Source organism: Aphis gossypii, chromosome 1 (assembly GCF_020184175.1).
Source record: "Aphis gossypii isolate Hap1 chromosome 1, ASM2018417v2, whole genome shotgun sequence".
NCBI lineage: Eukaryota > Metazoa > Arthropoda > Insecta > Hemiptera > Aphididae > Aphis > Aphis gossypii.
In genome coordinates this window covers 39148407-39220495 of record NC_065530.1, presented here as the reverse complement: position 1 = coordinate 39220495, position 72089 = coordinate 39148407, and the positions used below count along the sequence as shown (strand labels likewise).

Below are 72089 nucleotides of genomic sequence, written 5' to 3'. Positions count from 1 at the left end.
GTATATTATGTACAAAAAACGATATCGTACGGCTTTCTCTCGGGTCATCGTCGTCGCAGCGATTCACACTCGACGGCGTGCGTTTATTGTACGGCCATCGTGGTAATGTGTGTGTGGTGTAACACAATACATAAAAATATACTCTGTTTTATTGTGATACGTACAATGTAGGTATATGCGATATTATTATAATACGACTGCGGGTCAAAATATGTATGATATATAAGGAGATTTATTTTATCCGAATCCCAAAGTCCGTTCCGAGAAACACTGACTTTTAGAACACATCATAATATAATAATGAATCCTCTTTACGGGGTTATCAAAAATGTTTAAACATCCTTTACGATAAAGCCCTTTCAGATAAGAAATCCCTAACTCCAATCGAATATCGTCGACCAGTTTGTCGATACTACTTGCCTACACAGAGCATTCTTACTGGTAGAAATTTTAGGGTGGAGGACAATTTCGATGTATTTTTAACTACTGCGACGTATAGTGAAAACATTTTTAGATTAATCTATGGTTATTAATTATGTTAATAGTTAGTACTCCTAAGGATCGACACGCATAGTGCATGCATCTACACATTCTACTGCACTATATATAATAATACAGTCGTAATAACGACCGCGTCACGGCAATGTATAATATTGCACAACAACAACGTTCGTGCAGCGCCGAAAACGATCTCCTAGGTCGTTGCTTCGAACTGCGCACTCGCCGCTTACACTCACAGATGAAGAAACGTCGAAATCGAAAGTGCGTGAAATAATATATAATATAACTGCGTAGATAGTACGCACATACTTGAAATTCGTCATATTATAATATACCTGTCTACGACGTACGACAGTGGCTCGGACAGCTCAACGGACAACCTGCTGGTAGGCCTCTATCGAATAATAATAATAATAATAATAAAATGTCAAAAATACAAGGACGGTAAACGATGATGATATTAAGAACTGTCAACAAATGTGCACTAGCTGTTCAAAAAACTCAAAATAATATAATATAAGTAGGTATATACACGTGCAGACGGTATAGTTGCAATATTATGACGTATAGGTAATGTAAGACTTGTTTACTCGGTGTAATTTATTTGGGAAAAAAAGACTGATCGAAAATAATAACTATTTACGTTTACATCGCCGTACACACTATTGAGAACCGAGAAGTATATATGGACGACTTTTGACGGGTATCGAACCAGTTTTTACAAATCTCTATAGTCTTTATAATATTTCGACCACCACCGCTGCCTATCAGACGTACCCATATAAATATTACTCTACGCGTACACGTGTTTACCGTTATGAGAAAAAGAAAAAAAAATCGTTGCCCGTAAGTTCCGATTTATGTATTACACGCTATATGATTTACGCCAATTATATCGCTATCACAGTAAACACGTGTTGCTCTGTTACGTTATACGTTCGCTTTACATTGCTATGTACACAATATTTCAATACCTATTACTACGGTCTTTGTCCGGCGAGCGTCACGCGTATGAAATATTGTATTTTAGGCGGCGGCTCTCTGCGGTGGGTGTGTTTGAGACGAGTCTGTCGAACGGCAGGAAAAAACAAGATTATTTCCGATACATTTGTTCGCGGGTGGAAGAAAAGTGGCTGTGAAAAACGATACGGATATGCCGCCGTCGACCATTAATTCCGGAGAAAAAAATAATAAAATCCTTTTAGTGCGTTACCGGTTATACCGCACTATTTCACTGGTGCAACCATACGTGTATAGGGTCAAAAACTCCGGAGTCCCAACCGAAATCGTACATTGACATTTTTACTATCTCTACCGTTTCGAATCGGAATGACGGCGGTTGCAGGAGGGTAGATTGATATAATGTGGTGGTACGATTTTTCTCAAGCTTAAGCGATGTCTATTATGTACTTACACACACACACACACTTTATTTACGGACCCTTATTAAAAGGTCGTTGGCTACAACGTGTGCGCCGCTTTTTACCACTGACTACTAACGAGCTTCTCCCCGTATTTTCGGATCTATATACGTCGTACAGAATAAATAATTATATTCATTACAAGACTCTGCAGCAGCGATAGACGTTTTCGATCGATATATTCTAAAAGTCCTTCGTCGTCGTCGCCGTCTCGTCGTAAATATGTATGCAATTCGTTACGCAAAAAAATCCTAAGCTTGACGACGTGGGGTGGCATACGTCTACGAAACGTCCATCGCGTATACAGTCGCGTGTGTAACCGAGACGACGACACTATATATAATATGCGACAACGACAACAATATAATGATAATTAATGTCGTCGGGTTGGCGGTGGCGGCAGTAATGGATGTCATATATTACATATTATATTATATTATTTATTATTATTATTACTATCATTATTACATATATATACATATCTATATACACTGAAACCGGTATTGTATTGGTGTTCGGTTTATGCTCTGTCGTTCTCTCTCTCATTTTCTATATATATCGTACTCAACTCGCGACACGTCTTGTTCGTCTTCAGCGGTGGCTCCGTCGGGTCACAATATATACGATATTTCATTTCTCGTTCTCTCGTCGGATATTGTCACACACAATGGACCTAACTATACAATATTATATGTACGACGCGTACCCGACGGCCGATGCGCGGACCACGGCCTTCTGCAACACATGACGTATCCGGACCTTCTCGCAGTTGTCCGTCTCTCTCGCGCACGTCTTTTGCCTACCCGTCGGTGCGGTCCACGCCGCAGCAGCTGCAGCAGACAAACCGTCTACCGATCGACGAACGCGCGCTTGCCTAATGCGCCCCTCTTCTCCACTGCAGAGCAGTTATCGTCGCCGGCACCACCCCCGCGCGTTCCTGGAAGACTTTATATTATTATTATTATTATTTTATTGTGTATACGTCGTTTATGTGTATACCTACTCACGTCAACGAAGAAGATCGAATTTCTGTACAATGCGCTCTTGCAAAAGCGAATAATACGATTTATAATACATATATAATACACTGCAGGCGCGGCATACCGCGCGGTATGTCCTGCAACGTGCAGGCTGCAGTGACGTGAATTCGCCGACATTTTTCACTCTCTCGGTCGCCACGACCGCACCCATCTTACCCTCGGTAATGCACTTCACGAATCACAATAAAAATTCCCGATAAATATTAGACCTTCACATTTAGTTTGCGGTTTTTGCAGCTCTTTCGTCTTGCTGCAACGGGCTTGTATAACCACAATAAAATATAACACGGTAATATCGGTAATTTTTCTGAATTAACAACCAAAGGTTAGGTACGACAGAAAACCACTATTAGAATAAAAAAGTTTTATTTTTCAAATGCAGTTATCACGTGATTGGTGTAAAAAAGGGAAGAATGGCTGTTATTTTTTGCATCGAATAAGTGTACTTCGCGAACATACAATAATAAATATTTCCTAATTAATTTGAACAGTTTCCGTGATGGCGTTTTTTGTCCGTCTACTGTTCTCACGCGTTTCAAATATTTTAAATTTGCACGTGTCGTTCATAAAAAAGCGTCGATCCTTTCACTCTGTAAGTCTGAACGAGCCTCTCACCGTAGGTATTACGTTTTGCGTATTTTTCAAGTCAGCTTTCCTCGACTTTAAGCAGCATAATTTAAACAGTATACCTAAACAATATATATATATATATATTATGTACATAAAACTCGGTTGTATTATTATATCTGCAGTGGCGACGGCCAAAGTGGATTTGACGGGTTTTGGCCCTATACTACGCTATATATGTGTAAACCACCAAATGATTTTCCGCACCTTTGTTCTGAGTCGAGTTAAACACATAAAACGCGTAAATAACTGCAGGATATATGTATTCAGCGTGGTATGAATATATGGTTAGATTTAACAGATACGCAGATGTATAACTATATAGATTGCTATCGTTCCGTGTGCGGTTGTCGAGTATAATAAAACGCACACTTAGTAGGAACCAATGCAATTTTTTTATAGTATACGTTTAACACTACACATAATATTCTTACAAACATAGATGGGGATTTTTTTATTAAACTTGCGACTTTATATACACATCAATAAAATAAAGCCCATCGGACATCGCGGCGTATTTATACCTAATACAGTAAAAATAATGAAATTTTTTTTCACTCAACAAGAACGAGTTATAAAAAGGTAGGTATTATACACTATGGTTATAAAAAAAAAAAAAAAAAACGTATCGAACAAAACATGGTAAGACGACGGTGAAATACAGCTGACAACGTTAATTGCAGTCAGCTGCAAATGTGCAGACCACCGCGACGACCGAGTCTGTCAGCCCCGCAGCACCCAGAATACTAAATACTTAAATTCTGGAGGAGAAGGGGTAATAAGGTCCGGGGGGGTATTAGGTTACGGGTTTGGAATATTTTGCATATAGTTATCGAGTGCTGTTTGTCAAAAATGTCAAATCCTAAAGACGAGCGGCCATAGACTGCATATGTGTGCGCATTAACGATATTGCACGGACAGCACGAGTATACTATCATAACTCGTCTATAATACTATACGCTTTATAAGTACAATATAATATATTATATACAGGCAGCGTACTGTTGTACACATTATAAGACGAGAGATTGACGAGCGCGCGTGTTAGACTCGACGTTCTTCGACGCGCGAGACAAACATATTATATATATTATTACAACGTCGATTAACACACACACACACACACAAACACACGATATATCGAGAAATAAAAAAGTTGTGTAAAATAATATATATAATACAACACAATAATAATAATATTATACAAACGTGACGCGTGCATATACGCGAAGGTCGCGCGCCGATACGCGGCATTATTATTATTATTATTCGGCCGGATTATAGGCCGCCCTCCCATACGTATATATATATATATACTCACCCCGTCGTGTCGTATCTATACACACGTTAAATATACGTTTGATATATATATATAATGTGTGTGTGTATTATTTATAATATATACGCCGACAACAATCGAGTCGGTCGGACTCTCTTCGGCGGATCGAACGCATTCCGCGAGGTTGTGGTATTGTACATATAATATAAACGCATACACGCTACATACATGCATACTTACATGTATATATATATATATATAAACACGGACGCCACGCGGTTCGTATACTAATAGGTGAACTGGTTTCTCTCTTGCCCTCTAGCTTCACAGTGGCGGCGGCAGAGGCGGCACACAAACCACCTGGCAATACGACGTGTATATTATATTGTACATATTATCCCGTACCTATGTATATATATATATATGTATATTATTTATACCTACCACACATAATATGTATATAGGGACTTAGTGGTGGTGATGGCAGCGTTATAATAATACCACTCAGTGCGCATGGTCTAACATCCGTTTTAATTTTTTTTTCTCCATTAATTTGTATTATTTTTTTCCCTATACATATTATATTATATTATATTAAACGTATATACGTATAGTCTTCCTCATTCTTCCGCCCCCGCGCCCACCGTTAAACGTGTTAATAACCGCGAGGATACGATACTTTTAACGATAACCATCGTACACTCCGATTATAGTATGTCTGTACATAGGTGCTGTATAATATCACATATAATATGTATACATATATCTAATATATTATTATACTAAAATTAAACTACTGCAGTTTTAAATCTTTTCCCGTGCAGTGTTTTTTTTTTAAAATTTTTTTGCAGAGCCAAAAAATAGATGTAGTGGACGCCGTTTTTTTACCTATTTACACGCGGTCAACTGTATAGTTACTGTCGCGACTGTCGACTGGCAATCAAACAATACTTTGAAGTAAAAAACAACTTTTCCAACAAAATTTAAAACACTTAAGACGGTTAAAACAGGAACGAACGACCGCGTTCGTGAGGTGTATAGTTAGACACATTCTATTGAGCTCTTTAATTTTAGTTTTGTTAAAAGTGTGGTCATTATAATACCTACATAATGTATTTCACTCAACAGTGAAATCGAAATTTGCTTACTTTATTTACTTTCAAAAAGAGTAGTAAAAATAAAAAAAAAAAAACGAAACAATAAATAAAAAACTTTTGTTTTAAACATTAAATTTCTTTACCAAATTTCGGTGCTTAAATTTCAATTTCATTATTTCCGTTCTATGTGTAGACGGGCGGAGGGAGGGGTTATAACACGGATTTTGTTATACATTCGTGTCCGTGACGACCTGTCTATATACGTTTTAATATTTTATACACTCTGATGTTTGGCATATATAGTATATTATATACAGACGGCAGACGCGGATTATATAACTACGCGACGACGACGACAACTTTAAGTCGTTAATACGAAACGTTTCATTGACGTTATAATGCACACACACACTATAGGCACCTTTATACTTGTATTATACACCCACACGTGATGTGTATTGTACACCAGTAAGTATAGTAACGGCGACTAAAGTATATATAATATACATATTTTGTAAACAGTCGTTGTTGAGCACACTTACGGATGTAATTACGTTGTATCGACGATGATAAATATACCTATGATATAATATGTCATACGACGTGCTAACCGAGGAAATTAACCGATGATCGCACACACACACACACACACACACACGTCGTGTACGGCCGTATGATTATAACAGTCGTCGCGCAGACGACTAAAAAACAAAAAAAAAATTGATAAAACATAAAACAACAACCATTTATGGGCTATATAATATATGATTATAATACAGACGTATATACTATATGACGTTTCAGCGTTTGGCTTTGTGCGAAACGCACATATTATATCCGATCGATATGATGAAGCTCGCTCGTGAATCGTGTGATGTATAGTTTAGACAAATCGTTTTATAAGAACACACCAAACCCAATTCTCTATATAATACACTGCAAAGCGACTGATGTACTGCGTGTGTGTGTGTGTGTGCGTTGTCGGGAATAAAATCGAGTACACAAATCGTTATGTAATATAGGTCAGGCGTATATAACTTATACACTGCGATGACGTGATTTATAAAGCAATAAATATTTAATTGAACGGTGCAATTGTCGTTATCGAAAACACGCGAACGCGTATTACAGTATATATATATATAGAGAGGTATAATATCATATAATTCATATATTTTGTACGTATAATGTATAAACATTTTACACCTCGGACACGACATACGCCGCCGAGATTATAAAGAAAAGTGATTTTTATTACGCGTTAGATTGGTATAAGTATATAATATAAACGTAAACGGCCACGCGGGTACAAGGCACTATAAATATTATTACACGACAACTTAATGTTTTATGGGATGATGATAGTTGTGGTGTGCTTAATTAATTCATTGACTAGGTAACAAAAAAAAAAAAATACTCAAGAAAATTATAAACAATGAATAATGAATGATATTATTATCCAACACAAAACAATTATGAATAAGTAGAGCATATGTATTTTTCGTCGGTATTATAGTATAACAAAAACAGTATAATTGTTCGGGAAATGGTAAATGACAAAAAATAATAAGTGATAAAAACAATAAAAATACAATGTCTGTTCTTCCATGTGCATTTATTATAACTATATATTATGTTAAACTCTACTTTATTATTCAAACAATTTTCGTTCATCGCTTTAATTGTTAACGTTTTTTCAGCAAACAAGATCTTTTGAACATTATACGATTTTAAGTCCTTTAATAAACGAAAGTTATTAAATGTTTACCAAAGAATATTAGTACATTACCAACGAATATATAAATAATAATAATAATAATATAGTCGAGAAAAGAAAACGATTGTTTCAGCGATTTCAAACAACTATACACTATTTACGTCTACGCAGACTATTGCAGGTTCTTTGACTATATTATAAAATATTATTCAAACGAAAATCATTCGATTCTGGATAACCGTGTATACAATATACATGTTATTATATTAGCGTTGAATTAAAAAAAAAAAGTCGGTTTTTAAAATATATGGAAAATATTTTAATACAACTACCATATCGTGCAGCCAATACACTACGATATATGGGTACCTACCGATTAAATTTAGTGCAATTCAAACCTCAATGTATAATTAAAATAACACATTACAATACACATAGATTTAACGTGTTATATACATAATAATATTATGAATATGGTCCGACTTGCGTGTTAATAACGTTTGTATGTATAGTTACCGACTCAAACTAGGTCTAAAAAAAAAAAAAAAAAAAAAAAAAAAATCGAACGAATTACGTAATTCGATTGTTGTTTGGTTTTATTGCCTTCCTCCGTACAACGACGTTCACGGTTGAAGTGTTCAGTGAAGAAAGAGCGTATAAATACGCGTTTCCCTCCGCAGTCCCCTTTATGTGTATAGAAATCGGTCCCAAAAGGTCGCTAAACTATACGTATACGCGTTGCCGCCATCATACTGATAAATATATATATACCTACACATTATACACTGTACAGTGTACACACACCAAAACACTAACGCCACACACACACAGAAGAAGTAAAAATGCGTCATACACGGACTACTAAAAATAATTATTTCGAATCACATGTGCAGCATCTTCTCCCTCCCCTCCCCCCTCTTATCGAACGACGGGCGACGTCTGCCGCTGCGGCGGTGGCTGTTGCGTTCGCGGCGGAGAGAAAGTACCGATAATATTATTATTATAATATATACATATTATCGACGTCACTGCGGCGACGGTTACACGGTACGTACAAGCTGCGAGCATGTGTTCAGGGATAGCCGATATAGGGGGAATTAGGACACACGATATTATATTAAGACTTATGTCGAATAAGTCGTGACGAACGCACTATATGTGTATTATACAAAAATAATTGTTCCGTTTCGTGGCGCTCCAGTAAAACACGGTATTAAATAATGTTGTTATATTATAATCGTTTGACGAATAATAACGATCCTAAAATACCCGACAGGACGTGTGCACAGCTCCTTAATGAATTACAAGAACTGCACAATCTGCGTATGTAAGCACATTATAATAAAACGGCGCTCGACAAAGGTTCCTGCTGCAGTATATACCTGTAGCGACGGGCTCGTTAGAAAGTAATTATTTTTCGATCGGACGTATCGCGTTCGAGAAAACCAAAAACGACGACGGGTAAACGTTTTCCCACGAATTTTATTCCCTGGCGATTCAAAAGAAACGCGTAACGCGCGAATCATTCGAGTGCTGCGCAGTAATCCATCATCGTCGCCGCCGCCACCTGCACAGCCACCGCGCGGCTACCGCTACGGTACCGCCGCCGCCGTCGCTGCTGCTCGTACTGTAATATTCTATTATTGCCAAATCAAACGGTTTTTGATACACTTATCGACGAATTTTACAACCGCTCTGTATGCTCGGAGACAAACGCGACGGTCGACGACATAATATGATTTATGATTTAATATTTATCTATATATATACATAATTATAGTTATACTATGTACACGTAATGTACATATGATATTATGCATACACGCCGTTGAGCCGTTGCTAAAATAATAATGCCCGCAGCAGTTATTGTAACACTATATATTATTAGAAAATATGTTTTATAAGTTATTATTCGTAATGTTGTATACGACAAACGCGCGCGCGCGCGCGTGCAGAAATCGCTCGTCGTCGACATCTGTACAGCAGTTGCTTTTGTATACCGCAAAAACAGAACGTGAAAATCGTCTCGTGTCGCTGTATACATCATAATATTATATAGAGCGCGTGACGTAGCGTCCAATAAATCTATTATAGAGATTAAATTATTTTTTATTTTATGGCTACTATCCGGAGATCGCAGAGCAGAGCGCATGTAACGATGGCCGTTGTTAGGTTAGGTATAGTTGTTTAAGCCTTTAGATTTTAGAAAACGGCCAGGAGCAAAACCTTAGTCGCATCACACGCGAAGGAATTCGACAAAGGCCGCGACGAGACGTTTAATCGTATATTTTGGGGGGGGGGTGTTCCTATGTGTGATCTATAATTTTCGTCGTTTGTATACGTTTGTGAGGTGTATCGTCGTCTGCTGATACGTAGTAGTCCGCGCACGTTGTTGCAGAGGTTTTTTATCGTAAAACTGTGGAGTTTTATGATATGTAGGTCGAGGTAAGAGGCGTAACGGACGAGAAAACCGAAAACCGCGCTGTTGCGATATCTTTACCTACTGTATATACGCATTATATCATGTATTTGTATACCTATACAGCCCGTCGGAAATCGCTAATTCGGTGGTAACGAAAGTGCATATTATACTAGGTAGTAGGTGTATATTAAAATATACCGTCGCCGTTTTCGGAAAGACGGCAGCAAACCGATATCACTGCGCGGTAGCTGCTGCATTGTGTATTATACAGTAAAACTACTCAAACTATACAGATACGAGCTAAATTATAATATTATTATATTGGCTATTATTCGACTGAACTCGAGTGCAGACGTGCGACCCGCGGTGTGCCGAGATTTAACTAATTATAGCTGCAATAATATATTATGTCGGCCGAAGTCAATAAAATCAGAATTCGTTTATTTTGTATAATAATGACGTGATAGATAGTGACGCCCATTGTGTTTTATTATGATAACAAATACTTAAAGGCCCGTCTCGATCGTTTAATAAACCTACTATATATTATACTTTAGCACCTACTAATATATGAAATATATTATTCGCGGTAACCACTACAGTCCAAAAATCTAATAAAAAATCCATAAAATAGTAAAATAGGTACAAATTGATTATACGATATGTTAAATTATTATGCATTTTCCTCGATGACGATGTAATATATTCAAAGTTAACAATTATACCATACAACTAATCTATGCGAATTCAATAATTTCAATACGTAGTTTCATTTGAACAAAGTTTGTACTATATCATAAATATAGCTTATATTCTCAAAAATCATATTTTTTGACTTAAAGTGTTTAAAGTGCGGACACCTGACAGATATCGATTTTTCCGCCACGCGTAATTTTTTTTTTTTTTATAATTACGATACGCGGAATCGCCTTCCTCGCAGCTTATATTCCATCTCGTTAGATGGAAATTGAAAGTAGTTCCCGAGAGTGAACGCGCGATCGACGCGTCGAGTGGCATCAATATTATTTTATTATATAAGGCAGTGCGACGTCTTACCTAATTATTCTTAAATGTATACTTAAAAAAAAAAAAGTGACACCACCGGGTGGCTGCTTTTTTCGCTCGTTTGCAGGTGTGATAATTATCATACTTTAGCTCGTACATGCACGTTGCGTAGGTAAGGTATATTATTTTTTGTAACCACACACACACACACGCGCTCATATTAAATAAATATAATATTTAAAAATAAATGCTAAAAAAAATAATGTGTAAGACTACGGGGCCCCGATGCAAACCGCACACGATTTTACGCACACGGTACTCGATGTGACGATGTATAGTATATACAGTATAAGTATACACAGCAAGCTGTATTATATGTGCGGTGATACAATATATATATTACACATACGTCGTCGTTACAAATTTAGATCTCCTCGCGACGACGGGCCACGATAGATGCTGTGTGTCGGTGGGAAGATAATAATATTGTGTTCACCGTGTGCGTATTATATACATACTGTACACGGCGGCGGCGGCTAGCGGAACGTGTTTGTGCGCGTGCGTGCGAGCGCGTGTGTCCGCGTTGGCTCGCGTGTAATAATAATTATATATATATGTATGCCGCCGCCACCTTTTCCACGCCGAATCCAGCTGCACCGATACACGGCCGTCGTGTTATATTATTATTATTATAAGTACGCTGGCTCGTTTCGGTAACGATTTCAAAAGACGACGTGAAATGTCAAAAAATAAGGGTAAATTCTATTGTCGTGGTCGTAAACGCACCGCGCAACACATTCCTGGTTTACCTAGATCATTGTTTATGTATAATTTGTGTCCGCATCGTCTTTATACGATTTGGACGCGATTTATCGTCGTCCGACGGTCTGTATATATAACCAGTTATTGTAATATTACTGCAGCAGCAGTGCTCGTCGTACACGATAGCAGCACGAGATCGGGGAGGATAAAATCGAGAATATACGTTTTATTACCAACACCCGACGTACGATACAAACGTGCAGCTCACAACGCACAATAATAATATTATTATCAATATGTACATACGTTATTATCTAAAACGTAAAAACGAATAATAAAATTTTAAGTAACGATCGGATCCGACTGCTGTATACAACGAACCTTGTGCGACCGAAGTTTTAATAAGTATAAATAGGCGAGACTGTAGACGATGTCCATTTTGGTCTTGTTTTGAGCCACTCGAAGCTTCGTAAAGTTACGAACGGACGAGTTCCGTTACACATCGGGCCGACGATCCGGTATATGTATCCAACTCGTTTCTCCGCCACGCGACGACGGCGTCACATTGCGAGTCGAGTGCACATGACACTCAAAAACGGTTAGATCGACGATATGGATGGCGCTTATTGATAGAAAATACCACTGTTATACCGGCGAAGGCGCAGGTTTGCAGGGAGGCAGCACGGGCACCCCTAGTTTTCAGCTCGGCACCCTCGTGGAGCGTGTTATACAATTTTTAAATATGATTAACTCGATTAAGTAGTTCTGATTTTGTTTTAATAAATTCATGAGTATACTGTTGTACACAAATAGTTATTATTAAATAGGTACCTATATGTGATTATAATGAATTAGTGGCGAGGGGAAGGGTGAAATTGTTCGTTGTGTAATCCGCGGTCATGTTCGTACGTGTATAATTGAAAAAATATATAGGGTATCGGCGACCCCAGATTTTTCAAATCGAAATTTCACCGCTGCGTAGTTACCCGTTAGCGTGAGTGCTGCTTATACCGCGGTCACCGGCGGTCAATATGATGAAGTATAAGGCTGCAGATTTAGACTTAGCCGCGGAAAGTCATCTTCAAAATTACCGCATCAACAGATTTTTGTCCCGAGACAACTAAATATTATATATGAAAATAACGTATCGTAAAATTACATATTATAGACAACAACGTCTCGAATCACTGCGTTTACGGTATCGTTGCTACTGCAGGTACGTGTACAGTTCCGCCACGGAGGGGAGGAGTAAGTTAATTATCATTAAAATCAAGAGCGGGACTGGTTTGTATTTTTTTTCTTACCACACGGCGTTAATCGGTTACAGACCCATAAATACACACACACACTCACTGTAAACCTGCACGAGTCCGCGGGAACGACGTTCCGGCGGGATCCTCATAACAGAATCTCAACCAGGTGTCGTTAGATCGTGTAAATATTTTATTTTCGGACTATATTTTAATGAATATTCACCGCCCGAGGACCGCCGCCGCCGCCGCCGTATTGAATCGAATCTGCCGCGGCTATAATGGCACAGTCACGCGATGATAACTGGCGCTGCCGACAACAAATCAACGAGACTTTTATCATAACGCATAATAGTATTTTTTTTTATTATTATTATTATTTATTAGTGTTTAAACCTCGGCGGTAGCTGGACCGTTGGCTTGTAATAATATTATTATTTGCATCCTAATCCAATATTATTACACCGCCCGTCCGCGTCGTATATCATTAATAATACGTTCTCGTATTTATACTGTACATCGCGTGGTTTCATTTTTTTTTTTTTTTTATGTTAATACAAAATAATTATTGTACACTTGTCATTAAAACGTTTGCGTTTCGAGTTATTAATAATGTGCGATACGTCTGGTATAACTGTTTACATCTGTGGTGCTAAATTTTTAAATCGATAAAAATTACAACAAAGTGTTAAAGTCTCTTACAAAGTAGGTACCTACCCGCGAACGCATTATCTATACTCAATTGTATTTCTATAATTTTTAAAAGTATTTTTTTATTCGTATTTAAAATTAATTAATTGTAAATATGTCGAGATAAAAAAAAAATATTCCTGTTTGTAAAAAACACCTAATTGATTAAGTATATTATTAGCATAGAGCTATATTAGGATATAATAGACGTTGTAGGGACTTATTATAGCATATATATAGCACTTTAATATACAGTTGAAAACTTAGCTTGGTGATAAACTATGTACAAATGTTTTTTAACGACCAAAATAGTTCATTTATTGAAGTTTTATAATGCACATTTGACCTTTTTTGTTTATTACACTTACCAGTGCATATTTAAATAGTTTTTAAGTTTTACTATATATTTTAAACAAACTTTCGTTTATTTTTCAATAAGATTATTTTGGAAACAATAATTTTATTTTTTATAATAATTAATAACTACAGTTTTCAAGAAAAAAGATCGAGAACAAATATCAATAACCAATTATTAGTAAGATCTACTCTAATATTAATATAAATAATTAATAAACATATAAGTAGGTACCTAAATATTTTAATATTTTTATCTTAAACATTAACAAAATTGAAAACAATTATAAGAACTAAAAAGGCATGATTAATCGGCTAAACAATATTTTTTTCAAATAACGTCCATCATGTTAATACGAGTATATAATATGTTTAGTATATTAAATACTATTGTAGGGTCTTAGTCTACGTTAGATTAATACATATTAAAGCTATACTTCATCAAAACATTATACACTCGTATCGGATCTCAATGTTAAAATACATACGAATGGAAATAAAAATAACCGCAATTCGACGACTACAACACAAATCAACGAGTATTCCTTTTCGATTTGTGTTCAGAGAATCTTTCGTTCGACACATATTATTCCGGGATTTGTACAGAAATAAAATAACTCTTGTGTATTTACCCCCTAACGTACACCTACGTAAATATCTCTCTGGAGGATTATTTATGGTGTTCTTTCGACAAAAGAAGGACAGCCATCGCTGAGGGATTGAAAAATGTTCTAATCGTGATCGGAATATTTTTGACTACCCATTTCCTACCAATAGGTATACTGGACGAAAAAAATATAATGTACTCGCCCATAATTTATTCTACATAAACTGGACGACAAATACTTTATTGAAGTTCTTAGCACAACAAACTATAAATACAATAATATCGTGACGTGTAGTTGAAAAACATGGCTTTTGTTGTTTAAAACTATTTTTTTATAAAACAATTTCATTCGTATTTTCGTCAGTCTTTGTTTTTGAAAACGAGTTTTTTACATATGCCGAAACACCGAATCGTTGGACAAATGGAATCTAAATTGTAATAATTCCCGAATATGTGGTGCTAACGCAACTAGCTGTAGGTATAGGGCTTTGTCATATGGAATCTATATAGTATCGTTAAAGTTAAAATAAACAAATTGTTAAAAAAAACTCATGTTCAGCTTTCAACAATCAAATAAACAGTAAATATCAATTGGAAATTTATAAATTATTCGCAACGAACGCCGAATGAAAAACCTGTAACATTCGAAAGCATCATGCTATTATTTTTATTTATTTATACATAATGGAATGTCCTTAGTTCTATACGCACAGAGTCGGTTTTCAGATAAAATTATTGTTTTTACTGTTACATTACGTGCCTATTATTTTATTATTTAGACTATGAATCACAATAAAATATTTACAATCTAAACGGTTTAATACAACCGTTATAACCACCGTTTCAATTATAAAAATTAATTTTTCATATTATTATATTATATTATCATAATATTTAAAAAAAAATTAAATATTGTTATTGCTAAAATAAAAGACTAATGTATATAAGCCAACAGAATAATTATAAATGTTAAATATGCCTTCAGTACATGTAGTAAAGTTTATCGATCGTATGTTAATCATCACTAAAATATATCGGTGTTCTGTATAGTTAAGGTTAGATAAGTTCTTCTATTACATAAAAAAGTATACAAATTTAAAATATTTTAGCCTGACCTTCTACGAATTTCTAGATTTGCTTATGTACACAATATAAATATTAAATATTATAATATACCTATACGTACAAATTATGATATTTTAAATTTTATAACATGTCAATTATGATATCTCGCTATTAGGTTTTTTTTAAATACACAACTCATATAGCATATACCTTCGAGTTTTCGAGTAGCTATATTATAGATTATCAAGTATGAACTAATTCATTGCTAGAAGAAAGAAAAATTGAAAACTAGAAAAAAAAATATCGACAAAAACCAGATTTTTACGCTTAACTTAGAAAAAAAATCGCCTTGATACAATACGATTTGCCGTTTTTTAATAGGTATTTATTCCACGGAATGATAATATATTATAATTTATAATAATTTACGGAGGAATGTGGCCGCGCAAATGACGAGTGGTTATTTAGTACTAAGGACATCATGGATAATTAATATGGGTTATAATTGTATATTATATTATTGTAATTATAATAAATTTAGCGGCGCGTATATATTATTATTACTCGCTGATTATAACTTTTGATATTATGTATGTAATATACACGGATATGCGGTATGTACCTATATAATATACTTTGCCACAATAATAATTCTAGAAAAAATTTAATTCATTCCGTGAGGAGAAAAAATTACCAGCGCTGTAGCAGTGTTACAGAACGTATAAAATAATATCGCTTGTCCGATTGAATTTGTTTATCGTCGTCTTGACAACAATATAATACAATATAGCGTAACCCAAATTCCAAATTCTTGTTACTTGAGACAGTTAGATGAACACTGCAGCTGCACTATATAGTTTATATACATTGTATTATACATATTACGTGATACGTTAAATAAAAACTGTCGGTGGACGGCAAAAGACTATTTTCCAGGAAACGTTGTCCTAGTTTGAAAATTGTCTCGGGTGGATGTATACGATGTCGTCGCTGCCATATACTACGTACGAGATAATTTGTTGCCCCATATATATATGTGGTCGATCGCGATCCCTTTGAACACGCCAAAGGTATACTTACAATAACAGTCTACACCAAATTTTGTGTGCACCGTGTATTACCGGCTGTATTATATGTAATGCGTTTTATTAGATTTACGAACCCAGATAATATCAAGTAAACATCCCTGTCATCCATTATTTTGTTCATCATAATATATAACTGAAAGAAATAAATAGAATAAAAATAAATAAAAAATAATAAATAGAAAACGCATAAACATGATTACATATTATATATAAGTTAATAATATTAGATTAACCACTTATACCTTTGTATAAACGTTAAAATTTTATTTTTTATTTTTTAAAGAAAAATGCGGCGTTTTTAATTATTTTGTTTTCATTATAGTTTTGCACAAATACCGTTTTTGCTGTACGCAAGTATATTAATACAAACCGGTGTTTAGGAATTTTTAAAAACGAATAGAACCGTAAAAGATAGTAAATACTGTTGATGTTTGTGTAAAATAAAATAATCTCGCAAATTGTATTAGTGTCATACACGATAAGTGTTTTTTTTATACGCACACCCACGAGGGTTTTGAACCACAATGAAAATGTCGTGGTCGGTCTCGAGTGTTTTATCGCAAACCGTACTTCCGACGCCGCCGAGTAAAAAGAAGTACAAAAATAACGCGCTCAATTAAACGGGGGGTGAAACGCGTATTCAGTCGTGGTCGTCGTCGGGAAATTGGCTCGGACCCAGGAACGGATCACGGTCGCTTTGGTCGATACACATCGATTTATGTATCTACAGCACGCATAAAACAGAAAACATACACGCACACACGACCGCATTGTTTCGTTGTGTCGTTATTTTTATCTTAGAAATTTGTTTTCATCAACAATATATGCGACGCGACGAGATAAATAATTATGCACTTAATTCATCGAAATATAAATATATCATGATTTTGTCAAGACTAAAGATTCTTTTTATTTTTAATAATCGCATAATTCGTAACGATGACTAATCATCTAATCATATATATTATAATATACTTGACATATTTGATATAATAATGACTATTGTGTGTATACACGTTGCACATGTTAATTGAATCGTACGACTTATATATTCCAAAAAAACCTTGTAATTTAATCCGTAAATGATATATAGGCATGCGAAACGTTTGATATCAGGCGCAGAGTAACGCGTAAATAATATTATCGAGTTCCTGGTTTTTAATTTTTTCTAATACTAAAATTTAAAACAAATTTAATCGTATGATATTATAACATTATTATGTGAATGTAAATTATTTAATTAACATGTTAAAATAATTGACCTTCAAGACGGTTATTTCTGCATATCGTAGCGTTAAAATAGAAATATTATATTGAATCTAAACGAATCCAATAATATAGGTACTTTCAAATAATATAATATTAATATTTGAAAATAACTGTTATTAGAGTTTGGTATAGATTTCATTATTCATACAACACTACATAACCGTTACTTGCATATGCAGTATTGCAGTGGTTAATATATACATATATATTAATATATTATTTATGTATATCTACATCGATGATTATACGGTTAGATTTTGAACCGAGTCCAATCGGATGACTAATTCTAATGTATAACCCATACCTAATCATCCTATATAGATGAAAATATAAAAGGCAATATAAATATTATTCTATTAAACTTAATATAATTATATTTAAAACATGACATTGTTTAAAAAAATATGTAAATATATCGGCGTCTGATTGTTAAGTGTAAATGTTGTTATAAAATAATAACGTATGGCCATATAGGTACAGATATAAATATACTTATATACGTTCTTATACCTTATTTGTGTATCACGTGGGCGTTGACGTTTTAATCAGGGCATACGGTGAACGATGGGACGAAGTTAACTTGCAAATTCTTTGGATGTTTCTCGGGATTGTGTTCTCTTATTCTGACAAAAAATTTAAAAACTGCTATAGAGTTCGTATAATGATAGAGCACTTCAACTGAACAGGTCACAGTGGTGTTTGATCCCAATTCTTCGGAGTACAATATTTTGTGGTAAATTGTATGGTACTTAACTAAAACAAATGTACTGATTACGAGTTTGTTCGGTGTAACACTATAATACTTATGTAAAGAACAAATATAGTCTCATGATATAATCATATTTGTGCATACATGAAAAGCAAAAATAACTTTTAGTTTTTGATATACAATATTATTATGCTTAGACGTTTGTCGTGTAATAAGATTTTGGACCGGTGAACATTTAAATAGTTTATATATTATTTTAATATTTTAGTGTATGTATAATATATAATATAATATACATAATCACCTAAGGATATTGATTTAAAATTTAAATTTTAAGCATACGTTTTACTTGAATAAAATTGTTTCATCTAATAAATATTAATCATCAAAAGTAATAGGTATTTAGTAAAAGTCCAATTAGCCAAATGTCATCATAGGCATCCAAAGTTCTAAGTTCAGAAAACTCGATTTATTCCAGAATTTAGCCTATAAACGTGACACCGTGCAGTTACAGAATGTGTGAATCGTGGCGACACAACATACCGAATGAATATCGAACGATTTGATTGGTGTCCAATGGGATTGTGACGGAAAAGATTTGATTAGTCGAATTTTTATGGTTTTATAGATTCCAAAAAAAAAAAAAATATATAAAAACAAGAGAGCACGTCCTCGTTATATCTGTTACATTTTATCTAAGATGACGTGAGGTTTTTCCCTTTACTATTTATACTACTTATTTTGTCTTAGCTATTTATTTTTTTTTTTTGAACTTAATTTCAAAACAAACTATTCGTAATTTAATCATTACAATAAGCTTATATTAGCTTGTTAATTTTATACTTAAAACTACTTAAAAAAAGTAGCCACCCACTGATGACGACACTTTAGTAGAGAATTTGGTTAGTTTTGATTAAAATAAAAATTATAGGTTGAAATCACGACAGAATTTTCTCTTTTACGATATTGTAATACGTTTTAATCGCACGCTTGTGTTGTGTCGGTATACCGATATATAATTATATTAGGTCAAATGAAATTTGAAACCCAAGAAAAAAAACCAATAATTACAACATACATTTGGAGGTATACAGGTGTCGAACGTGTGTATAGGTATACGTTGATTTGATGTTATGATAAAAAGGAAAAAACAGAATTTCTGTATTACAGAAAAAAAAAAACGCTTTACGAATCGGATGACGGCATCGTCAAACATACATTACACACACACAAACGAGCACGCGCACTCTCGCTTTTACGTATATACGTATACACACACACATATATATATATAAAGTATTATATAGAGCTGTATAACGTCGTGAGGGTTAAAATATGGTAAAACATAAATAGGTGTGGCGGGACAGTTAAGGGTGGACTGGAGCGGGTTTGGGTACCGGAGGAGGTGAACGAAGTCAATGATAAATATTCTTCGCCGACGGCGGTGGGACCGAACAGAAGGGTGAATCGTTAAGTGAAAGTTTATAAGCGCGATAGGGCAGAAGATTACAGGACTGCTAATAAATATCGCGGTGAAATGAAGTAATTGTTTGTTAGCAATGCATTGTGTATTATATTCTCGTGGTTTTTTATTTTGTTTGTCTTGTCTTGTTTTTATTTTATTTTTTTTTTTTTACGACAATAACTGGCCAAAGAAAACCGGAGATAAAACATTATGTTATCCATTTTTATTTCTATTTACCGTTTCCCTCTAGTACAATATATATATATATTTTTATACATTAAATTGGTTCGTATAGGTATATAGTGTATTTCGTGTATTTAACTATATGTTTTATTATTTTTGTGCTTACTCGCCTAGACATAATACAGATTTTAAGTTTTTAACGCTTTAATATAATATTGTATTTCCTTCCTCGCCGATAGGTTTTTACACTTTCACACTTTGCCATATCAGTCGAATTATGTGACCGTCCGTTATAGTTATTATACTTTCGGCTTGAAACACATTCTTCACCCATATATAGGGACGCAGCCTGTCATTAAATGATATATGTGACCGAAGATTTGTTTTATTTCTCGATCGATTTCTTATCACGCAATTTTACAAAACAAATATACTTAATACACGCCTATTTTTAATTCATAAAATTTTAACTACCGCCAGAAGAACATCACTTGATACAAATCCATCATATTATATAATATATATATATTACTTAGTCCTTGGTATACTTTTATGATGTAGTGAAGCACACTCGATTCTTCTCCGGTTTAAGCCGATAACTACGTATTATATATTTGTCTGCAGTCGCACATGACTGATAATATTGACAAATCGTACGAGCACACACACACAGTATAGTGATATAGTGTTATATTAAACAATAATGGCGATCGCGTGACGTAGGTATTATAATAACGAATCGCCGATCAAATGTCGGAAAATCAATATAAACCTATACCGATATTTTGTCGGCATACGTGGGTTAAATACAATATAATAATATCAAACATACAACACCCGTCTACCGACAAAGATAAATATAAAAACGAATTGAGACAAGAATATATGAATTTATATTATGTCGTACACACAATACACATACGCATATTATTATTATAAAAGTACCTATATATACACTTTCCTGCTGACTTCTCTCTCTCTCTCTTGCAGTGTACTTCCCGCACCTGCGACCACCTATAATATTACACAGACATACATATAATGATGTCACTATATATCGGATTACGAAAATATGGAAATATTGCGCGCGGACATTTTAATCGTAGGAAACCATTTTGTTTTTGTTTCCTCGGGAACGGCGGGTCTTTCACAACTCGAGCGCAATATTGAGTTTTTGTTATTTGATTTTAAAAGCTTTTTTTTTCTTCTTATTTCAGACTTTTTTTTTTTTATTTTATTTTTTTTTTTGTTCGTTTATATATTTATTATACGAGTGTTGTATATATATACACTTATGTGTACCTACTGTTTTTATTTCTTCTATTATTCTTTCAATACAATAATATCTTTTATATATCGGAAATTTCGTGGAAAGAAATTGAAAAATTATCATATAAAAACGCGCTATAGAGAGTTTTCATTCTAAAACGCAATATCTATACTGCAGTCGAACTTTTGGAAAAGTCTCGATTTTATTATCATTTAACGATTCGAGTAATACACGCGTATATATGTACGCTTATTTCTGTTTATTTTATTTATTTATTTATTTTTTTTTTTTACAAAAACGACGACACGGCAAGAGGTATATACTGCAGTAGTGCTGGAGAACGTATATATTATATAGGCGGGCCGTTTTCGAAAGATCGCGTGCCCTCGTGACATGGAAAAAACAAATTCATAAAACACGAACGTCAGGCACGAGACATCATCATAATCTTTTAGTTTTCAAGAGCGAGACTAAATAGACAGTTACATATTATTTTGAACGTAAATGTACAATCGTAAACACGAGTAAATATATTATATACTATAATTTGTACTAGATAAATTATGATTCGCATTAGTATGATCGTAGATCAACCTAATGTCGAAATCACATAGTTATTATGTAACTGTATATACCGACCATGCGGTATACCTATATACGTTTTTTAGTTTTAATTAGGACAGCCGAATGGACCGACTCGTTCGGCTTACCGAAATATTCGATTAAATTCAATCGTCTCTGTCCGTGAGAGTTTGCATTATTATGTGAATTAGAATACTTAATCGGTGTTCATCTTTATTTTTTTCCATCGATAATACAATAATAATGAGATTTTCATACGACGCGATGTCGACACAGAAATTAGTGTTGCATTGCGGTTTAATTCGGACTAGGTCGCGTTTAATACAGTCAATCGACGGTTTTCATAGAACAAAAAAAAAAAATTGAGTGAAAAAACTCGTTAAAAACATCAGACAGAAAAATCCAATTGAACTGCATCCTTGCTCGTTTGTCCTTGTCCATATCATTCACGTTGTTACTTTTACTTTGTATAATCTTATTTCGCCGTGAGTTTATTCATCAGTGTATAAAATGTAGATACCGACAATAATTACAATAATAACACGCCACACTATAATCGACGTATTTGGATCGTTGAAATAAGAATTACAAATAAAATAAGACTCCGCAAAATGTATTTTTTTTTTTTATCAGAATCCAAAATATTTAAGTGAAAAAAGTGTATAACATCGTAAATGATGTAATCCTACAGCTCCGTGGCGGGAACTTTGATGTTTTTTTGCAATCAGAACGGATTTCAACTTTGAACAAAATATTAAGTTTTTTAGATGTCATACTATCGAAACGAATAGAGTATAATTTTTCTCATATTATAAATAAATTCTGTTTCTGTGACATGTTTCAGACATAAAAATTTAATATAATATGTATATTATTTACGGGTATTATGGGTGGATGTATTGTGAATAAAAATGTTTTTTATAAGAGTATAACGTGTTACAACTTCTACCCATTGCAGTAATAATTATTTCCTTCAAAGGATAATATTAGAAATAAATAATAATTGATAATTGCTCACCGATGAGAAAGAAATGTATTATTGTACTTGCACTATTCCCAGCTGCAGCCTACACCGATCAATATTTTATTGAACATCGAATCGAAGTCATCATCGACTTGAATAATTACATCCTGTCATTCTGAAACATTATTGTTATTTGTTATAGTTATAAAGAGGAATGCAGTCACTGTTCAAAAAGGTAGTATTTATTGCTTTATGAAATTGTAGGACTTGTGGTTAAGTGGATTTTTATCTTGAGAACGGATTTAAATTCATTAGCAAGTTAATTATAATCATCGAAGCGATTTTTAGTACTTGTGTTTTCAATTTTATTGAAATATCATTAAACGAAACAATTGCATTGTTATGCTTAATGTATACATAACGTAAACATTTTTGGAATATTAAAAATCGCTTTGTTTAAATCACGATACAATTTTTAATACAAACCATAATCTGTTTTCAAAATTAAAATCCATTAAATTCAAATACTACCTACAGTTTTGTGAGACGATATCATATTTTTTACCATCGTTTTGAGTAGGTACACAATCTATATAAATGACTCCACAAGAGGCGATAACGACGAACTATTGAAGAAAATCGTTTTGCGGAAATCAAAAACGAATAAGTATACACTATACAAACCACCGCCGCCATTTTTATAATCAATGACGAATGTGAAGGTAGTTTTCCAAAATTGTTTAGGTATTTGGTATAGTATATTATGTATTGTTATGGTGCGAGTACCTATAAGTATACCTAAGATAATAACGATAAGAAATTTTTTTTTTTAGATACCTACGACGGTTGTAATGATCGGATCGATGTATAATAATATACTCGACGAATCTGAATATTCTGAGTCGCAGTAATCGCGCGGGTATCCGACGTAATATATTATTCTGTCGTTAGGTACGCTAAAAGTCAGTCCGTTATCGGTGCGACAAAATGAAATATCGTAATTTCCAGCCGTTCCTCGGTATACATATCACGCGCGCACACTTAAACCTACATATAGTACAATATATACATATAATATAGGTGTGTGTGTGCGTGTGCATATAAAAGGCACTATATATGTATATATATATAAATATAAACATAATACATGTCGGATATGCTCTGTGGGGAGGGTAGGAAAAGAATAAAAAAAGAAGAAGAAGAAGAAAAAAAAACGAGAAACGAGAAAAAGGAGATGAATGCACACATCATGCGCGCCGCCGTTTATTAAACAGTGACTCCCACCTGCCCGGCGCCCGTTCACTTTTTTTTTCTCTTCTAAACAATATTATACATATATATATATATATGTTTAAACCGAGTCTTCGGTGAGCCGTGTGTGTGAGAGAGAGAGCGGGACGGCTAGAGAGACGCGAGTGTGACGGAGACAGAGATCACGGGCGGGCGAGAGACGGAGAGTGGCATAGGAGAGGTCGCAGAAGACTGCGCGCGGGCGTTATTCAATCGCGTATACGCTGCCGTTTTGTGTACCTTGTACGATGCACTAGCCGCAGTATATATAATAATATACATTATACTTACGACGTTATAACAATAAAAATAATTGTTATTTTTTTCGGCCCCGGTGACGATATTGCATCTCGTCCGCGTACGGATACATATTATAATACATAATATAAGCTCTTTGTCGTCGTATAAAAAACAAAAAAAAAATCGTTTTACATTTCTCGGTTATCCGTACCATTACCGAATACTGGAAACTAGACAGCCTGTATGTAGGCTCTCTCTACTGGAAACTATAAAGACGGTGATTGCTCGTACACGGTACCGCAATTATTGTTTTTCCTAATGTTACACACGTGATAATCTTTTAAGCTAATAAGACTCATCTATATCGTTTCTAAAAAAATCTTATTAGTTTAGTTGTCGTCGTCATTAGATTCTATTTTTTAGTCTTATACGTTTAGTTTAAAATACTATTGACATTTTGTATTACTGTTTTTTTTTCATACGCATTTTGATCGTTGTACTTATATTTCTCGTCGTGTCTTTATATTTTGTAAAGGACTATTGCCCCGTTAATCATACAATAAATAAATATTATTATTATATAATATGTCTGTGGAGTACGATTGAGCGAGTTTACCCTTTTTTAGGTAACCGATTGTGCGTGATTCCGATACGACAAAGAACATAATTTTGAGCCTTAAAAAGCATGCGATTGAGCGTGAAAATTGAGGAGACGTTGCCAAATTTATTATGCTTTATTTTATATTGTTATTTATTGGTTGTAATTTAATAACATCAAAAACCTAAAAAAAAAAACTATTAGAAAATAAAAAAATATCGATTATAAAAAAAATATATAGTTATACCTAATTTATAAATTTGAAAACGGTGAGTGGTTTGAAGTCACATTATCTACATTATTATCTGTAATAGCTACTTTTGTCTAAGTTTTCGGAAATTTTATTTTTTTTTTTAAAACAATCTTTACATAATAGAAATTAGATAAATAAAAATTATTATTTTTTTATAATTTGGTATTGATTTATTATTTGTTAATTTAGGAATATAATTTGAATTTTCATATTGCAAGGGTATAATATACCTGTTGTATGACAACAAAAGTTAATGAATGATCACTGTGAAAATTAATGATGGAAACTTTCGGGTTCATTTATGTTTTTAAATAAGTATATTAGTATACCTATTACACTATTTTGGAATACCTCCATCGAATTTATCCACCGTTCCACTGTCTAATGTAGTGGCATTTCGTCCATTTTCACACACCATTAACATATATTATATATTTTTTCCTCGTTACACATCTTATTACACACGCTTAGTGAAGAAAAAAATGTAAACAAAAATTGATGGTATATAATAGAAATATTATAATAGTAATCGTTGACATGGTATTACACAATGATTGACAATTGTGAACAAATATTGAAGTAAATATGTTATTTATTAAATAGGTAGGTACGTTATGGAGTTATTCGTGCACGCTTATCGTGTATGCAAATTTGACAATATTGTACGATTGTAAAAATAATGTTTAGCGCTCAATAATCTTATACGCCTTTTCTGTATAGGTATTATGTGATCCTGATCCTTATCGATCCTTATACTGAACTCAATTGAACTCTTCCCTGTACAGGCGTATCCACTCTTTTGGCCTTATATATAATTTTACAAATGTGTTTCGTTATTACTCAACTAATTATTATTGTTGCAACTCGACGACAATAAATGGACAAAATCATATATTATAATAATGTATTTTGATATTTTAATGTGTCGCACTTTGAATATGTATTTTATTTCACAGGTCGACCAGTACTCGTATTATTTTGAGCTCGCATATTATCGCCATACCTTGCTTCTGATATTTTAATATGGGTTTTTTACGTATATACTTGCGGTGGTTTTTCAGTCTTGGGAAAATATTGGCGTGTATACATTATTATAATCATACAATACAATGCGTTGATGCACGACGGTGATTGTCACACCGGCTCTGCACACTATTAGGACGCTGATGGTTTTTAAGTGTTGATTTTTTTCTGCGGGTTTCTACGTTGTTTTTTTTTTCAAATAAGACTGCTATTTGCTAAATATTATTACCAGTGTTTTGATTTTTAAACGATTCAGTAAATCGAAATAATCGAGTGGCTCGTGCGATTAACAATATTGTCGTAAACGTGTCGGCGGCTCGTTACAAATATCAATTTTTTGTCAATCGAAGTAATATATACCTATATCTATTAGACTATATTATATCTACTGCAGATATTACGTTCGCGGGTTATTATGTATTCCCGTGACATATACGAATGTCGGTTTTAGACAATGAAACACTCGATGGAATGCGGAAGGAATAAGTCATATGTATACTATGCAAGTAATTTTTTGATAAGCGCCATGATAACATTAATTATATCGTTTGTCTTACGATATTAGATATGACATTGTGTGAGATTGTTGCAGTTTGCAGTCGGATTAGAAGATTTTATTTGACTCGCCGTGCGATCTACGATTATCGTGACCTACCTTTAACCTCTTCTCGCAATATGAAATTTAAATTGCTGGACTTTTTCACAGGACACTTAACGTTTGCAATCTAACAAAAATATTATTATAACTATATTATATCAGGTATTCATTTATGGCATATACAATAATATTTAATTGCAATACGCGCTCCGTATAGAAATAATGCTTACCCACATCCCAGTAATGTTTGTTTTGTTTGTGCAATATATTACACATATTTTTTCGCTGTAAATACTGAGTGTATTTCAACAGTAAACACTCATTATTTCAAATATTAAATATTTTTTTTACATTATTTGAATTCATCATAAAACAACATTATTGAATTTTTTTTTTTTAATGAAAGCATACATTTTTAATTCCATATTCTGAAGTTAGGGGAATTTTTATGCATTAATATTAAAAACATTTAAAAATAATTAATAGGTACCTAATAAGTTAAAATAATTATAACCTATGTGTCGGTGTTTAAACTATTTTAAGATTTAGATAAGCGGAATAATACCTAGACTCTGCAGTAGGTACTACTACTTATTCAAAACCAATTTTCAACACTTTATACCTACCTATAATAATTACTGAGTTACTATAAGTCGTATGACTAATTATAATTACTAGTTCAATATTTGAGTTTTATTTATCGACATTTTCAAAAAATTCAAAAAGTAAGAAACTCGTGAATCAGATAAAAAATATAGTAAACCAAATTATATTTTTTTTTCAAAAATTTTGTTTTGTGAAAGATTTATATTTAAGTGATATTTATATATTGTTCTTGAGTGTTTATGCTTAAAATAACCTTCCTGTATAACACTGTAATATATTATTACGTTTCAGTTAATCCGTTTATAGCACGGCCGTTTCGACAAGTGTCATAATATTATCACTCTATTACATTACAATATAATTTTTTCGAAATTTAGTATAATCGACGAGTAACTGGGCAAAATGTAGACAAAATATTGATCGTATAATATGTGAATATAATATTACAGTGTACCTATATAACGTACCTACACGATTATGTTTGGCGCTGCGATGATTCGTCGTTTTGATTTTTTTTCAGCATATAGATTTTTATGTCCACGATCGGTCGGTAATTTTGAAAAAAAAGATTTAAAAAAAATTAGTGTACGCATTGTTATTTAAAAAGAAAAAATACCTATGTCGGCAATAATAACACATACAATCGCGCACAGAAAATTCACACATAGTAGGAGCATATTATAGGATATAATCTTCACACGACCAAAAGCATCATCGTCGGAACAAATAATGATAAGTCGATAAAATCGGGGTAATAATAACGTAGGTATATAGTAAAGCGCGATGGATGTTTTTTTATACTTACTGCGTAGGTATACTAAAATATTATAATAAATAATAATATAATGATATTACACACTATTGTGTGCGTAACGAACGGTTAAACGGCTTCTATTTTTCTTTTTCATTTTTCTGCCGAGCTCGTCTACAGCATTGTCACATTATTAACTAATGAGATAATGATGATTGTCTGGAAACACGACTGTGCGTATATAGCAGCAGTTATTATTTATTTCATACCGAAGGATCGCACAAACGTGTAAAAAACCAACGACGTACGAGTGCAATATAATATATTAAATATATAATGTGTGACGTTATCGTCAAAGTATTAATTTCAGCAAAAACAGTACAATATATTATTATTATTATCGAAGCTAACGAAAACGCCGATGACGAGGTCTGTCGTTCGGTGTTCGAATATACATATATATATGTGTGTTTTAACAGTTTTTTTATTCTATTAATCGTATCTGATGTTTTTTTTTTTTTAGGAAAAACGTGTTCAACATCAGGTCAACGTGATGTCGTCATTCCCATTATTTACACCGACATATAATATTTATAATCATAATATCGTTTGACGAGACTCGAGAAGGTTATACTACCATAGTTTTGCTTGATTTCATTCGTTTATAAATAGGTGCACCGCCTCATTATATGTACGTTTTGTGAGCGGAGCAATGAATATATTGATTTTACAAAGATGTGAGTATTTTTAGGTATTTATTTTTTTCGTCTGAAGATGTTTTTTATTCTAGAATAAATGTATTCTGATCTTCAATTTTGATGGAGATTTCTCGTAACGGAGTCGGAACTGATTTGTATTTCTCAGTACTTATTAAAATAATCGTTAAAATAAACATAAGTTAACGTTTTAATTTTATTAATAAAATATTTTTATAGTATCTATGGTTACGAAAAAGTTCGACCATCCTCGAGATTATTTTATTCTGTAAATAATTTTTCACTCCATCAAAATGCTTGAAAATTGAATACAAGGTTCTTGATAATCGGGCCTAAGAGACTACATGACTTATTTTGGATAAATTGTGTGATTGTGTCCTTGAATACGAAACAATTAGCTGGGGGCGTGGCATTATTGTTACCATGGACATATTATACAAGATAGTGTTATTAATTAACTATAATACATTAATATTCTGTATTTTTGTTTTTGTTTTTTTTGTTTGTCAACACTGGTCGATGATTGAATTGAGAACACAAAAAAAGCAATAAACCGAATCCAAAAGTCCTTATGCAAATATGTACTTCATAAGAATACATTAAGAGAACAATAAATTAAGTCTCGAGATGTTGTAATAAAGCAAAGAAATAAGCTTAATTTTAAATGTACAGAAAAAAAAACAAAAACAAAAAAAAACTGCAAGATCCAGTTGTAAAAAAGCAAACCAGATCGCCAGTCGTAAGAACACGTTGGAGCAATCGTGTTTTTTTATCTTCTCGTTTTTTATGACAAATCTGCAACGATCAAAACAATATCATATTATATTTGTATAGGGAAATCGCACTTAAAAAACTTACCTACGCAGCGAAAACGTCGTGTAGACGGTAAAATTGTATTTATAAATCCATAACGAAATGCCATGTGTCGACGAGTGTATGTACGTTTACCTATATAACTATACACTCGTAGACCCATACACGGTTGTACATTGTCTGCTAATTGATTTATTGATACGACGGCACCTCATTATAATAATATAATGCTTATAGTCCCATACTATACAATATGGTTATTATACAGTTAAGGTACACGATGATTATTTTTCATATACGTAGTCATCCGATCGGAAACGGTTGTTTTATTTATTTTTCGACTGGCTTAGTGCTCGCACTCTCCCGTCTCTCGGCGCCTCCTGAACAAATAAACCACATTAGTACAGCACGTATACCAAACATATTATAGCATATTGCATGCGTAATGTACACGTTCTTACTGTCGATATAAACATCGTAATATTATCGTCACACTCGCATAGCATTATAATATTTTTATACGAGTGTGCATATTGTAGTTACGATATTGTGTAGGTAGTATACTAGGTAGGTACTCGTTAACGAACCGAAAAATAATAATAAAAGAACGAAAGACATCACAAATACGATCAAACGCGTTAATTACTAGTTGTTACGGCCACCGCCCCGAGTGAATAGAGGTATATCCACTATAAATATTATCGTATTACGATAAATCTAAATCATTTGCTCGAAAATGTTTACACGAAAAAAGAGGTTTTTTATTAGAAACAAATATCGCCAACGGAGTACAAGACATTCCTATTGAATATAGAGTAAAGAAATCGAAGCGTTTAAAAATATTGTGGTATACTTAAAAATTCTAAAAATCAGAATTCGAATAAATTGGAAGTAAACGTGCTTTGCGAATCACGCTGTATGTACTAATAATCTTTCACTGTTTATAATATCTTTGTATTCAAATCGTTTTTTTTCTCTACCATATATTTATTTGAATATCTTTGTAAATAGTTGAACATTTAATTTTAAATGTCACAAACTAGTATTCATAAACTATTCCACCGATAAGAAGTTTACTTAAGTAGTGTCTCAGAAAATGGTAAAAAAAATAAAAAAAACGTGTAATAAGCCAAATAAAAAAAAAATGGTCATTATTTATATGTGTAGTATATCTACTTAAAACCTTCTACGTATACCTATAATACTATTATATCAATTCATTATTATAGTCATTACTACTAAAATATATAATAATTAATTTATTAAAAATGCTACTTGAGGTAAGTATTTGACTATTGACTGTTTTTATTCTAAATAATAATCTTCTGTTTGAACGTTAAAATTTTATCAATTTATGATGTTATGACTTATTACGACTTATATGAGTCATTTTACCAACGAGTCGCGGTCTAATTTCGCAAAGAATGTCCTCATAATAAGAATTACGTCTCAGGCCAGAATTAACTATTAACGATTTGTACCAAGGTCTCGCTACTCTATTATGTAAATGGTTTGAATATTGTATAATTAATTAATTCTTTGATATTTTTCATAGTATACTACTAGGTACTGATTTTATTTTTTTAAGAAAAACTTAATTGACGTTGGTTTTTTATAATTATGAAAAATAAAAGTATCTCCATGATTATTTTAAATAACAATGAAATAGATATTCTTAATTTCCTTTAAATATTAATCGATTTTCCATAATTTTGTGACAAAAAAAACATTAAAAAAAATATCATAATATGGTGGTTAGGTCATTGGGGTCTCTTGAATTTACGAGTTTATTTGTTTATAGCGAAATGATGAATGATATTTTATACGTTTGTATAATACATACTGCGTGACATAAACTGCGATTAAAACATTTTTTCTTCTTAATCCGTTTCTTCGAGCGGACGAGAGGCAATTAATATATACTGCCTCGGTTTAAACGGAAATCGACGGTCCCGAATAAAAACGACAGATGGCAAAGTTCGAACGGGTTTTCACTGAATCACTTGCGAGTATGCCACAATATCTTATAGGTAGGTACGACCGTGTCAACCGGAGAATCCTCTTGTTTATGAGGAAAAGGAACGATAAAAACTTCTCCATATACGACTATACGCGTTGTGCAGACAAACGTGGCCGACATCACGTCACCGTATAGTACATTAAAGATTCCGATTTGTACACACCATTAGTGTGTGTTCCAAGACAATATTATTGACAGGGCATGACTGAGTTTCGTAATCTGGTGGGTCGGACTGCGACGAGAATACGGTATTATATTATAACCTATCCTATAATGTATATGCGTAAGAATAATGCGTATTAATACCGTCCGCCGTGTTGCGATTTATATATACTCGACGACAACGGTGTATTATAATATAATATATTATTATTTTATTAATCATCGTAATTATTTTTATTTATGTTTGAGACCTACGTGTTATTGTTATATTAACAATATACGAATGAAAATATTCCGCGCCTAACATAAAAATATATAATATTACTCAGCTATGACAGCCTCTCTCAAACTGTCCGTTCGACGGAGATAGCCTTTATCTGAGAGATAGGAAAAAAGCTTGCGAAAGCTGTTACAAATATTAATTATTATTATAATAATAAGTTTTTTTACTATACGAGTGCATGTTTATATCGTGACAAAGTCATTATATCTATTGCATTGGTATTTTAATTGTTATCTTGTTCATGGATACGTTTGTTTATTTGAAACGCTTCATATATCTATGTAGCGAGGGGGATTAGAAATGATAAAAGAGTATTGATGCGAAATTAATGGATTTGAGGTGGTGGGATAATCAATTGAAATGGAATTCGTTGTAAGTTGTATTTTGCTAAATATTAGCTATAGTGTCAATATTTAAATATCTTTACGGAGAGTGTGGTAAGAAACAAACAAGGGTAGAAGCAGTTATTTTACGCACTGATATTGATTGGAAAGAATGGAAAGCCAGCTGTATTGTTTTTGACTGGAACGGTTTGGCACAACTCCATAATAGGGCAGGCACCATCGTATCGGTATATTGTCGTCGACTAATAATTTGTAAATAAAATAATTTTTCGATTAGTTTTTTAAAACGAATATTTTAATGAATGCCTATAATATCGAGGAGAATCTGTAGACCTATTCTGACGTAGGTATACTCCATATCATGCCGGTTTACAATTACTCAATTTATGTGACAAAAGCTATTATTAAGCACAATGATCAAATATTGCGACGAAGGAGTGCCGCAATGCCCTCTAAATTCGTAAATTTCATTTTTTCATTTCCCATATAGTTTATGATGATATATAATATGCGAAGCAGGTACGCGCGCGCGCTTTTTCGTGTTTTGACCATCCGGCACATAAATCAAAACGTCACGAGTTGTAAATCTTTACGTTGGTATACACCCAATCCTCCAAAAATAAAAATAAACTGTTTCTCCGCAGAGTTTGCAAAAGTTTTCTCTCTCTCTCGCCCCCTCTTTCTCTGTTTCTCGAATCGGGTCGCCGCCGCCTCACCCTCAAAACTTTTGCAGCGTACCTATATACCCCATGTATATACAGCTATAATTTTCACGACGCACGCGATCCATAAACAGTGAAATGCGTAAAGTGATGCCTCGTCGTCGTCGTCGTTGCCGCCGAGCGATTTTCGCAGCGTTTATATGCCGCCGCACCTATAAAAAACGAACGATGACGTGGTCGCGCGACTCCTATAGTACATAATAATATGCGATTTCTATATTATAATAATATAATGATATGCGCGAAACGAGAAAATAAAAATAAAATAAGAACGCCGACGACAGTGTACGAATATTAAATAATATAATAACACTAAATCATCGTCTCGCGGAGAGCGTCATTATATATATTAAATCCGTACGCGTTTAATTCGACTGCGGGTAGTGTCGGGTTATAATATTATATATACTATAAACTACGATGTCGTGTCGTGTTTTTATTATTATTTTACGTCTATGATATATTATAACACATTATGGGGTTTGGTTCTAATTCGACTGCGAGCGAGCACGTTGTGCGTTCGTTAGCCCGTCGTGGGGAGGTACCGGTGCTGTGTGCACGACATAAAACAAACAGTTTACACGTCGTAAAGTCAAAGTAAAACGTCCGTTTTCCTACATTAAAGACGTGGCGAAAAGCATACTATGTAGGTTAATGCGAGCGCATTCCGGCGGCGACGAACGTTTTGCGCATAAAAATCTTTTCGGTTAGAATATCGGAAAAACGGCAATACTATATTTGGTAGTGTGAGTGCACAGTCTAAAAATCAATCGAAAAAGTACCACACATTATCGGTATATATAATATTAAATATTCCGACTAGTCAATAACTATTACGATTCGTGTTATGTTATTGTTACTTATTATGCTCGTTTGATACATTTTTCGCAATGTATATGTATAAAGAATATTTGTTTTAAGCATAATAATAATACCGCTAGTGTATTTTATATCATAAAAAATATTTGTATTAAAATTATTTTGATCAATATTTGAGTTGCAATCTTCTTGGTGTTTTGTTTTTTTGTAAAAATCACCAACAAATTTAATTTGCTGTATTGACTTCATTTTTTATTGGTATTTATTAAAGCTAAACGGATTAGCCCAGTCAATATTGACCTTAAATATGTTTTGAATCGTTTTGGGGGGGGCGAAAAATGCGTTGGGCCCGTTGGGAAAATAGTCAATAGAAAAGTCGTAAATATTTGTAAAAGTATAATTTTACAATAGATATAATATTTGGAAAAATAGAATAAATATATCTATCATTAAAAAAAAAAATAATAATAATTTCAAATCATCACAAGATACTTCTTAAATGCGTACAAATCTAAGTTTTAAAAATATGATGTATTAAGTATACATATATATTTGAAAAAAAAATCGTGATTTAATCGATTTTTAAGGAAAAATATGGGGGTGGAGCATATTATCCGGTGAATCACCCGGCAGCCGGCAGGTAGGCAGGTTATAGGTGCCTCTATTGCATACTGCACGCGTGCACCGTTTAACATCGCCGAAGTAGAGTTCATGTAATAATATCTTACGCGCGCGCCATTATAACTGTATACTCATATAGGTAACATATCACATTATATTAAACACAGACGGTGCTCACCGCGCGATACGATGGCATAACCGATATAATCCAGTTTTAACTACCACTCGCGGGATTAATGTATGTATACCATTGCTATGCGTTGGACAGGAATTGAGAAAAACGCTAGTTCGTGCAAGATATACTTTATAACATTCGCAAAAGCAGTATATAATATGTATAATTTATATATTGTGTCGTTTGGTCGATAGATATAATTTGTAATTACAGTATTCGCATTACACGAACCGCAATCGTCGCACACTTGTACGAATGATTAAACAAAAAAAAAAAATCGTGAAAATGTTTACGACTTTCGCTTGTGAAATACATATACGCTGATCGTAATGCGGCAAGGCAGCGGTGATCGCAGAGCGGTATGTATATTATTATAATGGTTCTTGAGAGGTGGATAGCAAAAGTGAGCCTCTTTTCGGATGCACGTACGTACCTTAATGGTTTTACCTATATATATATATGTATATAACCGTGAAAAACGTTAACGTTAGGCTGTATAATATATTTTCCTCGGATTTAAAATAAAGCTCCTTTGGGGTGGGAGGTGGGAAGAGGATTGGGGTATGTGTTGATTTTGACACTTTAATACATATATCGTTGGCCTACAATATTATATAGCAGTATTCAAATATTATACACAATAACATTTTGCACCGAACATTCAGCATAATATTGTCTATTATTATTTTAAAGCTTATTATTAAATATATTATAAACAAGGGCGGGAAGGATATAAGCGGGAACCAGTCCTCTCAATGTCCATTGTTTTTTTTTATTAAAACCAAACTAGTTCAACATGATGATTATAAAATTCAATATCCATATCCGGAAAAGTGTTAGAAATATTATAAGTCTTATAATTTGTTTACTATTGTGAGCTGTATTAAATAAGTATACCTACATTTATTTGTTATAATCCATAGGTAATTTATATTTATACTAATTAACCAACTATAAAAATAAACGTAAATTATTATAATTTTTTTTAAGACACGATATTACATAACAGCATAATTAAAAAATTAAGTAGAAACACCATTCACTATAATATAGATATACAAAATAAATATAAAAAAAGAGGGAAAGTAAATAACCGCTTTGCAGTGTTGTAGGTGTCGAGTATAATTCGTCATTGAGTTATTCACTGTAATGTGTGTGTTAAATTAGAATTCAATGATAAATTATTTTATTTACGGAAAACGATTCTGAGCGAAGACGGTTTAACATTTTGGTTACCAAGGTTACCAAACAGTTATTTTAATAATAGGTAGTATTTAACGTGTTTGTATTTTTTCATTGATTATTTAAAAAAAATATGATAATTTTCAATTTTGACCTCTCGAAAGTAAAAATTAATACCTACCGATTTGCTATCAAAATCAATAATCAGAACATATTTTTTACTAGAAATTTAGAAATACTGTAATCAGACTCAAAAATAAATGAAATTAATAAAAAAAACAGACACCACTGTTAAATTAATATCACTCTAAATCTAATATTATATTGAACAGTTAATTTCCGTGTATAGTTTCGCACTCGATGTATAAAAGAGTATTAGATATTTGTACTTTACGAAAAGTGAAAACGAATATTGTTTTACGCACGGGGTGACACGAATTATTATTATTCTGTCGTATTGTGAATATAATATGTACAATTCTATAGGTGTATATTGGAATAATTTACTAAAAAGATTTTTCAGTGGTTCGGTATGTGTCTTATATACATAATATAATATTATTATAACAGGCGGTTAGGCATAAGGTCACTCGGTCACGCCCAATTGTATACAAAAACTCGTTAATAGCAGCCAAGTGTATATATTCCGGAGTGTGAGATTTAAAAACAATCACTACTTATAGGTACATAATATTATGTACAGTATAGATGTGTAAAAAACACTTAAACTCGCGGCGGTATTGGACATAACCATTATAATATCGTCGTCGGTCGCATGTTTTTTCTTTCTCCGGAAAATAACAACACAACGAAAACCTATCGGCCGAGAGGAAAATATTTTGTTTCGATCAAATTTACGGCCGTGAGTCGACTCTTTAATATTGTATACCTATATATAGAGTGATGGTTTATGGCCGTACGTTACTCAAAAACGGCTGTTGTTCTGTACGTCATTTGCAAAACAATATGATATAATGTCGTTATTATACGACGACTCCGGGGGAGATATTGTGTGTTGGCTCCTGAATTTTTCCCCCACGGTTTTCGTGTGAGAAACCCTCGTTAAAAATCATCACGACGCGTCAACGCCAATATAAAATAGTCGAGCACCGTAAGTACTGTAAGGCAGGCATCGAAAACCGGACGAAATTGCAAAGATCTCGGGGGGAGTATTACTGGCGTTAGTCTTTAAAAATGTTCCAAAGCCGCGCCCTTAATTCAATATCTCGTTAATACTTGATTAAATTTCTTCAAAAACTTATCGATGTGGGGTTGAATATTTAATCGCTTCACCAAAACTGGCCATGACTTGATTCTTAAAAATAAACAACGAGCTTCGATTTAAAAAATGTATAAATATTTGCGTAAAACAAAAATACATAATAGTTATAGGGCACACTTTTAAAATAAATATTTTATTTAAATTCTATGTCGATATTTGGCTGTTTTAAAAATGTCAACGACTCTTCGTAGTCAATATTATATGGTTGTTTTTTATATATATTTAATAAACATATGGTTAAGTTCAATGATTGTCTTTACGATTACGAGTTTCGAAATACCTATGGCTTCTTTAAAAAAAAAAAAAAAATCAATACTTGTTACCGGTATTGAAAAATAAATAATCGTAATGTTATTAAAACGTTAGAAAGTATAGATTGTCTATCAAAACCCGAAAAATCCTCGAAATTGTTTGTGATTGTACGTAAAAAAATGTAATTTAATTAAATCAAATACGATTAAAAAAAAAAAAACACCGTTATCATTTATCAACAATAGGCTCTCGGGGGAAACAGCTGCCATAATATACGGCTACTACACGAACCGATACGTTTTCCCATATTATATTATGCGCGTGTAATTGTGACGTGTATTAATTCACTAAAGGTATGCTCACGAGGACATGCGATCGAACCAGACGATAGGATGCGAAAAAGAGGTGTAAAACCGAACGTTATAACTTATATAACATCATCACATTTATACGCACCTTACCCGCGCGGTTATCGAGTTTCGTCGTTCACTCGGTAAAAACGAACATACATGGTTCGATATTTTTTGTCTACGCAGACTCGATGGTTAGAGTGGCAAACAACTGTCTAGGGAATATGGTCATGCGACTGAAAGGCGAGAAGCGTTCCGTTTAACAATATTCTTTTTTTTTTTTTTTTAATCCTTTTTAACCTTCATTGAAAATAATAATATAGTTTGTTACAAAAGAATCGTTTCGCTCTTAAACACATTACTATACGCTGTCTTGGAAAGCGTTCTAAGAGATTATAGAGTATACGGTTTACTTAATCATTAATGTTTCACAATAATAATTAGTAGCTACAATCAGTTAACTATACTCGTAAAATCGAGTTAAGTGATATTCAAAAATCACTTTTAAAACAGTCGCCGTATTAGAGGCATTTTCCTCTGATCGTCGTATAATGATTTCGCTGATACTTTGATTATCGAATAAAAAAAAAAACATGTAATTTAATTTAACTCGTACTAAATTGTATGAAAGTATAGTGAGTGGGACTTCGTTCTCTATGTACACTTTAATCGCAATAAAGGCATTCATTCTGCACTTTATGTATGCGTGTAATCAATTTATTAAAAATCTTTCAAAACTGCGCTCCGAACAGTATGGGTAGGTATAATATTAATATTATTAATACGTACTCACAGCTGCGCTCAACTGGCGGCGGCGGCGGCGGTGCAACGGCTGTAATATAATATCGTTATATAGCTGCTACGCGCAGAACACAATACAAAGTGGTCTGTACAATTTATTTAAACCGTTTTCGTTTAAAAGATTGTAAAAAGAAAAATAATAATAATAATAATGAAAAAACTGTGACCATCGTCGTATAATATATATAGGTATAGGTATTGCGGTTAAAGTGTTGTACGCTCGCACACGCACTCACACGCATGTGTACGTACAACACAAACGTCGGAATCGTTTTGCGGAAGTATATTATAATATACATGTATATATGCAGTGTATATGCACATAATGTATATTATATAGAAGCGGCTCGCTCTCCGTAGGTGGCCCCCGGAGACCTCTCTCACGCACTCGCCCCGAGCCATTGTATGGGCGCCCTGTTTTTTTTTCCCCGCCGTCTCCTCCTCACACCCTGCCGACAAGGCGATCTCCCCCTTCCGAAAATTTAACAAACCGATTTACCGACAACCACAGTAAAGTCATTCCACTATACAATATATATATATATTATAAAACAATATCGTATAGCGTGTGTATGTGTACGCAAGGCGGTCGAACAGTGCTGTGTGTGTGTGTGTGTGTGTATGTTTTTACTTGATCACTAAATACGTTGGCCAGCCACCTCCCCACCACCACACGATACTATAACAGCAGCTCCGGTGGCAGCGGAACATGACGTGCCTACACATGCAGCCTACTACCCACCATTTCGAATCACCCATCACAATATGTATATGTTATACAGGGCGATTCGACTCCAGCATATTATTATATGCCTTTACGCACACTTTATTTTATCCTTTAAAATAATGTATTTATTTAAATCTCGATTTTTACCATAGACACTTATAAAGATCGTATTTTACAAAGTTGGAATTTGTATACCTTTTTTTTTCCAAAAAAAAAAAAAAAATCACACCCTTTCAAAAGTAAATTGGTAATCGAATTCAAACAAGTATATAGGTTATAAGTTTATATGAAGTTCTCGTACCAATTAAGTAATAAGGATAAAAGGACAGTACACAGTGAAAAAATTAAACAGATATTATGATACTAACTCTAGTTCTTTTTGTAATAGCCATTTTTTTTTATATATAAATTATGAAATTAAAAATGTTAATAAACTATTATTGATTGCCTACTGTACTTTCAAAATCATTAGCTCTTATTCTCCTTAACCTATTTTAAATAGGTTCTTTCACAAAAAAAAAAAACTCTTCATAAAATTATAACAAAACAGGTGGAATATATGAAAAAAAGTTTTTTTCGCCAACTCCTTAAATTACATAAAACAAATCTAAGTTTCTCGAGTATACCAGAAAATTCCAAGAATCATAATTTGAATAAATTCATTTTTCAAAAAAAATAAAAATAAAAATTGCGATGTAGTGTGTCACACTGTATACATAATATTATATCGTTTTATGGACGGGAAATTAACAATTATAATGTACTTTTTGATGAAACGCGTATAGTAAAAGGTGTTCGAATATCGAACTCGTTATAAAGTAATAGGTATTATATCGTATCGATATCCGACAACGAGTATATAATCGAAAAACTCGGCTGTATAATTATTATATTATAATGTGCACTGCACCAGCAGCAGATGTTTTTCTTAGAATTTTCTCGGCAGTATAAAAACAATAAACAAACGAGACGCGTGTCTACACAAAGCCACCGTCGTCGGGAGTGTCTATTTAGTGTTTTCGTGGTTGTGTTTGATTAAAAAGGGATTTACGATCGAAAAGCGGTGAGCCGTATTTCTCCTTTGTCGGTATAAGCGCCTCATGCTATAGGTCAGACGCGTACTCGAAGTACGTCTCGTATATACTCACTGATTACGTGTAAATACTTTATAGAGTTTAATTGACGCACACGCGCAATTATAATTCATATTATAATATAATTATTCACTATAATTAGTATTTATTTTTGTGAAATTATACATTTTTTTATTTTTTTTTATTTTTTATTAAAAACCTCGTAAATATTAATTAAAGAATATAAAAAATATACAATTATCATCGCGACGACTACAACACATACGTCTGTTATTATAGTTTATTGCCATGACGTCATATGGTCGTCGATCGTATAGCAATAATAATAATAATTTACGTAACGCCGTAGCACTTTATACCTATTATACTTACCATATATACTATATATGCGTACGCTTGTTTACCGTATCCGTAGTATGTGTGTGTGTGTGTGTGTTGACTGTATTACAACAGCGAACGACAATAAATTTTTATTTCTTCGTTTATTGATCTTGAATAATTTTGGCTTTGGCAATAACTCGGCCGTAAACGCGCTACGACACGAGTATTTTTCTTTCAATAACAATTATTACTTTACACACTGTTTCCAACATTCTCTCGAAAACTCTGGAAATCCGGATTAGAAGGCCTATATATAATGCACTACTAGGCGTGTTGATTATAGAATTCTGTAATCGACGGTATAATAGAGCTTATACCGCAGAGACGTTTAGATATTTCCTGGAAAGTCGAATACCCTCGAATAATTAGCTATCGGTCGAAGACAATAATAATCTGAACGGTGTTATTAGTATACTATGACTTCGGTCCTACACCGAAAATAATGGAATATTAGGAATGCAATAATCCGATCGTTTTTAGTGGCGCCTCCGCGACGGACAGATTAGACAAATCGGAGGTGGCGTTTATACGCGTGTATACGACGATATACATGTATAATATTATTGTGGTGCCCGTGCCAAGTGATTATGATCGAGCCGTCTCCGCCGTAAGAATTCTGGACACAGACGTATTTATCTCAACCGTATAATATACGTGTCGTGTAGTTTTTTCCCTCGTCAAACAATATTATTATGACACATACGCGTAATAGACTGTCGTGTATTATGTATAAAAAAAACAACATACGTATATATTTAAGTGTTATACCGTGTATAGACGTAATCTCGATTTTTCACTGATTTTTGTTTAGTAAAATTATCATCATCATCATCAGCGGACGGGCTACTTATTATTACAGTTAACAGTATTATATACAATGGTACTTGTGTTTGTACCTTTATTCTTGTTCTCGGATACCTCGAGATGGGATATCAGCAGCTTACCGTATTTGCAGTTTTCGCTCACACTGAACATTTGAGTTCAACCGAATTAATCTCGCAAGGTTAGTATTTTAATATTAGGAGGAATTGACTTTACTTAAATATACCTATATTACCTAAACTTAAATTTAAGAGCATTATCTGCTGTGTTTGAATGTTGGATTTTTTTTTTTACCACGTTTCGATTGTTTCGCGTTATATGAGCATTTTTAAATTGTATAATACTTAACATACTATCAAATAACTTGCAAACAAATTGAATTATCGTAAAAAAAAAACGATGTACAAACACAAAATAATATTTTTAACTTAGAGTCAGAGATATTGTCAATTCATCAAAAAATTAAAACTAACATTACGTGAATGGTTATATGGTACACCTTCGTGAGTTATTAGCTTATAATGTGTTACGTATGGGCCATAAAAATAAAAGCAACAGTGAGCCGACGCGTCCTCTTATAAAGCGTAACACTTATTAATTATTACGAAAAAAAAACTCTATCACTGTCGAATATTTCCGTAGAGTTAAAAGTTTTAATCACTGCAGAGAATCGTATAAAACCATTCAACAAGTTCACGTCCAGTTTTAGATACCATCGTTTATGTGTGTATATAATAATATTATATTATGTAATACAATCGTAGACGATCGCGCCACTATTATTTCGAATAGTCAATAACTGCTTTCGATGATAACATAGTACATAATATGTATTATACTTAAACTGTCCAATTCAACCGTTATCTTTATTGAATTTTATTATGTGGACTTATAGTTCGTTTTATAATATTATTGCACACATGCGCGTATTTAGCCACTTACGTTTATGCAATTATGAGGACGAGGCGGTATATATACCTATCATGTTTTATGTTTTTTATTCACCGTATAGGTACCTACAATAATTTTACTGTGTAGGTAGAGGAATAATATTATTGTGAACATAAAATCATTATTAAAAAAACAACAATAGTGAAGGGGAGGGGCATTTCAGTTTTGAAATAAAGCTACCGGATTTTCAGGCAGGCTAAACTGCACCGACACACCGGGAACAAAAGTGACAGCAAAATATAAGGGTGACATTACGATTTCCACGAGGGAAATGCGTTACAAAATGCATTTACTTAAAGCCCATCATATAATTATTAAGACCCTTTACAGCGTGATTACTCTTTTTAGTCATCGCAGATGTTCGGGCGCTACTTGTTAGTGTGTAAACGTAGAGCGTGGCTCCCACCAAAAAAAAAAAAAAAAAATAAAATGTATAATTTTTTTTATTACCTAAGAACATATTTTAATATTTAATGAAAGAGGTTTACTCTTTATTTTATTATGATATTAATTACTTTAATTTTGGATGTTCCGTAGCATTCAGAAATAAGTGATATCCCAAATGGCGCCTCTGCGACAACATTTATCATATTCACACACATATGACACATGGTAGGAATTATACGTCTTAAGAGGACGTCTTCTGCACTATTTATTTTCTCTCTCTGACCCACGCGCAATAACATGAGAAATTTGCTTTCAATAGAGCCAACCTTGTGCTGTTGATTTTTATATCATAGAGTAACTGACCTATTTTAAAACTCGATGTGATTATCTGCGTTTACAGTTTGGATTTTTTACGATATTTCAAATTTTCAGTTTTTAAAGGTACGATTAAATTATTATAATTAAAAAATTATTATTATTATTTTATTAAACATACTGATTGAAAATTAAACTGTTTATTGGTATCATGTATTTAAGTTATGTATAATAAAGTCATATAAGAAGCATGCAAAATTCACTGTAGTAATCTATTGATAATTATTAAAAATATAAAGGAATTATAGGAATTAAAACCTCTTGCAGGAAAACAAAATGACAAAGAATGTAGAATTTTTGGTTATGGATGATAATAAAACACAATTACAACATTTATATATATGTAAATATGTAATACATATAAAATAATGATATTTTATTTTTTCCTAACAAAGTATGAATTACATTTTACTCGGTAGTCGGCAGTTAACGTATAATTAAATAACCTCAAAACACCACTTGCTATAGAATGAGAACAATACAGTAAAATCGGACTTTCTCTCTTTCTCGTTCGTGGCCATAACCATTCTTGTTGTTAATATTATAGGCGTGCGCGCGAGAAGACAGAATTGCTGACCTTCACTGCAAAATGTCTGCTACTGTATATTTTTTTCCGTATTTAATTTTTTATATAATTTTTTTTATAAATCTACGAAAAATTTGGAATGCTTTTAATATTTGATGGACAATTTTTAAATTCTAATGTTTTAATAGCATTAAGGTCTTAGTGTTTCAATACCGGAAACATTGTTTCTGGCAAAGAAACCCTACGAAATCTGCAACTCTAAATGCATAATATGATATACCGTGTAGGTTAGAAAAAATTTATACTTAACCATGTTTATATAAAACAATAACATTAACTTTAATACTTATAATAGTGTATATATAGTCATTGACGATTTTAAAACTACGGCTAAACGTCTTAAGTCGCATGTAATTCGAATAAAGTATGTATTTTAATAGTTAACCTATTAAAGTTTTATTGTTAACACCGTGTTCATAAAATATAGAGAAAGTGTCGAAAAATTGTTGTCTAGACGGTCTCGCTGAAAAGATTATAATGTTCAATTTCAAATCATTAACATTTTAGCCATATTGTACAACAGTATATATAATACTATCATGGAATAATACAATTCGAGTATAATTAATTTGATTTCTGTGTCCTTTTACCACGCCACGAAGTCTTCCGTAAGACCGTGCAACAAGTTCTATATCTATATTCTATATACTCTTTATTACCTATAATAACTTAGGAAATACACAGAAGATGCGTGATATATAGACTCGGGATAATAGTTATAATAAATTAATATATTTTATCACAAGTACTGTGCTTACGGATTGGGAAATCTGATACAACTAATACAACTGATAGTCAACATAACTATGTCCATCGCGTATTATGCGTTAAAACGAATTATATTTAACGCTGATCGGCCGACGGGCGTCGGTCGGTGACGAGAATATTTTCATACGATTTACACGTCGTTTCCCTACAGTCCACCCCTCTTCTGGAGAATTAAAATCGAAAACAGAGGCTCGACACAAAATCGGACCAAATGCACACCGCGTGCAGCGAACGATCGTTAAACACGTCGCCAGATGAGACTATATACCGCCGATCGTGTGTGCGAAACGTGAATACAATAAGAGGTACGTGTGCGTGCGCGTTACGTTTATCGACCTCGCTCGCACTATATATACGCTTATATTATGAGGGCGGCGGCGGACCGATGAGACGAAGGAAACGATGACGATTCTACGGCCACTGTCTGTTATGACACCTGGACCAGGTGACCCGGAGGTGGCATATGCCAAGCAGGAGACCGCCGCCGCCCGAGAACCCGTTTATGGTTGCACTTATATGGACAAGTCTCGACGACAATGTATATACATATATTATATATATATATATGATATATATTTTATAATATATATTATATGCGTGTGTGCGCATCCGACCTCCGCCGGTACTCGGTAATACCTGTAACAAAGAATATAATATGAGCAGGAAAAAATTACAACCACGTCGGTACCTAATGTCGTATACCGCTGTAATACACGGTCGTCGAATATCACGTGTTTGCTGCGCTCGATACAGCGGCTTGACGTGTGGGGTAAAAATCGCTACCGATCAAAAGACATAATATATTATCGTCGTTGTCGTTCGATCGAAATCGATTGCAGCCGCAGTTAAAATCACGTCAATCGACATGAATCATACGTTATATTATCATTATTCAGTTGTATTTTTATGCTATATATATATATATATATATATATATACATAGTGACACGTTTACGCTTTACGCACATATTATTAAGAGAGAGAGAAAGAGAGAGAGAGATTTAGAGAATCCGTCAATTAACCGTTTCGTTAGGTGCCTACGTTTCCATCCTAAGTCGCCATCATATACTGTTGAACTGCTACAATAATTATGATATGCGTTACAATATTGTACTTGTAATAAATAAATAGTTATAGCCGAAATAGTTATAGTGATATACTGATGTATGTAATATACATAACGATTAAGATCGCCATTTCGGATGTGAGCGCAACAGTGCAGATTCACAGTAGAAGTGAGAATCGGGTACACGAAACGGATAAAAAACATTAAAATATCTAATTGTGTGATTAGCCGCTCGGGTACTAACTTTTGGACACGGTGTAGCATCTGAGTATATTTACGTATAAAACTATGTGTTTAAGTCCCGGCGCATAGAGTAGATTGTGAGTAGATTACAGTGTGCAGTATACAACATGATACATCTAAAGATTTTCGAATCAGTAAAGCGCCACGTGGCGACAAACCGTTAACGATTATGTATAATATATTATATTATAACGTACATATAGTTTACCTGTAAGGCGGAATGTGAACTTCGAGAATGAACATTAGTCAGAAATCCGTTCCATTTCATAACTCGTACCTATACGCGTATAATACAAAATGATTCTTTTAAAAATAACGACTCATTTTCCCGAAGAATATTAAAGGTTTAAAGAATGTCGAGTCGAACTATCTATATGTTTTAATGACAACGTACGTTTTTTTAATATAGTAACTATAGGTATATTATTGTATATTACAAAACAGAATATTTTATTAAGAATTACAGCGTAGATACGTTCAAGTTTCCAACTATTAGATTTAATTGTTATTAAAATACTTAGAAAAATTAAATAAGTATGTTATTTACAAAATAAAAAAGATTAAGGTCAAAGACCTTAAGGCGATAAGATAAATCATATATATTTTTAGAAAATGTTGTTTAGTAATAAGTTAGGTATTGAAAAAAAAAGTACTCGAAAAATCATTCATACTTTTCAGGATAATGAGTGTTTACAGTCGACAAATCTGTAATCATCCTGCAGTGCCATATACTATATTACCATCAATGCGAGGCGTCTGTACACAATAATAATAAAACGCATATATAGATTAAACGCTGTTATAATAATATGTAAAATACATTACATTTTTTTTTTTTTAAAACTCATATCTATTATTCGCGACCCGAAATAAATAACCGACAGGTCGTACGCTATACGTATAACTTGTATATATACGTATACACGTAAGTATAATAACTCCTCAGCATCAATTCCCCGGTGTAATAAAATAAAATACGATCTCGGTAGCGGCGGCGGCGGTACCGTTGAACGGATTCTGGATGCAACTCGAGACTTTGTGTGCGTGTGCGTGGTGTCCCCTCGAGAATACTTCCCACTTTTCTATATACGTATAATTTATGTTGTATTATAGGCCGTTCCCGGCGTGTCGTCGGATCTAGACCGCACACACACGAGCAATTACATTAAACATGAAATATTCATTATAAAAGTATGATGTGGTCTTGTATTGAAAAAATCCGATCTAATTATAAGTGTAATATCGTTTGCGTGCACGACGAATCTGCGAATAAATCGTCGGAGGGCGCGTGGTGAAAAATGCGCTTTGTGAAAAAAAGGGGAGACTTCTCGCCGTCAAAAGGCACTCGCTAAAGACGCAATTTATGAAGACCAAAAACTTATGTGCACTCGTTTCGAAAAGCCCGTGCTAATTATACGTCGCATATCGCGTACAACGGTACAGCAATATTATAGGTAAGCGTGCTAAAAGGCCGACGGGCAGTGTATAAGTTATCTGTTGAACGTCACGTGAAACTATAATATCTCGCGGTCTTTATAGTGGGCTGCAGCGAATATTATTTATATGCGTACAATGCACAGAGCACTACGCGTTTTGTAACGTATCGTAAACAGTTTTATATCACATTTATAAATATATACAATTTATATGCTATGTGGAAAACGCCATTATTCGTCGGCGGGCACATTGTGCGCAGAGAAAACTTTCATCGCCCTCGCGTGATCGTACGACTTTTGGATATATACCGATGACGTAAACGGCTTTGCTGTAGTATAGGGTGCGGAGGGTTAGGGTATATATACCCCTATACATAAGTCTGTGCAAAGGGGGACGACGAATCCCCGAGTCGTGATATTTTTCGACCCTCTTGTGCACGCGGCATATTATACTCTGTGCCCTGTAGTACGTGTGTGTATATATATATATATGTGTGTGATGTATACGCGTGTGTGTTTGTGGTCGTGTATAAACTTCCATTACAGGTAAAATTGAAAACGCACTCGAATAAAATGTGTATGCGATCCCATCATAAATGTTACGGTCGGTTTGTGGACTTGGTTCGTTTTCACTGATGGCCATTTCGCTATTACTATATAATATAATATAATATAATATTGTTGTCAAACGAAAAAAGAGCAAAAATGTAATTATATTAAATGTGGCCGATTTGTCTTTTATGTAACACTCGTATATATACAATATTATAGGTATACATATACGATTAATCACGTGAAGTGCACGTGTTTTATAATTTTAAAACTATATACATTTCACCTATATATATATGTGTGTGTTTGTAATATTAAATCAATATTTTTGTAGGAAATCTTCAAAAAAAGTGTCGCCAAAATAATGACATGGAATAAGGGGTGAAAAAAAACGAAATAAATAAATAAAAAGGAACAGATGAATATTTTATTTATCGAAGTCAAACTTGGATGGAGAATGACGTAGAAGAGATGAGTAGCGCGTGAAAGAGAGGGAGGGAGAAACTGTATATAGGGAAGGAACGTTCTTAGCCTTCTCCTCTCTCGCCGCCACCACCACTAGCTCGGATATCCTTCCACACAATATATATATATACAGTTCCCCGTTATTCGTCGTCGCCGTCTTTTAGTGGTAAACCATATATATATAAATATAATATACACGCTTACGGAGGCAGTGTCGGGACTCGCGAAGGGTATATAGCAGTGTTAGTAGTGCCATAGTATAGTAGTAGTAGCAGTGGTAGTAGAAGTAGTAGTAGCAGTTGTAGTAGTGGTAGTAGTAGTACTGTAGTAGTAGTCGAGGCGACAGCGGTGGCAGCAAGCGAGGGGTGAGAGTATACCGTGAAAGAGAATCAATACCGCCCCTCCGACGCCACCACTATACCTCTACAGTCACTGTACTACCATCACCGCCACTGTCGCACCCCCTCGCCGAGTTCGTTCGGAGAATAACTGTGGCGGTGCGTAACAAAACGTAGGGTTGCGCCGGAACTGTTTAACGCCGATTTCGGCAAAAACGTGACATCCTTCCCCCATTCCGCCGCCCCCGCCACCGCTTTCGCACCAACTACTTCCGGGTGCGAGATTCTTTTTACCCCAGCCTCTTCCTCTATTCTTCTCGTCCACCTAGTGAACTCTGTTTATCTTTTGTCAAAACGAGTTTCTCTTCTTCGCGTGTACACACACATATATATATATATATTATATTATATTGTTTATCCCACCTCCTAATCCTTCTATATCTCTCTATCTCTCTCACTCTCGCGCCAACTTGCTGCCGCCATCAAACTTTTTCCGCCTCTTTTACCGCCGTATTTGATAGTATATAATATGCTTTATGCTGTTATTTTTATTATTATATTGAACACGAGACGACGTTTTCACAACTGACGGCGAATGACAACAATTCGGATACACATACACACGGCACACACGCACAAAATAACGAAAGAAGGGGAGCCAATTATATCGACCGATTAAATCGGCTTTTGTCTTTGCCGCTGATTTGTAATGCGATTTGTCGTTTACCGCGCCGCCGCGTCGGGTTTACCGTACCTAAGTGTTCATACGACACAAGTGGCTCGTGACCGGCACACGACTGTATACTATATATTTATATAATATTATACGTAAGTATACACGGTTTTCTGTAGCACAACAGAACCGCTTTGACCATTGTCTTATGAACTCATTTTTTATTTACTACCGCAGCGCGAATCGTTGACTTATGCGACTGACTATAGCGCGGCTCGAGGCCGTATATCTTGGGGGGAGGGGGAGTTACATGTAGGGTCCGGTCCTTCCTAAATTTTTTCTACGTTCTCGAGACGTTTATCACAATTTTCGTCGTATAAATATTTTCAGTTATTAATGGTCGTAATAGATTTTGTTTTTATGATAATTTTAATAATCATAAATAATGTAAATACTAATCAAATAATATTATAATACCATAAACCGTATTATTTGTACATATTATTATATTATGCATGTTTGTTATTTCGTCGTCTGACAATAATAACTCGGCTTTGAATTATTCATTGAAGTATAATATATATATACGATGATTTACGAATTATTATATTTGATATTGAATAAATATGTATACTTAGTATACACGTAATATCTTTTGAGATTGTCTATTTAAGATTTTACTTTGATATGAATCTTGTTAATAATAATCACGATTAAAAATCGATTACCAAATAAAGAAACAATTTAATTTTAAAAACGATATTATAACAAAGTATTGTGTACGAACTGTTTCGGGGTTGGGAATAAATTAAATTGTCTTCGTTCAACCATAAACATAGTTTTTATACTCTTTGAATATAAATATTTGTACAATAATAAAATGGGTTTATTGAAAATCATAAAATTAATAATTTAGACAAGGTATTTTTTTGTTGTTTTCAATCGAATCTGAAATGTTACGAAATATTTGAAGTTTATCGTAATATGTATGCGTGTTGAATACTCGAATAACTTTTAAAATTACAATCCAAAAATAACGAAATATTTTGGATTACGGAGAATATATAACTATAAAAATAAATGAGTTTGAGGTTAGAACGAGATGGTGATTTATGTTCGTTTATTATTATACCAGTAGACACACACTAATTGTGTACAGTAGATAGGTGTTTTCAGTGAATTGTAAATTATTTCCATTGGGAGCAATGACCGAGATGTGAATTAATGAATCGGAAAAGCCTAAAAACATTATAGTACCTACCTTTACAACTATAGCAAGCAGTCCGTTGACAAAAGTCACAATTTGTAAGCTGATTAAACAGCTGCAGTCGGACGATGGATTCTTCGAACCAACAATCGTCATAAGGGTGGCGTGAAATAATATTAATAATAATAATACGAAAAAAAAATAAAAAAAAAAATGGTTATATATTATACAATACATATACGATGAATAATGTGTATGATATAGCGTTGTGCGAGTATAGGAAAAATTACGGTAGAAACGGTGTGACAACAGGCGAGTAAAATAATATTATAATAATATGCACAGGCGTTGTGCTCCCAACGCAGTGGTAAAATTCGTCATCACGACAATAATTAATAATATAATTGTATTGTTTGCGTTAATTCTATTATAATAATAATAATGTGTGTTACGCGCGAAGAATACCGGCGAATCGTTACGGATGTATACTTTCAATTTTATACGATGCGATTGCAATGCGCCAGTTAACTCTGTGTACAAAACGACTGCAGGATATATCGAAAAACAATATATTACAATATAATACGATTTACATATAGGGAGGAATCGATCGTATTATTCCGATTTCAAACCGTTACCTATTGTGTTTTGAGATTCGGTTAGTTATTTATATTCGTTCGTTGCACATATATATACGTATAGGTACCGATATACGCTAAAGAGCATAATATAAGTAAATAAATCTAACGTCCGCGGCAGCAGACAGAAACGACGGACGAATAAAATTAATTCGGTTGTGAAAACGATTTGTTAGTATAGGTTCTTTGGTATTTTTTTTTTTCACTTCGTACATCGTAATATACGTATATACATATGTATAGGATCGAAGCACGGGGGAATAAATCGACTTAGGCGGTCCACATACTTGGGCGTACGCAAAGCAGTCCGAACTCGTAAAACGGACGTTTGTATAATGCTATATATGATACACACACACACATAGGTAGGTATTATGAAGGCCTGCAAGACCCTTAAGCATATTATTACGCCGTAGTTTGTATGCGTATTATTGGTAAAAATAATGGTAATAATAAAAAAAAGATAATAATATATATAGTCCGTTTTTGGCATTGATATGAGGTGTGATAATTTTTACAATGGTTTTATTTTTTTCCGTCAGTAACGTATTTTGCACGACTTCCGTCGCTTGTTGTTGTTTATAATAGTTTATAAATAATAATAGGATATAGAGCTCTACTCGAGTTATACCTATTGAACAGAGACTAAATTAAAAAACCTTTATCTTCTCTTTACGCCAATTTTTCCTGTACCCATATATAATAATAATGTCGCGTGTCATCCTAAATTAATCCGTTCTAAGCGTTATTCTCGTCCAAAACGATCTCAATATAACAATGGACTTTATGCGCAATCACTGCACTAATATAATATGTATCATATGTCTGTCATATTTTATGATACATTATAATATGTTCAATCACAATCGTAACGGTTTAAATGTATATAATAATAATTGTTTATTTCATTAAAATTAACAGAATGATAATATAATTATTGCGATATGGCTGTTAGTCTGCCAATGTGATATATTTAAAATATAATTTTATAGTGAATGAAATAGAAAAAAAACAATTGCTAACGATTCGAATATTTATTATCCAAAATCACCTTCTATCGAACGCGTCCTGCTCTATTTTATCGCAAGCCAGCGATTATATAATATGTTATAATTGGAGGAAATGTTTTTCCTTGCCTTTACATCGTTAACATATAATATCCTGCACTGTTCGATATCGTGTGTTACAAAAACTCGTACACGACGATAATCGATCAGGTTTGATCTATTTGTCGATGCACTGCAACGCTGCACGGACGACGCGTCTTGGGACACGGACAGATATTCGCTCGAAACGCTTTTCGAGTATAAAATGTAAAAATCAGCTTCGACTATAGTCTGCAGTGGTAGGTACCGCTACTGCCATTATACACGGTTTGTCGAACGATTTATCATGCAGACGGCGTAGAGTCTTGTTTGGAATTATCGATCTTCTCTCAGTCAGCAGCAGCCACGGCGGCGGCAGCGATGAGACTCGCTTCTTTTTTTTTTTTCAAACTGCCACACGACGCTGCCGAGTTCACTGCGGAAATCGGCCCACGCACGCGACACAAGTCGTTTCGCGATTTAAGTCTTACATACTTCGACATAATCGCGAATTACAATGTGAGATAACAACTATATACTAAAATTGAGTTAAGCACATATCATAATATATAATAACCGCGTGGGCGCCAAAAGCGACGATTTTTCAATATTTCTTTGTCGTCGTTTGTGCGACCGCATATAGTTAGTATACGTGTTGGCAAAACTATATTATATACCTACACAGTAATTTTATAGTATATTACATTATATGTACGCACTGTATATTAAACGTATTCACATAATATGATTCTCAATAGACGTTTCCCTGCTGAGACAAGCCATTTGTTGATTGTTCTCGTGTCTGTGTCTCGAAAAAAATAAAAAATATATAATGCATATTACATCTTCGGGCGCAAAATAATTTCCACGCCGACGATACATAAGCAATATACGTATTATATAGATATACGCAAAAGCCATAAAAAGTGTTTTTATGAACGGCTTTTGCTACAACAGTTTATCGTAAAAAAAAATACGTTGTCGGTGCGCGTTGTGCGTGACATTTTCAGGACTTGACGGTTTCTTAAAATGAAATACAATTCTATGCAAAGTATACAACGCTAAATTCGCGGCGGAGTCCAAATTCGATTTTAGAAACTGTATAATTGTAATCAGAAAGGATGGGCAAGTTAATGAAAACAATTTTTGTTTGTTAATTTAAATCAACGTTTAGTACGCGTACCTATAATATATATGTTATAAAAATATATAAGCTATAAGTTAACAGTTGACTTACAACACATTTAACCGTTTAAACCTTATTAGAGCTGATTTGGTAAAACATATTTACAAATCAATTAATATAATATGGTTTATGATATTGCACGTTGACTAAATTTTGTAAACAAAGAAATATTTATTTGCATATTTGAATTAAAAATAATTTTGTGTAGGTACAAAATGATTAAACAAAATAAAAGACTGTGAACAGCTTTAACTGCGTCTGTAATTATTAGTTGTAGATATTTATATATATATAATGCTTAAGACGAATATTTAATTTAACATAATATAATTAAAATTACCTGGAAAAAGCTAATTTATTACAATGGATTTTTTTTTAACTAGATTAATGATCAAGTCGATTGGGAAATCAACTAACCAGTTAACTTGTAATAAAATCAAAAAAAGTAATTAAATATATTTTTTACTGTCCCCGCCACAGTAATAATAACATATATTATTTTACGTGGATTGTGTTTATGATGCAATGTTTTTACACACACAGTATACGTGTCGGCAAACCATCATAGACCTACGGCTGTGCGTTGTTAAACAAGTGTCAACAATGTTGATAAACGTCTGTGCATATACTCACAGTTGTCTATATCATAAATTGTAAGTATAATATGTGTGTGTGTGTGTATGAATGTATGACACTAAACAGAAAACTGCAGCGAACGGTCTTATTACGTTATGGAGTGTTAATTGTTATCGTATTGCCGCGCGTCGGCCGACAACGATGTTACACATTATTATATGTCCGACCTTTTTTTTTTTTACCGTCAGAAAATTGCTTTCTAGACATGAAATCGTTATGATGATCATTAACGGGATATCTTCAAAACTACTCCGCCGCCGCCATTTATACACAGACGCACACAAACATATTATACTTATTACATTATATATTATACAAACCACATAATACGTATTATAGACGCCTTCAATCGCAGTTCCCACGTTTATTTTTTTTTCCTGCAATGCTGGTCGTAATAAAAATAAAGAAAATCGAGGGTCTGCTATAATTCACGATGTGCGCGCGTGCGCGCCGACGACCTTTTGTACGGAAACGGCAGCAGTTTTCAATAAAATAAGTAATAACCATAATGGTCGCACAGCTGCGGGTCAGATCTAAGAAAAAAATAAACACGCACCAAACTAAATTTTAATAATAATATTAAACCCATATATACCCATTACCCACTCATATATTATCTTGTGTTAATGTACAGGTGGTGATATCGCTCACCTCTTTTTTTATTTTTATTTTTAATAACACCTTTATTCAAATTCTGATATTTTGGATTTTTTAATATTCTTAAATACAACATTTTTAGATGTTTTTGTACCATTTGAAGAGTTGATATACTGTGTATAAGCAAAATACTATTTTTTCCCTTAAAAGAATCCACTCCATTTTTGCTGCATTTATACAATAATTATCGTATTATTGAACTTATACATTAATTACGGATTGAGATTACATAAAATAAAAAATAAATAAATATAATATTTAGTCTATAATCTATATCATACGTATCTATACGTATATATATTATAAACTTACTAATTATAAAAATGTTATTGTATTAATATAACTTATTATAATTTTTAAATAATCATATACCTTCCATATCATATACTTTTATTATGAATTACATTAATATGTGTATAGGTACACGTATATGCATAAAACTTGATAATTTAAAAACCATACTCGTTTAAATTTTAATTTATATGCGAAAAAAATCATCTGCTTAGCAAGTTGTAAAAAAAATAACAGCGATTCACGTTTTAATAAAGAAATTTGTATCATCGTTAAATATTTCTTAAATGGTATAAAAAATGAGAGTGTTTGAAAATGATGTCTTTAAGTAGGTACTCTTTAAAAAAATCAGAATTTGCATAAACCCATTATTAAAGGAAACAATGAAGGTGAGAATACCTGGTGAATCAGTGAATCGCCCTGTAAAAAAACAATGAAAGTGTGACACTCGCAATAATGAATAGAAAACATCACATAGGTATTATGCTGCATTATATTTTTATCACCTAATAGAACTCAATTTGTTGATATTGGCGTACTTGAAATGGGTGGGGGTCAAATCGCTCCCCCGCAGCAACGTATTGAGTCAATCGTTAACTTGATTTTATCATGAAATGTATATCCAATAATTATCCATTTAATAATAAAATTATTAATTTATAAATTAATACACTTAATTTATGTAGAGCATTATAAGCATGAGCCTCGGGTTCAAGATTATTGTATTAAAATAATAAAGTAAAAATACAATACTATATAATATCCGTCAACGGGAGTGGATTGGTAAAATATTACAGGTACAGGAAGTATGTATATAATATACATTTCTATTCGTTTGATATAATATCAAAGAGAGTCTGAATAACCTTTTTTTGTTCTTTCCTTTTTTTTTTTTGGTAATAAAATAATTGTTCTTTAGTGTTTATGTACCAACAATTATTCTATTACATAATTGGCCTTGGATAATAAAGTAATAAATGCAGTACAAAGTTGTAAGTCATAATTTAATTTAATGTCTGCTTATAATTTCATAGGTAGTTAAATGCAGCAACACGGTATGCATAACGTCTAACAAATTAATTAATACAACTAGCTGGTATTTCAAAGAGCCTATCTAGCTGAATGAAGCATATAAGAAAATATACTTATAATTAAATGTTAACTATCGATAATTGATATGCATCGGTATAAATCTTACTAACCTATATGCTAAAAGTTTAAAGTACAGTTGTTACAAATTTTGTTTTCTTCATATGAACTTTTGTAAACGTTTATATCAGCAATATCAATTATATGTTTGAGATTTTAATTTATTGTCATCAAAGTTATAATTATCTTTACACACTACACTATAATTAGCAAGTAATTTAGATTCTTTGCGGAACAATAAATTTATTGATTTTTGTCAATATTTTTAAGTGTTTTGTGTGTGTGTGTGTGTGTTGTATACAAGATATAATTTTTTTTTCGTTTTATTTTCATTATTTTTGATAAAAATTGTTGCTAAGTTAAAAAGCTTGATACATTATATATAATGTTATACATTTTATAGTGTCCGTCAATATCTGACATTGTGGTGGTATCTGAATTGCATATCCAATATCATAACCTAAACTATTGAAACATATATAGGTAGAGATTTGATTCGCAGTCAAACCTAAAACGATGATTTAAACAACACGAGAAAAACAGTTATGTTTATAAATTATATAAATGCGAGTAAGCAAAAACGACACCGTTCGATGTATACTTTTCGGTATTAAATGCGAAATTGTTTTAACTGTTGCACGTCAACTTATAAGTAAGTATTATATACACATAGTAAGTATTATAATATGATAATAGAGGGTGCGGTAGAGATGTCGTATACTGCAATAGTATATTATTATGTACTATACTTATATATTATATATGTACATAGTTTAAACGAATCGTGTAAGTATATAGATTTATCGATAATGTAAAACCTCTACCGAGCAATGTATCGGTAGGATACAAAAAAATAAATAAAAAAGGGAAAAAGTCAAAAAGGGTTACCAAAGTAGCGGTGTACTAACATAATATAAAAACATGGGCTCAAACCCCAAAACGGTACTTCATCTTGTCGTTGTTGTCGTCGTCGTCGCCGCCGCCGCCGCCGCCCCCACTACCGTCGTGAGTCGCGAGTCATCGGAGCAAATGAAGCGCAATAGGGTGAGAGTGTAATCTGCCGTAGAATAAACCATAAGCGAGCGCGCGCGCGCTCTGGCATCATCCCCCTTATTGCTGCCGGGACGGTGTAAAAAGGGAATAATAATAATAAAAATCTGGCCGGCAATATACAACAAGACAGGGACGGGCTTAGGGGGTTGAGGACGAGAGACGGGTTACCGCCTCTTGCACATTGTAATGTCATTACTGCAGTTTGCTGCGGCGGCGGCTGCTGCTGCTGCTGCCCTCGCCCCACATCGCACGTACGTATTGGCTCGGTGTCGTGTCGGCGCGGCAGCCAGCGGAGAATTAATATGTTATATCAATTAATAACAACGGTCCTCTTCTGCACACATATATATAGCGCGTGTAGTACACGATTTGTAAACGCGTGATAAACTGTGGCGTACGTGGATTTTTAAATTTTTTTTTTAAACTCGATTTTAAATAATATACAGTGTAACTCGCGTCTAAAAAAAAACTCGGCGTTTTCATGTCCATTAGCGTTTTTCGTTAAAACGCACTCGCGGTCATGACTATTATTACTGTCTATAATATTATGACAATAATATTAAAGTGTATACACACGATTGTGGTATTGTTTTTACAAAAATCGTTTATGATCGAATATGACCCGCGAGCGATAACCCGCGTATTAACTATAAAAAACAATTAGCATTATTATTATTATTATACGATTTCACGAATGTGTTTTCGCGGGCTTATAGGTGGTGTTTATATTTTTTGCGGTGAGGTCCGGCTGGGCGCACGGTTTTCAGAGAACTGCAGTTTCCGTCGTTACGTCATTGTTACGCTTGTCGCAGAGAAAAACCCGACTGCTCAAAGTCAACGTATAAACGCCTGCAGAAGTTTTATATATCTGGGTTCTGTGGCCTACTTAAAATATTATCGCCGGTGATGAGTTTCCGAGATAAACCTGTCCGGATTACACTGTATATATATATACTCGTTTTTAAACAAACCATAATAATAATAAAGCCGATAATAATTATTATGTTGAGTTTTATGTCCACGCCGGAACAATCGATTTTATCGACAGCTGCAGTCTTGCAAAACCAAAACGGACGTTAATAAATTGCAGTTCGTATTTATTTAAGCTCCGCGTTGTTGTTACACATTATTCGTATACTATGTCCACTGTCCGGTGACTGTCATCGAATTCGCATATATATTATATATATATATATATAGTGTAGTGAGTACTGAATATAAAGTGACACTGTTAGAATAACATATGTAGGTACCTTCGTCGGTGAACTGCGGGCGCTCGACCTGATTTCGATTGTCGCGAAAATCATTCCATCAATATATTAACATATCATCATTATATTATATTATGTACCTATATTATTAGAGCTTGGTAAGAATAAGGGAAGAAAATCGTAAAAAAATACTACGTCACCCGCACGGATGACAAACATTTAGTTAGCTTTGGACAACAACGAGACCACTAAATTATTATTTAATATATATCATGTAGTGCATTATTGCAGCAGCGTATGTCCTATATATAGCAGGTAAACTGTACGCACACGAAGATGTACACGTTACACGACCGAACAATATGTGTTTTATATATTATTATATATTGATCGAATGAAATTAAATTTACTCGGAAGTCGGAAGTGTGTCCTACTTTCGACCTTGCCGGTTTATATTGTTTTACACTTATATAGTTCTATATTAGTTATGAGCCCACATATTGTATTCTTTAAGGAGGTCAGCGTGACAACAACTATATATTATGCACTATATATTTACACACACACAAACAAATAATGTGTATAATAGTATGGATTTTACGTGTTACGCACTTATTATAAAAAAAAATATTATAAGTATTATATATATGTAATTGCAACTGTCTATATCGATACAATTAAATGTGCCGAATAAAAAATAAAAAAACCATTCCATCGTATAATATATAATATGGTGAATTTTTTTTTAAGGCAATACACCCATTTCAAAAACTGTTATTGTTTTGATCTAATTTTAAGTCATTACATTTTTTTGTCAAATACTATTTTTTCAGTTTTTACTATTACAAATGACAACATATTATACGTTTATTAATTTCACATTTTTATAGAAGTACCTACATTTTTTCCTTTGTTTAATGACGTAGAATAATATAAAAAATAATTTTCAAATATGTTAGTAACATAGTTTTTTAAATATCGATTTTCTCGAGTTTAAAAATCATCTACCTACACGAACTCGGCGTGCAATGTTTCGCTGTTTATGATGATTATTATTATTATTAAACACCATGTCCCACCCTGCAGCGTTTTTAAAAATAATAAAAAAAAAAAAAACAATAAACATAATATAATGACGTATAAAATGAAAACATGTAGTTAAACGTAAATAGGTTTATATTATGTGTATCGTATGGCTTATTATTTATTATGCGTTACCCGTAATATTTGGATCGGGAAAAAACCTAATACATGGTTTCTGTCCGTATAGTAATAGAAAAAAAATTAAATAAAGCCGAGAACGAAAACGAAACCATGTGCATTGTATTGTGGCCACACACACGCACGCCTACCCCACCGTCGTCAGCAGACGAGTAAAACGAGAAGGGTCTCCTGCAGCCTTCGTCATAAAAGCGAGAGGAAAAAAATGGTCGTCGGTGCGCTCGTGGTATGAAATTATATTATTATCAAATGTGTGCCGCATGGCGGAAGACTCGACAAGACTATATACATACAGTGATCCTTATAATGTAGTGATAAAATAATAATATTTTAATACTATGTATTCATTTATAATAATAAATATTATAAACAATATATAAATGATAATTGACCTAAGACTGGCTAAGACTTCGGACAACACTGCAGCGGTGTACCTTATAATCACGTCAATGACACGACCGCCGAACATAATAAAATATAATATAAAAAACCATCATGGGATGATGGTAATAATCGTTGTCGTGTGCACACGCAGACATTTGGATTAAACCGATGCAATTGTTTGACCGATCATCAGTAGCGCTCAAAGTAGACTAACGCGTGTACCACATAATATTATAATTTATAATCCTTAAGTATAATATTATCATCATATTTGTCGTCGTAATACATATTATATTATGATATTGTCGTAATCGACGTTTTTCTCGTGTGCAACGCGTGTATACGTTTAGCATCATAATATTATATTAATTAGTTATTATACGTATAATATAATAACTGTATATAAAGTGACTATGTGAATTATTAGCATATTTTGCGTCGTAAAATGCTCGCACAAGCACGCGGAATGTCATAAAAAAAAAAAAAAAAATTAATAATCACACTCGGTATTTACGTATATGGTAGGTATATGCAGAAATATTTTTACATTCGTCGAACGAAATTGATTTACAGACCGATCGTTGTTATATTATTATTATTATGTGGTGCGGTGTAGTAGGTACCACCTATACACTTTCATTAATTAAGTTTGGCGGCGTAAAAATGTAAAATTCAATACCCGTACAACAGAATATTATTACGCGTCGTTAAGTCTGATAATTTAACATATTATCATACCGCATTAACCGCGCGGAATTACGGTACAAAAATGTTATGGATTTGTATACTTAAAGACGACGCGACCCGTGTAAATATGGGAATGATGCAATCATACGATTTCCGATATATATATATACGGTGTAATTATAACGTTAAAATGTTGTGACACAAACGCGGAAAGATTTCTGATAAAATTATTATTATTATTTTAATCGTTCGAGGTCTATCACGATAGACTATATAAGTAAGTTGATAGACTTAATTATTTGTCATGGGTCAATCATGTGCCCATTATAATGCGATGTAACGCGATGTAATGAACTCCGATCGAGACAATGGATTCTACTGCGCTGCAGCGGTTAAAGAACGCAAGAAATTTCACCGTTAAATGCGTTTTGTTGTGTGTGTATACATTCGCGCGGTGAGCGTTTCAAACGCACGATGACGAGTCCTTGAGAATATTATTCTTTATAGGCATGCTGCTCGTCCATCGATTCAGAGCAAAAATATTACGTTAAACGTAATATATAATATCGTCAAAAGAATTCTTTAAAATATAACGTACCAATCGATTTTAAAAACGTATAATAATTATCGTTAATTTGATTCCACTCGCATATTGTTCGATTTTTGTGGTCAGATCAGACGATAAAAATTAATTATTATCAGTTCTATAAGTCGTTTGTATTGCAGTGTATAGTATGTAATCATGTGAGTACAACGGGCAAATGTCCAACAGTCTAGCCGGTCCGATGCACGTTCTGTGCACTCGATGAGCATCAAATGCATATATAACTGCATTCGGCTCGATAATTAAATGACAAAATGCATTACCGACAATGGCACGAGAGGGGGACACCGCCCTACCACTCAAATAGTTTCGCGCAATGTGCAAAACTGTTCGGTTGTACGCGTTATTATATATATACAACAAACAGATGTTTGTAAATTGTAGTATAATTATTGCGAGTAAAATTTAAAGACCGCGGTGTGCTCTATAATTATTATCTGTCGAGAGTAATTCGAATTTGATTTCTTTCAAACGTATAATATATATAATTATTATATGTATATTGATTGAAATTATTGTTAAGGTTCGTGTAAAAATCGAATGACACACAAACGTATCGATTAAGAAATTACATAGCGTGTCAAGGTGAAAAACACATTTGTTTCCGAATAATATGATTATATTTTGCGGTCGGTTTTCGCGTGTAACCTAGTATGTATATAAAAAAAAAAAACTGGAATTTTAAAACAGTATTCTGTTTACGCTTACTGCGCTATACGTATATTAATGTAGTATTATAAATTCATAACACTATAATATTATAAGCTAGTAAAATGATAGGTAATTTTTGAATAATACAATCAGAAAATATGTATTTTATTGTCAGTCTCTATTCATGAAAAGTACAAACAATCGAGATATTTTCGAACAAAATAATATTGCAAAAATCGTTTTATTTATTTATTTTTTTTACATCGTTTGAACGCCTCACTTAAAATCAATTATCATATAATATTATATACACACATACATCAACAATAAACATTATAGTCATAAGTGTATAAAACAAGATGTGTGTGTGTGTGTGTAGCGGAAATTCGATTGATTTAAATGAGTTGTTTAAACCTATTATAGTGACAAGTGACAAGGTCAACTCCTCTTTAAAACAACAGCTTTACTGTTATTTGTGTAACAATATTACTTTTATACGGCTAAGTCGGATATTAATGTAGGCTTTGTTTCCATTGCGATTTTAGTAGGTACATCAAGAAGTTTAATACAATTTAATCGTGCGTAGTGGATGGTGGAAAAAAAAAGTATTTACAGAAACCGTTAAAGATAATAGACACTTTTTTCTCTACTTTTTTTCGTACTTTCACGAAATTAAAAAGGTCGTGTCAACAAAACGAAATGAAAACGCTATATAGCGCGTGTACGTGGGTGCTGTATGTAATTATTTTTTATACTACCTGTGTCATTTTTAGACGATTGTAAATTTCAATTGTTTTTCAGACACACGCGATTTGATGTTTGTTAAAATGTATTACTTCAACATTTTCAAGTAAGTAAATGAAAAAAAAAACACTGTACGTTAAAAGAACAAAATGAGGCTTTGAATATCATTTTGTTGGAATGCTCGAATAAAATGTTAAAAAAAAAAAGAAACAAAAAACAAAATCGTTTGAACAATACAATAATTTAGATGTACATTCTTATATTGTTGCGTTGCCAACGTTAATTGTTGAATGTTGATGTTCAAACAGGTATCTATAAAAATATGAAATCACAAACTAAAAATAAAATATAAAAACCGTAGAGCAATGAATTATTTGCAGGCGAATGGTGAAAATGGTACCTACATCATTGTATAAAAAAACAAGATATTAAACAACGAAAAGATAATATAATGTTCTTTGAACTGGGTATAGCCGTATATGCCTATACCGGAATTTACCAAGAAGTGTTATATATTTAAATGATTACAATGAAGGAAATTTAAAGTAAAGCAAGTCAAATTGAATAGCAATTTTATCATATAACAAATAAAGATAAAATATCTTAAAAATCTCACAATTAAAAAGAAATAAAGAAAACTAGAATACTATATAATATGTACCGGGGACTAGTAAAAAAGACATAATATATCGATTTTTATTATAACTTCTATTGTAAGACTGCGATGCAGATGTCCCCTACCCCCGGTCATTCTATACTCTATAGTCGAACCGATGGATAATAAACGTCTCATTACCGAGCCATTCCTTCGGTTTCATCATTGTACGCACGAGCGGAAACACCTCGCCCACGAGGAATTCTTGGCCAGGACGTCGTCGACGTCGTACATTTTATTGCTGCCATCGGTTTTCAGTTTACTATTATTATTTTATTATGTTCGGTCGATTTTACAAGAAAAACATGTAAGTATATTGCGTAGTTTGCATTTATTACACCGTGGGTTATTGGTTTAAACCTGCGATATGTTTCTTTGTTTTTCGTGCTGTAAATTTTAATATAATATAAGAAAAACGAAAAAGACCATGTATAAGAACACATCAATATAGCCGTATAGATTAGTAAGTATAGGGATTAAGGACACGGGCAAAGTGAGGTGTGCCCCGAAGCCTTTTATTATAATGTTTTTTTTTAGAAAAAACTTAAAAAATAAAACATCATTGTTGTTCAATGAACAATGTAATTATTTGATTATAACGCATATTTCGCGTAATATAACGGCAATACATGAAAATTTGATACGACTATATTATTATTCTAAAGCGAGATTCACACTATGATATAGTACATTATACCACGGTAATTGAAATCGTCACGGTACAAGTTTAAAGTTGCCGTCACCGCGAGGACTACAATACGATGATAGATGGTATAGGTATATTGTTGTCAGAATTACGCAGGCATGCGCGTGTAAAATATATGCATACCTTTTTCTTATACGTCTCATTAGTTATCATAAAAGTGGATGGGTAGTCTTAAAAAACTGAATATTAAACATGGACGTAGGCTTTTGATGTTGGAATAGTTTGAGTCTCATTTAAAATTATTTTTCACACACTATATAATAACGACCTTTAGATAATATTATTTAATCAACCAATATATTTTTTCGTAGATAAGTTATGTAAGTCTTTCCATATTTATTTATAGTCTTTTCTATTTTCTTTGGTCGTTCAAAAGTCATGCACATACACCGCCGGGTGAGCAAATCGCATACAACCGCTGTTGCAGGGAGAAAATCTCGATTCAAGACTAGTGCAAGGAAAATCTGGTTTTTTTTTATAATGTACCGCAATATTATTATATTATTAATGCAGTAACGCTGTAACAGGCCTGTATGTACCTGCCTATAATATGTCGGATAGCATACCTGTAAAAGTAGCGAGACTAGTAAATTGTCGGAGAGAACGGATAGTATCTATATAACCACAATATAAAATCGCAGGCGCAGTGGACAGTGATGGCGATTGCGGAACTAAATACTGTACGCGTATGTACCTACCGCGCCGCCGCACACACGTCAAATACTGCGCTGACTGAGCATAATAATAATAATAATAACGATATGCGCACATGCCACGTTTCGCGATGTAGGTACCTATACAAGAATAAACGTCGCACTGGTTGAAAAATATTCCTACTGAAATTGTAATAATTCGATCGGAGATAATTCTATTATTGTCACGATCGGTAGAACTACGTGTCCGGATAATATTATATAAATCGTCGCGACCTTTGGGGACTCGCGTAAAAAAATATGGTGCGTGCGATTTTATTCAATAGTAAGCGCCTGGCCGGTGTATATAATATAATAACGTCATAATAATATAATATTCTGTATAGACGGCACGGGTTTACAAAAAAACAAATTATCACGACGCGAGACGGTCCCATTGTACGCAGAACACATATTATTACGTTTCTTTTGCAGCTATTGTGTTGCAGTACACTCATACGCCGGGACGATGGACGATATATGTGTACAATAATAAAACTATAAGAACCAATTAAAATAAATAAATCATATTTTATTTTTTAATAACGCGCGAGTTTGGTACGTAATAACTAATAAGTAATAAATTATAACACAAACAATGGGTAGGTATAATGATACGAGTTTAAAATGACGACGAATTTAACTACTATAATATGTACGTCGGTTCAGTCTGTTAATACTTGATTCCACGCCCAATAAGGATTCTATAATTTAGTTGACCATCACTATAATAGCAACGTTATAGAAGACAATACGTTTTTATTGTTAATTACGCATTATGACAAAATAAATTGTTTTATACTAAAATTCCATGTTCTATAAACTAGTAAAAATATATTCGTATACAATATTATACATGTCTATTAATATACATTATACGATATACTTATAAAGTACCTAATAAAACATTTAATATTACCTATGTAATATGATTTTTGTACTGATAAATATTATATTATAAGTAGTAGGTACTAGGTTCCTATGTATATTCAGAATTAAAGTATAATAATTTTTTGTATTGTATTTTTTTACATCGACATTAAAGGCCAATAGTTGTTACAAATTTACAATTATATTATGTATATCAAATCGGATTTAATAATTTATTTTCAACAATGAGTTTAATTATTACTAAGACGATGGTGGCCGCGTTTGGATCGAGTGTTTTGTCTATAGGTTGTTTAGAATGTTGAGACTGCTGAGTTGATCTGAAGGCATTCTGTGATTATTTAGTTGACTGAGAGTTCGGTTCTGCAAGTAGCGCTCATCGGTTTTTCCTCCTTTGCTATGAAGTTTAATTATTATTCTATAGATATATCTTATCATACTATATTATAAAAACTGCTTTAGTCTTCTAGAATATTTACTCGTTGTCCAACAATTTCAAAAAATAGAGCAATGAAAGATATCAAGATAAGTTTATATATTAAATATCTATGTATAAATTCAATAAAATTACAAAAATGTCGAAAGAAAATGCCAACCCAAAATAAATTCCTATATTCAATCGATACTCATCATCCGTCGGGCAGAACATGAAATAATAATAGTAATAGTTATCGTTTTCAACTTAATACAATCAAATGTTATATTCTTATTATTATATACACGAGTGTATTACTCACGCGTATTGAGGATGTTATTTTCCGAATAAATCGTTTGTCAATACGTCAGCGGCCGCTGCCGCCGCGCCGTCGTAAAATAGTTCAATCGGAAACGTATTGAATTGATGTTTTGTGCGTATATGTGAAACGGACAAAGAGCACGACAATCGATAAAAAGGGCGAGAAACCCTTTGCGTCGAAGAATTTTTCGGCACCCAAACCCCTCGTGTGACAATCATATATTATGTCAAACCGTACGTACGATAAAAACAACATTATTATTATTACGGTTCGTACATACATGTACACACAATACAAAATAATATGTCAACCTATTTAAAACGTCTTTGTGTTGAACAGTTTTTAATCTTAAACCAACAAATCATAATATTGTGTACCTATATTATCTACACTAGAGTTTTGCTATTATATATAGTATTACACTATTATACGTCTATTGTATTGTAGTATAGGACAGATTTAAAACAATTAATTCTGAATGAATAAAACTCAGCTGCTATAACGCGCGTTCAAGTATAACATCATGTAATATATTTATTATTTTTTAATGTCTTAAAAAAATCCTTGCTATAACATTTTAAATTGATAGTGTTTATACGATAATAAAGTTTTTTCTTATTATTATTTATAGCATATTGTCGATTAACTTGTCATTAATCAGCTTGGTTGTTTGAACAATCATTATTAATACTAATTTATTCTAGAAGCTACGCAGCCCGATTATTGTATACCACACGGCGCATACTTTCGTGTGAAAATTACATTCAATTATATATTATGTTTTAAAATCAAATGATACAAAAATCATGTAAACGAATAATACCTACGTATTTACATAACAATACGAAACACGTCGGCGTCTGGTGGTACTATGCACAGCCGTTCTGGATGAAGGATTATGACGGTGAATTAATTTTTGTACCTACGACAAGTTGAATAATAATAATAATGATAATATGCGTCACTAATTGTATATTATAAATGCAACGACGTCAGAACGACGTGATAGTGTTTTATGCATTTTTGAAATTTAAAATAACTTTGAAAAACTATATACATAATTGACGATGGCGTGGATAGGAATTATAGATAACGGTGAAAACATTTGAACAATAAAAATTACAAAGACCGCACGTGAAATTCACAATATTTAATTGTTTAATAAAAAACAGTAAAACACACACCGTTAATACCGTTTTTACGTGTAGCGTTGTACATTTTTATGACTGGTGAGAATATACAAATAGTATACTATACCTACAAACAGATAATAGTTTCATACGTGACTAATAAATTACTATAAAGTCTTTAAGTAGCTGTTCTCATTAAAACGCGCGTAATTAGTGATCGCTTTGAGTGCAACGAGTGTATTTGACTTATTCGCACTCGCAGTGAATATTTATTACACATTAATGCGCCGCCACGATCTGAAAATGTATAGCACTATATATTATTATGCAGTATCGATTAATGAAGTCGTATTGGTATTGAAAAGGCCTGTATCTACGACTTTTTTTGTGTGAACCATAATAAGATACGATACAAATAGATATAATATATTTATATGCGTACGGACAAACCTTTGTGGTCACATCAAATTGTATGATCTATTTATTTTTATTCGCAATGAGAATGTGCAACGAGAAAACGTATTATATTCACATATACATAGGTATATAATTACAATATTGTGTTGCGTTTATTTACACTGAATATGGATTAACATATTTTATTAACTTGATTCTACATAGTTTGAACTCTATACATAATATACATATATATATATATATTACAGAGTTTAAAATTCAAAACTTGGTAACAACCTCATGAGTTAATATAATATACGTATATATAAGTAGGTATATGTACTATTATGTTATTATATGTATAATACGCAAGTATATACAACCTATATATTTTCATCGCGCGCGCGTGTGACAGTAATTTTCCGATCGCGTTATTATTTCGTGTTCTGTTGCGTACATATCTACGTTTCCTATAAACACGCATTGTGTTGTTTTGTTTTTTTTACGTCGACCGACGACCCACGTTCACCGATGATAATAATTTATACGTGTCCGGGCGACACACGAGACGAGGAAATACAATAATAATTAAAAATCGTACAAACACCGCATGATGGTCTGCGTGTATAGGCGTTTTCTTTCAGCCAACTCGGCCGGAAGTTCCCGTGATTAGACACGCCGAGATATCGTCAGTTTCGTAATACTTCAAATCGTATGCGTGTAAAACAGTATGCACATATAATATGTATAGCATAAATATTAAATATATATGTGCGCGTATCTGTTGTAAAGGCCAACGCGGTTGCCAAAAGACAGATGCGTTATAGGTACCACACGGTTACCCTCTATAATGTTCGGAGGAAATGATCATCATCGTATGATCACCCTTCTTATAAATCGCGAGTATTTACAATTTGAATATAATAATATTATATACATCTGCACGTCACCTGCGCGATCTTATGGAAACGAAACGTCGCAGCAGCCACAGCAGCAATATACTTGCCGGGTGTAGAGTTCGATCGTTAACACAGACTGCACCGCTTTTTACGACCCGTCGCGCGCATCATAATATAACGTAACCACACACAGTATTATTATATTATATTTTATTTGTCGTCGTCGTCGTGTTGGACATCCGATTTCTCACGAGCCGCACAGGTACCATATTATAGTCGAAAAATCTCGGTCGGTCGGCAGTCCGTGCGTGACACGTCGGCGTAACCCCACGTGTACGACGACGACGGTCGAAAACGAGAGGGAAATGTGCAGCGGTACACAACGGAAAGTATCTGAAACGCTGTTGCACCGTAAACCGGTCGTGCTAAGGCGGCGGGTCGATTTTTTTTTTTTTTTTTTGAGAGGGGGCGACGGTAGGAGGTACGCAGACCTCTACGATATATATACATACTTACACGGTATGTGTGTATTCTAATGTGTCTGTTCACATTACGGTTATTATCCGACCGACGTGGTAAAACACCACGAGACCTGCAACCGCGGCGGGTAAATGACACGGTGTGACGGCGGCCGGTGTGCGTGTGTGTGTGTGAAATGGTTTTAACAGCATCATGAATGGCGATCGACCGCCGGCCGGACTGCAGCTGCAGCGGAGGGCCGCGCGGGCAGAAATTAACCGAACAAAATATTATGATGCGTGGGCGGTGCGCGCGGATCGGAAACGATTAACGAACGTAATAAAAATAATAATATAATATGTTAAATAATACGATATACATACATTATTATAAGTATTATCATTGTATGCGAGCATAATACCTGTTCGCGGGCGAGACGAGATTGACGTACGAAGATATCGCGTATTATTCTTATTATATTAGTGGCATTGCGCGTACGTATAGCAATCGTTTAGATTTAAATTAAACGTACAGAGTTATAATACAGAGTATACAATGATATATACCTACCTATTATAATGTGTATACGGTGACGTCAATGTACAACCGTTATACATACATCCGCTTTGCGATTCTACGTACGATGTAAATATTAGTCCTACCATATTTTTTTTGCATATGACGCGCGAGTGTATTTTTTAAGTAGCTGAATTAAAAACAAACGTCTAATCGGAAATTTTTAAACTCGCAATAACATAATATTATAATATATTACGTCACGATTTTTCCGATTTTGCGTGCGTTTAATAACAACGAGCAGAACAATTATTTATCAAAAATGAATTTAAGTTAATCGACCATACAAATAGGTATGTATTAGTATATATTATGATTAGCAAACTCGTGAAAAACGCGTAAACATTCCAATAGACGAGGAGATGATGTCAAGCAAGATGTTTACATAAAATTAAATTCGAATTTCACTCGTGATTTGATTTAAATTAATATCAATGGAACAAAGTTTGATGTAAAATAGAGTTTCCATAAATAATAAACTTACATAGAGTATATTGTTATATGAGTTTTAAAACTAGTTGTATTAAACTCTGTATAATGTTAAAGTATAAATAAAATATAAATAAATATTACAAAAGTTGGTTTATAAAAAAAAGAATAAATAAGGTTAAAGACGGGGAAAGAATAAATCGATTTTTAAAATAACAATTTAGTTACTGAGATGACATTACATTATTCACATAATTTACTGATATAGACATATTGAAAAGTGGATAAAATTTTATATCTTAAATAAACACACGAGCAAGTCATCGGAAGATTTTGTTTTCGAATTTACGACTTTCCATAGCTTAAATATTAAATAAAAAATATGTATAATGTGCCGAAAAATAAAAATAAGAAACCACGAACAAAATAAAAGGTCTAATTACATAGACTATAAAGGATTTAAAAATCTTTGTTTCGCATTGTATAATTAATCATTATAATATTTAGTAATTATAATATTATTTGTGTTTAGCGGGCCGTCAACATTTAGCTCTGTAGAAATGACCACGAATATTGCTAACTTGTTCATTTATTTTTTCACTTTGTTAATTAATCGGATAAAATAAAATAAACTACGTTTATTTTCCGACGTGCGCGTCATTTGTAAATCAAATACAGCAAAAACTTATTGCCGGCGAAAAGTAGAGCGCACGGCGGCGGTGGCAGAAAGAGTTTCAAGTGTCAAGCGCACGCGTTCCTAAAATGGGGCCAAGGGCTCTTTCTCTCTTCTCCTTTATCCTACCCCCCCACCGCGCGCCGAACACTGCCGTCGTTTCTAAGACTGCGAATGATAAGAAGCGCTCAATCGAATTTACGTTGAAAAACAAAATAATAAACCACTTCGGTAACCTGTTCAGTGTACAGTACACCTTCATACGCACACATAAAATATCGCACTGTATTATATTATTCGTTTTCTGTAGTAT

The 72089-nt window shown here is 33.2% G+C and overlaps 1 long non-coding RNA gene across 2 annotated transcripts; it reads right to left on the bottom strand.

Annotated features, from left to right (window-relative positions):
- Nucleotides 1-28331: 28331 nt before the first annotated feature.
- On the bottom strand, nucleotides 28332-39623 carry LOC126548970 (uncharacterized). 2 transcript variants are annotated; one of them, XR_007603094.1, is made up of 3 exons: nucleotides 39257-39623; nucleotides 30301-30635; nucleotides 28332-30237 (listed from the first exon to the last, which is right to left on the bottom strand). It is a non-coding gene; the product is annotated as an uncharacterized LOC126548970 (long non-coding RNA). The 2 variants fall into 2 exon arrangements; XR_007603095.1 differs by lacking the exon at nucleotides 39257-39623 and adding an exon at nucleotides 32099-32292.
- Between the last annotated feature and the right edge of the window lie 32466 nt (nucleotides 39624-72089).